Source organism: Corylus avellana, chromosome 7 (assembly GCF_965113065.1).
Source record: "Corylus avellana chromosome 7, dhCorAvel1.hap1.2, whole genome shotgun sequence".
Classification (NCBI taxonomy): Eukaryota; Viridiplantae; Streptophyta; class Magnoliopsida; order Fagales; family Betulaceae; genus Corylus; species Corylus avellana.
In genome coordinates, this window is record NC_142496.1 from 16,409,074 (window position 1) to 16,481,162 (window position 72,089).

Here is a 72,089-nt window from a genome sequence, read left to right on the forward strand (position 1 = left end):
AGAGGTGGTTGAAAATCCAGTGGAAGAGGGAAAGGAGGAGCGAACTGAAGTTCCACAGGAACCACATCAGGAAAAAGAAGAGAGCACTAAGATTTTTTCAACATTGGCTCTTATTCCTAAAACACCAAGAGGCCAAGAGAGAAGTCTGTTAGAGCTACCACATGAGCAAATTGAGGACATCAAGATAGAGAAGCTCCGTGAGTTTTCTTCTTACTTTATTCCAGTTCATGATTCCCCACCAGATGAGAAACTGTTTGAGAAAACTCAAAGTGGTCCACCCCGATCTATAGACATCGGGAATCACCTTGCAGCAAAAAAGATTCATTCCCTTTGGTGTAAGAGAAGGAAAGATTGGTGCTTCAAGTTTAAAGTATCAAAGTCTGGCTGAAGGCGTTAAACTTAGCGCTCATGGGAGGCACCCTATAGTTTATCTTTTTATTTTGTTTTGTTTAGTGTGTTTTCAGTTAATTTTTTTATTTTTAGTTTTGTTCTTTTTACCTGTTTTTGTATTCTCTTATTTTGCAGGAACAAGTGTGCTTCAATTCAAGTTTGGGGGTGTGCTATGAGCCATGCTTTCCAAAACTATGTCGTCCATCTCCCAGGTACACTCTTTCCTTTATTTAGACACATTGGGGACAATGTGTTATTTAAGTTTGGGGGTATGGGCACACATGTTGTTCACACACACTTTGCCCCAATTTCATGTTATTTGTTTTGTGTGTTTGTTTGTTTAATTGAAAAAATAAAAAATAAATAAATAAATAAATTATACATGTTCATGTTTACCCTAAAATTTCAAGTTAATCTAAAAGAATTATGGCTTGAATTCATTAGTGAGCTTAAAATTTTGAACACATCATCTGATAATAGGACTTTTCAGTTTGGTTACTTGTTTAGGACAGTTGAAAAATCACATGTTTGATCTGATCACACAAACACATTAGCACATAATTTGTGAGGTATGACATGAGGTCTAATGTGTGTGTTTCTGTATCTTGGATGAAATTGAATGACTTATTAGATGGGCACTTTGGCATATATATGATGAAAATAAATAAATAAATAAATATGATCATTGATAAGCTTTTGACTGAGTAACTAGACTTCTTGCCTCAAAGCATTGAGTGTTCACGTCAAAAGGTGAAAAATTTTGATTTGATCAATGTCATGGTTAGTTTGGTTTTATAGCCTCTTTGACTCGAGTTAGTAGGTCCTTAGGGGTGTCTCTACACCTAATGCCCTAAAATCATCTAGTTTGGGAGTCATTGACTTAACACTCGCTACATGAGTCAATTAGAAAGCTTAAGGGAACCAAACATTGCACAACCTGATGAAAAAAAAAAAAAAGAAGAAGAAGACAAAGAAAAATATGCCATTGTTGTTCATTCTAATAGGGATTTCAATGAATTTTGAGAGATGGAGACATTACATGTTGGAAAGATTTGGAAGCCTCATAATTTTGTGCTAAGTTCACTTCACACTATTTTCAAACTTGTGATGTTTTAGCATGTCCTTTGTAAGTAATTGAACTTTGAAATTCCAATTCATTGCGAAGATGGAGTTCATCTTTTTAAGCTTGCTAATGAATGAAAATCATGATCTTGAAGTGATACTTAATTTTTGGGGATAACATGAATTGTGCATGATGTTTGTGGGTAACATTTCCGGAAAACCCTCACGAGACTTCACTCGTCCTCTAGAGAATTCCTAGGGGTTTAAAAGGCTTGTTGCATATGCTAAATGCAATCGTACATCCCACGAAAGATGGATTTATCTTTTTATTTTCTGTTTTTCATTGTCTTTAGTTTTGTATTGCTAAAGGACTAGCAATATGTAAGTTTAGGGTGTGTTAAGTGCCAAAATATTCATATTTTTAGCCCTTAAGCTTATGCGTGTTAATTCCTTAATATTGTTAATTTGCGTTATTTAAGTTCCTTTTTCTATTTTCCATGCTTTTGTAGGCTTTTGGAAGAAAATGAAGTAAATCTGGAAGATTTGGGCTCAAAGAGAGAAAATGGGAAAAGTTGGAGCCCCTAACAGTGCGATCGAGTGCACTACCAAAGAAGACAAAGCATGAAGCGGCCACGAGCGATCGAGCGCACAACAGAAGAGGCTCGATCACAGACGTGCAATCGAGCGCACACGAGTTGCGATCGATCGCACCCGTGCGCAGTAGACACATCAGAGCCGCGACCAGAATGCTATTATTTCCATATTAGGGTTTTTCAACTCCCAATTGTAATAGGATTAAAACCCTACGAAATTTCTAGGTTTACTAGTTTGTCAAGGACTTCTAAAGCCTTATAAATAGACCTTTAAACCTCAAGAATAATTATCTTTGGAAGAGGCACAACTTTGGGGGAAGGAATTGGAGGCTACCTTTCGGTTCTTTCTTTCCCTTCTCATTTTAGTTTTATTTTAATTATGTGTAACTAACTCTTAAGGATGGCTAGATTGAAGCCATAATTATGTTTATTTAATATTTCAATATTGGCGCATTTGTGATAATCATTTTTTTGAATTTCTCATATGTGTATGATTGGCTATTTATATGCATGTGGTATGGACTAGTTAATTAAATCAATTTGGATGACCGAGTCCAGGGTTTAATAATAGTAACAAAAGAAATCCACACCGGATTCTTGGGTTAATCAACATGGAAAACCGGGAGTATACACCCATGCCCTAGGTTCCGTGTGTTTGTCGATTTTCATAGATTTTTGCTTTCTTAAAGAACAACTTAGTATACACCCATGCTAAATCCTTTGAGAAAGAAAAGAGTTAGAGTATACACCCATGCCTAACTGCCTAACTCGTTGCTTAGGGAAATCAATAGCTTAAGGAGTATACACCCATGCCCTTAGATTCACAAACATTAGGCATTCATAATATGATTGGATCATTGGCATATTGATATATTATCTAAATGTAATTAATGGTGGATATCAAAGCCTACCTTTTTATTATCATCAAATCAAAAATCAATTTTTGTTTTGTTTTACTTTTGGAATTTAATTTTAGACAAAATTTAGCAATTCTCGTGGGAATGACCCCGTACTTGCACATTATACTAATATGTTGACCCCGAGCACTTGCGGGTAAAACATCCAATTATTTGCCTATTAATTTAGGTAGGTAATTGTGAACAACACTTATCAATGAAACCAGGAGGCTGCTCCATGTAAACTTCTTCAGTTAAGTACCCCTGTAAGAAGGCATTTGAAACATCAAGCTGTTTAATTATCCTATCAAAATTAACAGCTAGAGCACGGATGACTTGAATAGTGGATGGTTTGATAACTGGATTCAATGTCTCAGTGTAGTCCACCCCACTCCTTTGATCAAACCCTTTGGCCACCAGCCTTGCTTTATATCTCGCTACACTCCCATCAGCTTTTCGTTTGATTTTGAAAACCCACTTATTTTTTACAACATTATGGTGAGAAGGTCTAGGGCATAGAGTCCAAGCGTTATTGGTCTGCAGGGCATCATATTCTTGTTGCATAGCCTCCATCCATCTAGAGTCAGTTGCAGCCTGGCGATAAGACACTGGTTCCAAATCAAGCAAATTGGTGTGATAAAGTTTGAAATCTGGAAAGGATTTGGGTTTTGAGGACCCAGTTTGGGACCTTGTGGTCATGGAGTGTGTTGGTTGGTGTATTGGTGAGGGTTCTGAGGTGAGGGGTAAGGGGTAAGGTAGCAGGGACAGCAAGAGTGGAAGGTTCATGAATGATGGGTGTAGGTGTGGGACTGGTAGGTAAATTGTTGGTAATAGGATTGATGTTTGCTGCAGTGGTAGGCGATGGGGAAGCTGAGGTTGTAGCTATTGGGGTTTGAGTTGTAGGTTGAGTTGATCTAGGTGGTGATAAGAGTGCAAAAGATGGATTTGTGTCAAGAGGAGTAGAAGCGGTAGTAGGGTCAAAATCAGTAGGAGAATAAAAATTGAGAGGTAAAGAAACTGGAAGTAACAGAAAGGCATCACCTTGTGCATTTACCTTGGATGGAAATTGTGTAGTGGCTTGATCTTTGGCAAAGAAGGAATCTTCATTGAAGATGACATGCTTAGACAAATAAGCCTTGTTCGTCATTGGATCTAGACACTTGTAGCCAGCATAATTGTAACCTAGAAAGATGCAAGGTTTGGACCTATATTCTAACTTATGCAAGCCATAGGGTCTAAAAAGAGGATAGCAAAGACAACCAAAGACTTTGAGCTTTTGATAATCTGGATCCCGATGGTAGAGTTTGAAATAGGGTGACTGATGGTCCAACACAGGAGTAGGTAATCTATTTATTATATAAATTGCAGTGAGGAATGCATCAACCCAGTACCTATTTGAAAGTTTGGAGTGTACTAAGAGAGTGAGTCATGTTTCAAGAATATGCCTAAGTTTCCTTTCAGCTAAGCCATTTTGTTGTAAGGTGTACGGACAAGACTTTCTGTGCTGAATTCCATTCTTGATGAAGAAAGATTGAAATTGGTTGGAGGTGAATTCTCCTCCACCATCAGATTGAAACTGTTTGATTTTAGAGGTGAATTGATTTTCAACAAGAAGCTTGAATTTGACAAAATTTTCAAAAACTTCAGACTTATGGTGAAGTGTATATATCCAGGTGAACCTAGACCAGCCATCCACAAATATAGCATGATACTTATATCCACTAACAGATTGCACAGGAGAAGTCCAAATGTCACTATGTATTAAATCTAAGGGTTGATGAAAGATGCGAGTAGAGGCATGAGAGGGCTGTTTTTTGCTTTTGCCAAGTTGATAGGAAACATAAGATGCAGTTTTATTGAAATTGAAATTAGAAACAGGAAAGGAATTGTCTTTAACAATTCAATTGACAATATCCAAAGATGGATGTCCTAATCTAGAATCCCACCCTAAAGAGGTGGTCTTTATTCCTATGAAAGTTGTAAAAGTCTTGTGTCTCTTGTGAAGATTCCCTCCTAGCCAAAGTGGATACAAGCCATTTTCACTCTTCCCCTCCAAGAGTGTTGCATGGGTCAGCAGGTCCTTGATGTAATAATGAGATGAAGTTAGAATGAAGTAGCAGCAATTATCGTGGCAGAATTTTTGTATAGAAAGTAAATTGGCAGATGCTTGTGGACAATGCAAGATATTATTTGATAAGTGCCAAATATTCCATATTTGGACCCCTTTATATATATTAGTTAATCCTTTAGTTGTGTCGTTATTTAATGTTTTGTGTTAGTTTTGTATTTTTAGTATTTTGTAGGTCATTGAAGAAAACCTACAGATTTAAAGGAAAAAATGCAAAGTTTGGAAGAAAGCATACTTTGAGAAGACCTAGATGATGTGGTTAAGTTTAACCAAATTCAATAAAAGGTTAAATCGGATTAAAGATCAAATTGGATTAAAGTTTAGATTTGATAAAATTTCGGATTGGATTCAAATTCAGATTCTGTACACGTCTCAGTATTTTAATCATAACTTTCTGCTCAAATATCGGATTGAAGTTATTCAAGTGGCATTGGAAAGCTAACTCAAAATACTACAGTTCATTGTGAAATAAGATTTTCCTAATTCGAACGGTTACTATGCCAAAATTTCCCCGCAATAAAAGGACACAAATCTGGACGAATCCTATTCCGATTTCAGACTTCTATTTTGACTGGGAGACAGACCTCCGAATTATCTACGTTTAATATGGCTTCTAGGACTTCCCTAAGCGTATAAATAGACTTCTTTGCATTCAAAAAAAGATATATAATTCCAGAGATTAGTTTTAGGATACAATTTGGAGACATAATGTAATCCACAGCTTTTCTTTTAGTTCAGTTTTTCTTTAGGTTTAGGTTTAGGTTTTAGTTTCATAATCATGTGGAGATAAATTCTCAACTAAGGTTGGGGATGAAGCCTCACCGATGAAGAACAACATCGCTTTATTGTAAGTTTTTATTATTTCGATTTTATTGGTTTATTATTTCAATTGATTTATTTCTTTTCAATATGTGGCATGATTCTTGGATATCTTGTTGTGATTCAAAGATACAACTGATGATTTAGGATAATTTCACATAATTGATTGCTTGGTTTTTAACTCATAAAAATTGGATATCCCTTGTAATTTGTTCTACGGATACATTTGCTATTTCAATTAAATTTGGATTCCTTTTGTGATTTGGTCAATGAATGGATACATGGGATGATTTTGATTAATTCTTTGAAGCATAGTAAAACATACATAAGATTTAAATTGTGAGAACTTCGGATTAATATTCATGAATATAAAATATGTTGTTGTGATTTGGTGAGTGTAGATTCAGCATCCTTAGCGCCTTTATCTATTGATTTACTTAGTTTATTTAGTTTATATTTAGTCTTTTAATTTTCAAAACCAAAATCAAAACCCTTTTGGAACTAAGTTAGGATTTAATTAGTTTAGATATAAATTGCTTTTTCAAGAATACAATTCTCTATGAGATCGACCTTGCACTTGTAATCCATTAACTACAATCGATTCATAGACTTGCGAGTTAAATAAATTTGCACAACATTATTCAATTTAAAAGAGGAATGAGAGGTTTGTAAAAGGGCAGAACTAGTGTTCTCAATTTGAAGTCCAGTGCCATTACCTACTGCAACCTCCGCAGTCTGCTTGAATTTGCAAATTTTCAAGTTAGTTGGTTATGTGTGCATTGGCTCCACTATTTGCCAGCCATTGCTCCTCATAGGTTGAGTTGGGATGAGCAACCATGGCTGCTAGTTGTGTAGGTGGATTTTTGCCCTGGAATGCATAGTCCACCCTGTGGAAGCAGTCAACTACCAAGTGACTTGTTCTACCACAGATTTGACAGGGTGCTCTGGAGCCATGAGAGAAAGAATTCCTTTGCTGCAAGGGGCCTTGAATTCATCTGCCTGTTCCCCTGGTTGTTATGAAATTCTGGTCCTCAGGTATACTGTTGCTACTGATGGTTACCTTGAGGAGGGCCTCTATTGAATTATTGAGGTCCACGGTTTTATTGCTAAAAGTATGGTCAGGAGGATGAAAAACCATTCCTTGGTCAAGGTGTGAAACCTCTTGGTGAAAATATGGATTGGAAAGGTGGCCTGCCTTTTGATAGTTGGGAATGTACAGGTCTCTAAGCAGTGAGGGCAAAGGTGGAGTTGTTTACTGCTTGCTGTTGCTGCTACTGCTGTTGTTTGAGAAGCATTTCATGGCTGAGGAGTTCATCTTGGAAGTCTTCAAAACTGATCTCATTTGCTCTAGTGTGAAGTGAGTGGGTTGTGATGAAATGAGTGAAGGAAGGATTCAATCCATTTAGGATTGAGGAGATGAGTTCTTCATCTGGTATGGGATTACCTGCTGCATTTAGCTGATCTGCCAGGACTTTGGCAGATTGCATATAGTCTGCACACATCTTTGGACCTTGGGAGAGACTCTGCAGTAGCTTTTTCAAGTGGGAGATTCTAGATTTGGACTTTGAGGCAAACTTGGTGGCCAAGGTAGTCCAAGCCTGGTGTGAGGTGTTCAGCCCATACACTGTGGCTAAAACCTTTTCTAAAAGAGATGCTGTAATGATACTAAGAAGGTATTGATCCTTCTTGTTCCAGGTAGGGAATTCTGGATTGGGAATTTCTTTCCTTGCTTCATCAGTGATTGTCTTTGGAGGGCATGGTTCTGACCCATCCACAAATCCCATTAGATCATGGATTTGAAGGATTGGGTTGATTTGTGTTAACCAGCTTGTATAGTTTCTAGACTCGAGTTTTATGAGTGAATTCTGTGTGGTGTTTGGTGGGGTAAATGAAGGAATACTTGAGCTTGCCATTGATAAAAGAGAAAACTTGTTTGAGAGGAATATGGCGTTGGCCTGTTATGGCTCTAATACCATGAAAAACTTTGAGAAGGTTTATTCAAAGTTAATAAACTTACAAGTACAATGTAGTAGTATATATACTACAGCTTGACCTAATGCAGAACATAATCAAAAAAATATTACATAGGATTCTATAAACTAAACAAATCTACTAGCATCTTTCCTTGTTGTCCAAGGTACTGCCTAATTGTCCAACTTGCCCTCTAGAATATATTAGATCACAGGCTGTATCCTTGGGGAAATCTTCTCTACGTGCTATCATAGGTGGAGACAGTGCTATCATAGGTGGATGCCAAAAATCTTTCCATATTGGTTCAGATTTACTACAGCTGCGGGATGGACTTGCGCTCCATCACATTAGGCCTGCGCTCAAGCGTAGTCGGACTTGATTCTCGACTTTCTTCTCTGTTAGTGCGCTCGATGTTGCGCTCGAGTGCACTCGACCTGCACTCAAGCTCTTGATAGCTTGACGTACTTTAACATAATCATCATCATTTCTCAAGTTTCTTTTCTTAAAATGGAAACTTTCCCAAATATAAACTTATAGTATTTAGAAAGCATTTAAAAGAAATATAAGCTTTCTAAATAATTCATTTAGAAATTTTTCATGCGTGCAACATATCTCCATGATGGTAAATAAAATAATTATTTACAGTTTAATACAAGAATATATATATATATATATATATATATATAGCATGACATTAAGTAATTTTAGAAGGGGTAGTGAATTTACTTACCTCTAGACTGAAGCTATGAGCAGTCTTTAAACTGCTAATTAACCAACTTGAAAAAAATATCTTCTTGTTCCATTCTATTTATTCACAACTAAATTAATAACAATTCACAAAAATCAATTAACTCTCCACTGCCCAACAGTCAACTAACAAGACTTTAAACATCAAACCCCCAAAATACCACTCACTGGTTCTTCCAAAAATTGACACCCAGCAATCAAGAACAACCCATTCGGCTAAGCCTCAAGAAATCTAACCAGTAATTACCAAAATCAAATACTCCAATCTACTCCTTTAGTGAAGTTAATCCATTAAAATCCAACCCAAAATATCTTGAAACTCAGCCCAAAAATAGAGAATCAACTCCCAAAACTAATTCAAAATCCTTAAGAGTGAAACCACTCAATATCATCCTGATTAAATCAAAAGGTTCTCATCTAAGACCCATTACTCAACTTAAAATCAAATACCCATAGCTAAAGGAAGAAAAATTTACCTTTGAAGAACCCATTTTTATTATTCTTCAAATCTCTCTCTTGGCCATCTTCTCAATCTCTGTTTCTCCCCCTCAGCATATCACCCTCTTTTTCTTTTTCATGCTTCTCTGTCCATCTCTCACTCTATTGCAACATCTCTATCCCCCTGTCTTCTCTTTCTTACATCCATAAGGCTCCCTCTCTCTATCTTCTCGTTTCTTGCTCTCCGTTAGGTAATAAAGCAATGAAAGTAGGTGAAGTGAAGAAAATGAAAAGAAAAGTCCAAGCTGCTTCGTAAAAGAAGGAAGGAAGAAAAATGAAAGGAGTAATGAGTGGTACTAAGTCGCATTGGTGAAAGCGGGGGAAGAGAGGGGTTGATGTGTTGATAGAAAAATGAGAAAGGAAGAAAATAGTGGGTAGGGGCTTCATAGAAAAAGAGAAGAGAGTGTGGAAATAGAGGAATAAATAAAGGAAAAGAAAAAAAATGGTGTGCATTATGCATAAAGAGGTCTGGTCCTATATAATAGGATATGAGCATTATTAACAACACCTTGGGCCCAATCCTTATTAAAATTATATCTAATCTCATCTAAAAATTCTCACACCCTTCTTCTTTTGCTAACACCAAATCAGCTATTCCTCAAAGCTAACTTTCATTCAAATGTATAATATATATCATTATACCATCATATCTCTTAAAGTCACCAACTAAATTATCAAGCTATAATCTATCCTAAACCTTAGGATGTAATGATTTCAAATAAAAATCCATTCCTACAATACTCTTATAATCCATAAATTCTTCAATAACAAATCTCATTACTTAATATAAATACTAAAATAATATTATCTTCAAATTAATATCTATAAATGAGGATTTTAAATCTGAGGTGCTACAAGAGAGCTCCAAAAATGGTGATTTTTGAGGCAGTCTAATGAAATGTTCATATGTTGAATTTAAATACACTCTTCTTCATGCTTTTTAATATGTCTAATAACTTATTTCGAATAATGGGGATGACTTTTGGAAACTCCTTCACGCAGTAAATCCATCGATTGAGGACTTTAAGAATCATACCTTGGATATTAATAACCCACAATCATATCAATCGTTAGTTTCAACAATGCAATCATCTAAATGGGGGTAAATAGGTATTACATTTCAATGACACAAATATTATAAATTTAATTTAGTGTCAAACACTTTTCTAGTACTTGTGGTTTAATGAATTTATTTTTTACCACCTTGGTTTTATTCGCACCGTAGATGGTACTTCGCTTAAGGATATATAAAAATAGAGATGGTCCCTCCATCCATAAAACTAACGGAATCCACTTCAAACCAATCAAAAATTACCATGTGGCAATATGCATCATTAAATTTTTTTTTTAAAAAAAAATAGAAAACTAAAAAACTAAAAATATTAAAATAAAACTAAAAAAATAAAAAATTGGAAGAGGTAGCTTGAGCCACCCTCCATGGCCAGCTAGGGGGTGGCTGAACCACTCTAAAGGGCCTTGAGGGTGGCTCGAGTCAACTCCCAAATGGCCAAAAGAGAGAGAGAGAGAGAAAAAAAAAAAAAAAAAAAACTAAAACTAAAACTAAAACAAAAATTTAGAGGTTGGCCTAACCACACCCTAGGGCAATGAGGGTGGTGTGGCCACATATTGGTCATATAGGGGTAGCCGAATCACCCCCTTGGCTCGGGGTGGTTCGGCCGCCCCCAAGGAGCCAATCCTCTAAACAAATTTTTAAGGGTTGGCCTTTTAGAGCATTCCCAGCAGACTCCCTATAAGGGAGTCTGTTCCCTAAATTTAGGGAATATGTCTAAAAAATTACAAAAAACGTCCCACAGCAGATTTCTTATATGGTTCCTTAAACCATCAGCTGCTACAGTTGAACCCAATGTTTTGGGTTCAACTGTAGTGATCCAAAGGATTATTAAATTAGAAAAAAAATTCTCTCTCCTCTCTCCTCTCGTCTCACGTCTCTCTGTGACCTCTCTTTCTCTCTCGCTCACACCACCAAACGGCAAACGAGCAGCAAAGCATTCAAATCAAAGAAACCCAAACCGATCAAACCAGAGATTTCAGACCGTTGTTTCAACTTTCAATTGATCAAACCAAAGAAACCCAAAAATCTCATAAAGTTGTGGTTAAAAAATAGCAAAAATTGGAAACCCAGAAATCAAATCAAACCAAAGAAACCCAAAAATCAAATCAAAGACACAAGGCATCAAGGCATGTGCATGCCGATTGGGTCGCAGTTGGATGGGATCGCGTTGTGTGAAGGGCTGGAGTCGCTGTTGATAAAGAACTCGGCGGACTTGGACGACATGAGGTTGATAGCCACCGCGAGGGGGTGTTGGAAATTGAAGAAATTTGAGGTGGTTGGGTGCAAGAGGATCACAGGGACGGGAGTGAGGACATTAGCTTCCTTGTTGGGAGGAGAAGAAAAGGAAGAAATCACATAAAGAAGAAATGGGCTGCTGCTGGAAGGGAAAGAAAGGAAAGAACGAAGACGGAGATGAGATGAGAGAGAAAAAGAAAGGTTAAATTAAAGGAATAAAATATAAAAAAAGGTAAAGTAAAAATAATAATATTTTAATAATATAGGGAAGCATTAAGAGAAGCTATTGGGGTGCAAATTGACATAGGGAAACAAAAAGTAGTTTGGATCCTTAAACTTAAGGAAGATGACCGGGTAGCTGCTGGAAATGCGCTTAGGGGTGACACGAACCACCCCTTCTATTTTTTTTTTTTTTAAATGAGGCATAGGGCCACATGTTAGTTTATACAAATTGCCTTATTCAGTATGTCAAAACTAGTCCTGATATTCCTTTCATATCACAAAGGTTTGGTTTGAAAAAAAAAAAAGAAAGGATTTTCTAAGAGTTGTAGGCGTTTTCGTCATGAAAATGTCATGGCGAATCATGACTTTATGTGTGCTTAAGTCTTTGTAAGCTTTTGTCATAAAGACGTTAGGTATCTATCATAATGACACACTTGGATTGATTTTTCCCTTTGATGTGTTCGTTGGGTTTCCACTTCATAACAAAAATACTTGTGTTACGATTGTGAATCTGTGATGTTTTTCCATTGAGTATTGCTTTTTTAACTTTATGCGTATTTATAGTTGATTGCTTGCTTTGGGGTTTGAACTTGGTCCCGTGTTCTAACAACATGGATCTCCGTAAATTTATGGATAGAAGCTGGACAAATGGACTATCTTCGTTTTTAGCCTTAAGAGGTACCACCTAAAATACGAATTGAAATCTACCTAGACGTTTGTAAGGTTATTAAACCAAAGGGGTACCCATTCAATCAATCTATTCCAATTTTCATTATGTGATATCAAACTTATGGAATAAATTAGTATTCCTCTTGTGTTACTATTACACCCATTACCATTAACAATCACCGATATACCACGACATTTACAATTGTAACACATAATTTTATAAGCTATACCGTTCTCATTAGTTGCACGTGTGACCCCTTTTGCCCCTCGTCGAGAAACCTTGTATCTATTGATTTAGTTGCAAGTATACCAGATTTGCGTGAGTATTGTGCTTTGCTCTCCTTCTTATTAAGAACCCAGGCCCAAATCCAAAAAAAAAAGGCCACAATATATATATATACATTCCCATATATTTACAACTAATATATTATGTTTTAGGGTAAAGTCTATTTAATCCCCCAAACTATCACTCTAATGACAATCTATCATCAAAACTATCAATTGCGACAATTTACATCCCAAACTACCAAAATAATGATAATGTACCCTCTAATGCTTGCAAAATGATGAAATTACCATTATAAAATTTTTAATAAGACAAAAATACCTTTAAAATTTTGAAAAAAAGGTTTAAATTTTAGTATTTTGTTTTTATTTTAGTAAGGGCAATTTCATCATTTTGTTAAAATTGAGGATACATTGTCATTGTTTTAGTAGTTTAGAGGGTAAATTGTCGTAATTGATAGTTTATGGGGTAAATTGTCATTGGTATGGCAGTTTGAAAGGGTTAAGTGGACTTTATCCTATATTTTATACACTTATACATTTATGAGGTATCCCTACCTTCTTAAACTAACATTCAATATTTCAATTTAAATATTTCTCGAATTAAAGATTCTATTAATACTCTCTCAAACTTGAAAAAAGAAAAAGAAAAAAGAAAAAGAAGATATTGTACTTTACTCATTTTGTTTTACAAAAAGACAAAAATATCCTTTAAATTGTTTCAATAAAATAAAAAACTACCCTATAAATTAACAAAAAAGGAAAAGGTCATGTAATGTAACCCACTGTAGTGTCCTGGGTCTCGCAAAGACCCACGCCACACCAATCTGTTACCACTTTACTTATTTATTTATTTTGTAACTTTTATTAATGATATTTTTATCATTAGGAGAGAAATTGTAAATTTTTGATAATTTGGGTGAAGGACGTTGATGCAATTTTTAGTATTAGTTTGATGAGTATGTCTACTTTTTTTAAAATATTATAATAATAATTAAATTAGGGCAAAATAGACTTTTGGCCAAAATTTTGCTGTCGGCGCGGCTGGCGCTATTAAAATTCACCCGCGCCTCTCCAAATTCCTCAAAATTTTGTTTCTGTTCAGTTCCCTCCCTTCATTTCTCTTCATTTCTCCTCCCTTCTCTCACGAATGCACTTCTCTGTTCGTCCAAATTTGGTTCTCGCAGAAATCGCTCACCTTCCTGCTGTCAGCCCCTCTCAAAAGGCTAGGAATCTTGTCATGGGAGCACTAATCACTGCTCCTTTGTTTTGGCTTCTGCTGCTGTATATGTAGCAGAAGAAACAGATTTTTTACATGCGATTGTACCGAATAAGACCTTCGCGTTGCCGATTGGTGTTCGGCTTGTGTCTTGTTATGGAGGGATCTGCGTTGCTTCTACGCCGTTGCGGCCAGTCATGCTTCGTCCGCTTATGGTAAATTCTTCGTCGTAGCTTCGTTTTTGTCTCGGTTTTGGATTTGCATTGAATTGGGGATTCTGAAGTAGGGTTTTGTCTGTGGTTGATTCTTTACTTGAAATTTAATATAAGTTCTTGTGTGATTTGAATTTTTGGGGGAATTGTTACTGTTTTCGGACACAGTTCTTATTCGTACAACTGTTAGGAACTGTATGGGACCTTGTGGTTGTTGACTGCCTGGATTTTCTGATCTGCTGACATCTACCATACAAATTTCTAAAGCGTTCCATGCAGATCTTTACAAGTACACTTAAAAAGAGAGGAAAGTTTTTTACAAATATATCCTTTGTATATCTCCCTAAAATTCAACCCATGTTAACGTACATGGGTTTGTCATGCCTCTGTCTCTGTTGAGTTGTAAGGAAGTCTATGAAAAGTAGATATGCATTTTAGGGTAAAAGAAATAGAACAAGAAGTGCAGAAAGAAAGAAAACCTTAAGAACTACGGGCCCATTTGGTTTGCGGAATAGACCTTGGTATGGAATGACTATTCCTATGGAATAGTCCATGTTTTGTTTAGTAAGTGTCTATTCCTATGAGTAATTATTCTCGTGGAATCGCTAATCTCTTATACACATGAATAGTTATTCCTCTAAAAAATGAGAGGTATAGCTATTCTTTAAGCTATTGACAATTTTTTCCAAAAAAAATAATATATATATATATATATATATATATATATATATATATATATATATATTAAAGTTTCTGTTCACCTTAAATTTGTTTTTTATTAAAAAAAAAAAGAAAAAACCTAGAATTGTAGGGGTGGCCGGCCACCAGCTATAGGACCTGGGGGTGGTCGCACCACCCCCGGTGGAAAATGTCATGGGTGGTGTTTTTGGTAATTTTGGTTCAACTTCAATTAAAATACATATGTTGTTACCAAACTATGGAATATGAATAACTATTTCATTCCACTTTCGTCTATTCCTAGTAATAATTATTCATTTTTTTAACGAAATACCCAATCCACAAACCAAACAAGGCCGTAGATTGGATGTGGCTTGTCAAGGTTTGTATTATGGGAACTGTTGTGTAGATTCTTGAACATAGATTAAATGATGAGTTCCGAGGTCATCCTAAGAAACCAGTATTCACAACTCTATGGTGAGTGCTTGGTACATTGGAAATAGATTTTAGTGTATATATGTCATCATGTGTCTTTCATGTTTTGAAGGAAAAACCAGCATTTAACTTGTAGATCTTATAAATAATAGGAGAAATGGAAATTTTCTTAGTGAAGATAACAATTGATTGCACATCGAGCTTTGGATTGACAATGCTTTCACGATGAATAATGGGGGGTCAAAGTGACTCATTGATGGTCCAGTAGGGGGCCACTTTGATGCCTAAGTCAATGATTAAAAGGGAAAGTACGCTGAGAAAATAAGAGATTTTGGCTTGGATAAAAAATGAGTGTACCTGTGAAAGGTTTATCTCAGTTCCTTTTATAGTGTATCCTGCACATAGTTGTTTTAGGGGAGGTTTGGGATTTACTAGAATTTGATTTTGTGGCCCCCACTCACTTAGCTCATTCTTCTATCATTCTCTAGTTGTAATAGAATGTCAATAATCCAAGTGGTAGGGGTTGGGATATTGTGGAAGCAACTCTTCTTGGTCCCCCCCTCCCTCGCGCGCTTGCTTATTCTTGATAGGTTTGGTCCGGCCGTCCTAACTAATTCTAGGTTTGGCCGGCCTTAATATCATTAAACATGGCCTGCTTGATACAACAAACGTTTGGCTAGCTAGTGATTCATGTTGCCACTGGGCCTGGCTTAAGGTCATACTAAAGGTGGGTTAGTTGATTGCATATTGAGCTCCAAATCAATAATGCCTTGAAGATAAAGAACAAAGAGGAGTCAAAGTGACCTGTTGGTGGTCCAGCAGGGGGTCACTATGAAGCCTAAGTCAATGATGGGCTTTGAAAGGGAAATTAAGCTGAAAAAACAAAAGTGTTTGGCTAGGATAAAAAATTAGCATAGCTCTCAATAGTTTAACTAATTTCCTTTTATAGTTTTCCCGTGCATAGTTGTTTTTGGAGAGGTTTGGGGTTTAACAAAATTTAATTATGTGTCCCCCACTCCCTTAGCCCATGCTTTCATCATTCTTTAGGTGTAATGGAATGTGGTAATCCAGATGGCAGTTCTAGGGTACTATGGAAGCAGCTCCTCTTGCTATAGGTATGGTTGGCCTTAATATCATCAATTTTGGCCTGGATTCTTGTTGGCACTAGGCTTGACTTAAGGACATATGAAAGTTGGGCCAGTCCAACAACTATGAGGATGCCAGTTGATCACACACCAAGCTCTTGATGTATAATGCTTGCAAGATGAAGAACAAAGAGGGGTCAAAGTCACCTGCTAGTGGTCCAGCGAAGGGTCACTCTGATTCCTAAGTTAGTGATGGGTTTTAAAAGGGAAAGTAAGGTGAGAAAACAAGATTGTTTGGGTATGATAAAAAATGAGCGCACCTCAACGATTTGGCCCATATCCTTTTATAGAGTGGTCATTACGCATAGTTGTTTTGAGGGGAGCTTGACAGAATTTGAGTTTGTGGACCCTCTCGCCTTAGCTCATGCTTCTGTCATTCTCTAGATGTAACAGAATGCCAAAAATTCAGGTGGTATGGGTTGGGATTAGGGCTGTTAAGTGAGCGAAGCGTCTCGCGAGCAAGCTCAGGCTCGGCTCGCATAAGCTCGGTTCGTGCTCGACTCGAATATTAAATGAAGCACTTCATGAACACAAATCCTGGCTTGAATATTAAACGAAGTAAGCTCGGCTTGACTCGGCTAAGCTCGTGAACAGCTCGTGTGTGAGTATATATATATATATAAACTAAGTAATACATAATTAATTATAAATCTCATAATTATTAAAACCTTAAAATTGCATTTATATTTAAGCGTTAGAGAATGAAAAATTGTAGACCCTTCGTGATCAAAGAGAGAGAGAGCAATCATTAAAAAGACCTCGATTCAATTAGAGCAAACCCAAACAAAATGAAGAAGAATCAAGCAGAAATTATTGAGGGAGATTGCGAAAGACATAAACTATTGAAGAATCAAACAGACCCAAACACTATCACTACCTGTCTGGTGAGCGAGAGTGAGAGAGTGGGAAATGAGAGTTCAGGTGGAAGATCCGTTGTGACTGGTGAGGGGGATTGAGAGAGACGTTAAAAAAATATTTTTTTGTAGGAGGCGTTGTTCCAATGCAGTCTGAATGCAACCTGTTAACTTGTCCCACATTGTTAAGAATACATCAATCTCCAAGTTTGCTTATCTATAAAAGGATGCATATCCTCTCTCTTTGAAACCAAATGCCTTACTGTATTGACTCAGGCTTCATACTCGATTAGCCAGGCTAAGCAAATACTCAGATGCAAACTAACTTCTTAAGTCGTTTAAGAGTACTTGACGTTAAAATTTTTTTAAAAAACAAAAACATTAAATATAAGAGCCAGCTCGCGAGCTGGTTCGGCTAGACTTATTATTAGCTTGAGCTCAATTTTTTTGGCTCGCCGTTGAGCTCGAGTTCAAGTAAAATTTAAACGAGTCAAGCCTGAATAAGGGAAGCTCGCTCAAGCTTGGCTCGTTTACACCCCTAGTTGGGATACTGTGGAAGCAGCTCCTCTTGGTGCCCCCTTCTGCCTGCTTTATTCTTGATAGGTTTTGTCTCGCCGTCCTAACAAATTTAGATTTGGCCAACCATAATATCATCAAAGCTTGGCCTGCTTGATGCAACTGACGTTTGGTCGGCTAGTGAATCTCGTCTCCTCTCGGTTTGGCTTAAGATCATATGAAAGGTGGGCCGGTCCAATAACTATAGAAGCCTAGTTAAGAAGAGGTTTACTATATGGTACACTAGTTGTCCTCCATTCTTACATTTGGTTGAGTACAATAATTTGACATGGGAATTTGTAGCCATCAGCTAAAATGTTTTTGAACTTTTTGTCGTCTTACTCTTTAAGGAGTCGAAATGGTGTATTTATGACGCGCGTGCATGTCTGGCCATTGAAGGGACTTAAAAGGTTGCCATTTTATCCAATAGAGTGATTCGACAACAATTGTTTTCTAGATTCTTCGTTGGAGAAACTCGTTTTACTCGTAGGTGAGTCACAACCTTTAAGTTTATGTCACGAATTCCTGAATTCCTTTTCCATTTCCTTTGTCATTTTCAAGGGCATAATTTTGTTCCTGCCCTCCTCACCATCGCAGCTTTTATACTGTTTTACCATACTTTGTTGTTCCATTCTCCAATGGCTAATAGACGTCAAGAAGGGTATGAAGAAACAGTGCCCCTCATGATATGTAAGGAAACTGGACCCTCTAGGTTTAGTGAAGAATTAGGTCCTTCTAGGGTTTGTAAGGAAGTAGAGCCCTCTGTGATGGATTCTAATTAGGGGACTTAATCATCTTTGTTGAATCTTCATGACGATTCTAGCGATTCAAAAGAAGTTGACACTATCGCCTATGATGTGCCGATGGACGATGATGGGTGCAAGTCATAAAAGAGAAATTAGTAGATGATTTACAGCAGAAGTATCAATTTAATTCGGTACTTCTTGATGTGCAACCTAGGGATGAGAGGGCGTCTTCTATTACCCTTTTAAGTGCTTTATAAATGCACCACTTCGAATCCTCGATGACCAAGATACCAAAAAGTTTGAATCCAAACAAAACTAACGACCATAAATTCCCATATCAGATTATTGTATTCAATCTGATGTAGGAATGTGGGACAACTAGTGTAATATATAGTAAACCTCTTTTAAATTAGGCCTTCCATAGTTATTGGGTTGGCCCACTTTTGGTAATGACCTCAAGACAGGGCCAATGGCAACAAGAATCACTAGCCGACCAGTCGTCAATTGTATCAAGCAGGCCAAGCTTGATGATATTAAGGCTAGCCAAACGTAAATTTGTTTGGATGACCGAAGCAAACCTATCAGGAATAAGTAGACGCAAGGGGGGCACCAAGAGAGGTTGCTTCCATAGTATGTCAACTCCTTCCACTCGGATTACTAGCATACCGTTATAACTATCGAATGACGGAAGCATGAGTTAATGGAGTGGGGACCACTACTCTTTCCTTTTACTTGGTGTGGGAGACAAGAAATCCAAGTCTAACTTGGAATAGGAGACCTACTTGTAGTAAGAATATTGGAGACCTACGGTTCTCTTAATGCACCGACTTTTGGCCTTAAATAAAGCCTCATATTCAGCCTTTGGATGACACACTAAACAGAGCCTCACATCAAGGTGGGCTGCTGGAAGTCGGTGCACATTGTGCCATAGCTTCTTGTGATTTTTCAGCAACGTGGAAAATCAAAGAGAGCATTCTTCTTGGTTTTAGTCGTGTCGTACAGGGTATGGGCAGCAAAGAAAACAAGAGAGAAATAGCCGCACAATGAGAGAAAAATATAAGAGACCACCCGCCATCGTATACCAGCAAAAGAAAAGGCGTTAGTATTCCTGTCTTTTGTTTTCTCCTTTGAGAATAATCTCTATTGTGTAATAGTAAGATTTGGGTGTATTGGGGTTTTGGGTATGCGTGATTTTTTCTCTACTATATTTTTGTACTCCATCTTTCATAGTGAATTTCTTCGTGATCGCTCCGCCAGTGGACGTACCTCACATTGAGGGAACCAATTAAATCTTTGTGTTATCTTGTGTGTGATTGTTCTCGTCTTATTTAATCGTAATGGTTAGTGTTGTTTTTTGCACAACAAGTGGCATCAGAGCTCAGGTTCAAGAAATCAAATTGATGGCAAATATGGTGAGTACCAAGTTTGAAGTGGAGAAGTTTAATAGGAAGAATAATTTTTCTCTTTGGCATAGAAGGATGAAGGATTTGCTGATTCAGCAAGGAGTTTACAAGGAGTTATTGGGAAAGGCGAAGAAACCCGAGAAGATGGAGAATAATGTTTGGGAAGAGATGGATGCGAAGGCTGCCTGCCAGTGCGATCTATCTTAATTTATCAGATGAATTCATTCATAATGTGATTAATGAAGAAAATGCAGAATCAGTTTGGCAGATATTGGAGAGTTTGTATATGGCGAAGAATTTGACAAATAAGCTATACATGAAGAAGCAGTTATATGGTTTATAGGTGGAGAAAAAAATAGATCTGCTGGAGCACCTCAACAAATTCAACATGTTAAATACACAGTTGTTGAATTATGGAGTGAATATTAAAGAAGATAAAGCGATACTTTTGTTGGCATGCTTCCCCTTTCCTATGATCACATGGTTATGACATTATTATATGGGAAAGAAACTGGCATTTGAAGAGGTGACGAGATCTTTCTTGTCACATGAGACGCGGAGGAAACCTGTCAATGATCAGGCTGATGGGCTTGTGGTACGGTTTGAGCCAAAGCGTGGAAGAGATAAGTTTAAGGGGAAGAATGGCAGAGGTAAGTAGCCTCGATCTATGTCACGATCGGCACAGGGTGGAGAATCTCGGTCAGATGCAAAAGATATAGAATGCTATTATTGTCATATGAAAGGGCACTATTGAAAATTTTGCAGGCTGATGAAACAAGATCTTGAAGATAAGAAAAGACAAGGTTCCGCAGATTCAGTCAGTGTGGCCAATGGTGAGTCTGATGACAGCGAGGTTAGTGTAGATGTTCATTCAGTTTCCTCAGGTAAAAATTCTCTCATACTCTTGGGTTTTGGATTTTGCTTGTTCATATCATATGTGTCCGAATAGGATGTGGTTCGACACATTTAAATCCTGTAATGCGGGTACAATGCTAATGGGCAATGATGCTAGGTGTAAGGCCATTGGACTAGGTACCATAAAAGTTAGGATGTTTGATGGGATTGTCAGGATACTCTCTAATGTCAGATATGTTTCCGACCTTAAGAAAAATTTGATCTCATTAGGTACATTAGATTCTTTGGGCTATGGTTATTCAGTCAAAGATGGAGTTATGAAAATAACTAAAGGTGCTATGGTGATAATGAAGGGCAAGAAAATTGGCAATTTGTACAAATTACACGGGGACACAGTTACAGGTGGAGCTGCAGTGTCCACCTCAGCAAAACCAAATAATGATAACACAGCTTTGTGGCATATGCGGCTTGGTCATTTAGGCGAATGTAGTATATTTGAGCTTCACAAGAGGAATTTGTTGAAAGATGTGAAGTCATGTAAATTGGGTTTCTGCAAGTACTATCTGTATGAGAAGCAACGAAGAGTCAACTTTAAGGTGGCGTCTCATACAAGCAAAGGTGTTATCAACCATGTTCACTCAGATGTTTGGGGACCAGTGGCGGTGCCATCAAATGGAGGTGCACATTATTTTGTCAGTTTTATTGATGATTTTTCAAGAAATGTCTGTGTACTTTATGAAGCACAATTCAGAGGTTTTGACCATCTTCAAGCAGTGGAAGACGCAAGTGGAAAATCAGAATGGAAGAAGAGTATTTGAGATCCGATAATGGGTTAAGAGTACAAAAACACTGCGTTCTTGGAATTCTGCAAAACAGAAGGCATTACTCGTGACTTCACAGTAAGAGAGACTCCACAGTAGAATGGAGTTGTCGAAAGGATGAACAGAACACTGTTGGAAATTGCAAGATGTATGAGGTTGAGTACAGAATTGTCAAAGAGTTTATGGGCTGAGGCAGTTAATTATGCATGCTTCGTCACCAACCGATCTCCAGCCGCTGGGATAGACTTCAAGATTCCAGAGGAAGTATGGTCAGGTAAACCGGTTGATTATTCTATGTTGAGAATATTTAGTTGTCCGACATATGTTCATGTCTAAAGTAGAGAACGATCGAAATTAGATTCAAAGTTAAGAAAATGTATTTGTCTTGGTTTGGAATCTGGTGTTAAAGGCTATAGGCTCTGGGATCCAGTCTCAAAAAAGAAGATTGTTAGTAGAGACGTGGTGTTTGATGAGACCTATATGTTAAGGAAGGGTGAGAATGAAGCATCGACTGAGAGCCAGAAAGGGAAACAGGTTGTGGAGGTGGAGCTTGATGAACAACATTCACTTACGGACATATATGATGACGAAGAATCGTCAAGGGACTCAGAGCACCTAGAAGAGCCTTATTCTTTAGCAAGAGGCAGAGAGAAACGTGATCGAAAAGCACCAGAGAGGTATGAATTTGAGGACATGGTTTTCTTTGCTCTAACAGCTGGTAGTGGAGACTTATCGTCTGTTCAGAATGGCATGCCGACAGAGGTGGAGTTACTACAGAAAGGTAAACCTTGGGAATTGACATAATTGCTCAAGAGAAAGAAGGCTAAAGGGTGCAGATGGGTCTATAGAAAGAAAGAGCCAACAAAGAGAGCTGTGTGACCTAGAAGACTGGCAGAGAAGCATGGTAGCTTGTCTAAACCAAGTCCTATGCTCAAGTACAAGAAGTGCTTGGGCTTGAGTGACACTCATGGATTGTGATAGCCCTTAGGGGCTTGGGCAAAGGCATCAGAAGGAGATTTGTATTGTTGCGACTTGATGGGTTTCAAGTCAAGGTAGAGATTGTTGACGTGGGTGACTTATAACCAATCAATGTGTGGGACCACTACTCTTTCCTTATACTTCTTGGTGTGGGAGACAAGAAATCCAAGTCTAACTTGGAATAGAAGACCTACTTGTAGTAGGAATATTGGAGACCTACGGTTCTCTTAATGCACCAACTTTTGGCCTTATATAAAGCCTCATATTCAGCCTTTGGATGACACACTAAACAGAGTCGCACATCAAGGTGGGCTGCTGGAAGTCGGTGCAAATTGTGCCGCAGCTTTTTGTGATTTTTCAGCAACATGGGAAATCAAAGAGAGCATTCTTCTTGGTTTTAGTTGTGCCGTACGGGGTATGGGCAGCAAAGAAAACAAGAGAGAAATAGCCGCATAGTGAGAGAAAAATATAAGAGACCACCCGCCATCGTATCCCAGTAAAAGAAGAAGAGTTAGTATTCTTGTCTTTTATTTTCTCTTTTGAGAATAATCTCTATTGTGTGATAGTAAAATTTGAGTGTATTAGGGTTTTGGGTCTGAGTGATTTTCTCTCTACTATATTTTTGTACTCCATTTTTCATAGTGAATTTCTCCGTGATCGTCTTCGCCAGTAGATGTACCTCACATTGAAGGAACTGCTTAAATCTTAGTGTTATCTTGTGTGTAATTGTTCTCGCCTTATTTAACTGTAATTGTGATCGTGTTGTTTTTTGCACAACAATTTTTTTTATTGGAGCATTCAGCAATTTTGCCTTGAGTTTTTGAGAGAGAATTGGTAAATTCTTCTGGATGCATATACAGCAATAGAACGTCTTTAAATGGTTAACTTTCTTTCTAGAATGGACCACAAGATTATATGGCAGAAGATTATCTTAGGCAATATCTCTCAAATCAAGTCAAATTTTTGCATCAGTTTCTGTTGGACTTGTAACTTTCTTATAGTTGTTTCTGTAATTTCTCACTTGCCTTTATTTTCTTTGTATTTACATGTTTAGCTTCTCTACTATGTCTTTTGCACATAGTAAATCTTTCCATTTTGACATTCCCGGACCTTAATAGTAGCGTATTTTATAATGCCAACCGTGGATTTCTTGAAATTTTCAGGAAAAAATACAGTGAGCACACTTGGTCGCATTGTCTGACTTTTTGTTGTTCTCATTACACAGAAAATAAAGGGAATTGATTCCTTTGTGAGTAGCAATGCATCTACAGGATTTCGAGTAGGATCTTTTGCTGAAAACTATTTGATTGAGGAGCTCAACACCCCTCAAGAGCAGAACTGTTGCTGCAGCTGCTGTGGTTGATGAACGGCCATATATAGATAGAGCTCTTTCTATCAGACCACTGCATGTCTCGATTAGAGGCCAAGAGTTCACCAAAAGCGGATTTGTGAGTATTTCAACATGGAGTTAGTTAAATAATTTTATTTTTCATTTCTACACCTGTTAATCTAATTAGTTTGCGATCTTTCAAAAATACTTAGGCTTCGAGTAGAGATTTGAGGAAAACTTTAGCTGTGTTATTGGACTTGTCACTGGTGTTCTTGTTGAACTAAAGATTTTGCTATGTTAAAGTAATCATGTATGTCTAGGCTATTTACGCTATGAAGTTGCCTTGTGATAGAAGTCTTCTGTTCTAAGAGATGTGCTGCTTTTTTTAAAGGAAATTTAGATATAAACTCCTTAGGTCAACGCGCTTTCATTAAAAACTCCTTAGGTATTTTTTTTCGGAAATTTAGTCTCTGGGTCAATTGAAACTACAAGAAACTCCCTACCATTAAAATTTTTTAACATCCATTAGGGCCACTCAAAACTCCCCGTTTTACCTGATTAAAATATTGATTTTTTATTAAATTAATTTTAAGAGTTAAATCTAAAAAAAAAATTGAAGGGTGGTGCCACCCCCCCAACCCCTATGGGGTGGTTTGCCCACCTCTGGGGTGGCTTGCGGCCACCCCTAGGTGGTTTGGGGTGGCCTGCGTGGGGTGGCCCGCAGGCCACCCCTCCACCCATGGGAGCCACCCCATTGGGGGTTTGGGGTGGCCAAGGGTGGCCGTTGGCGGCCCTTCAATTTTTTTTTTTTTTTTTTTTTAGATTTAATTTTTAAAATTAATATTTTAATAAGGTAAAACGGGGAGTTTTGAGTGCCCCTAACGGGTGTTAAAATTTTTTTGTAGTTTCGATTGACCTAGGGACTAAATTTCTCCAAAAAATATTTAGGGAGTTTTTAATGAAAGCGCGTTGATTTAAGAAGTTTATATCTAAATTCTCTATTTTTAAACAGAGTTGTCTATTTAATTCATAAGTTTTTATTTTATTTTTTACATTAAGAGTGGGTCATAGATTAGAAAGGGATGAATAAAATAAAATTATTTTTAAAAAAAAAATCATAAAAAATTAGTGGGTTTTTTTTTTTTTAAAAAAAAAAAAAGAAAAGAAAAAGTCCTGATAAATAATAGAAAGTATTTTTTTTTAAATAATTTTTTACTAAATAATAATCTTTTTACCTAAAATAGTTCTAATTTTTTTTAAAAAAATTATAAATTTGCGGCATTTTTCACAAACACGGGCAAAATAGGAAGAAAAAAATGTTAATATATTCACGGCTTTGTTTTTCTTTGTTCACAAGCAGTATTAACAAATGGAAAAGTACACATACTTTATTCAAACTACTACTCTATTGTCTGTATTTCTCTTACACTACTATTTGTGTCGATGTCTTTTCTAAACTACTGGTGCTCTATTGGATCACATGTATTTTCAAGTGTTGACTCATCATTCTCATAATGAAGAAATGCTTTATATATATATATATATATATAGAGAGAGAGAGAGAGAGAGAGAGAGAGAGCATGAAACAACAACAGCAGCCATTTTTATGTTGTCCACCCTCAAAGACAGACTTGTTTTTTCTAGGAAGAAGCAAGTACATGAGTACAAACTAACATACAATCACTATTCATTAGTGATTGAGAGTTATTATCACACCAAATTAAGGCGATTATTAAAAGACGAAGGCAAAAGCCACAACATTAAACAGTAGAAAATACAGACGGATTGGAGATAAGCATTAATTAAGCATATGCATCAGGGTTTTGTAGGAGGTAGCCTTCCACAACTTTGTACATACCCAGCACCTTTTCCTTGCCAGCCTTAATTTCCTCTTCCTTGATCACTACGTCACCCTTTGTATGGTACTTGGTTGTCATCTTATTTTTACTCCCAACTTCTGCTGTTGCCTCAAATTGAACTTCAAGAACAATAAGTTCAAGCTTGTCAGCCAAGGCATCACCTTCGATCATCGTGTACTTGTAGGAATAAGTATTTTCATTCAGCTCATCAATTCGGTTCTTGATGGTACTAGATTGGCTACCTTTGTCGAAAGTGATTTGCCTGATGCGTCCAGCCCCTCCATCGCCTTGAATGATTTCAATGCTCTTAACAGCCTGTGGGAGGAGTTTTGGGATGAGGATGTGGGCATCAATAACCAAGGCTTTGAACAATCTGGCTGGTGGGATAGGAGAGGTGTACTCGTCTGTATAAGTGATTACGCCCATGATATCTTTAATTGAGGATTGAAACTAGCTAGGCACTAATTTTGAAGGAGATGGGCTTGGAATCTAGAATTTCTTGAACTTGGGCTTTGAAAATAGAAGAGAATTAAGTGGTTTTTATAGGTTCTTGTTCCTTAATTAACTTGTTTTGATTTGGTTCTCAGGGCTGTCCTGTTGTGTATTTGATTAATAACAATTTGAAGAGGGCGTCATCGTCGAGGTTAATTTTCATAATGATGAGAGAGTTGGATATGTTAATGCACAAATGCGTAGTACAAAAGTATGGATCTCAATGACGTGTTTAAACTGTCTTTTTATTTCGGAAGAGGTTTTCATCTCCACCATCACTCTAAGATCAATTAATAAATGTGCAAAGAGCAGCTAGAGCATGAGAATGAAAACTTAGGCATCACAGCTAGAGGTAAAAGCATGTTTTTCTTAATTATACAAAGTCATCTACATATAATAATAATTTGAAGCATAGTAACATGCATGCAACTCGGATTCCATTATATTGGCATTGCCAGTATCAGATTCCATAAATGTTATGATTGTTTCCCCCTCTATCTTTCACACTCATGAGTTATGGGAAGGTTTATTTATTTTAGTTCTTATCACCCATCATTTAACCGACAAAAGTATTATACTTTTATTCCATTTTCACCTTAAATTCCAATGACATCCTCATACTTTGTACGCTGAATCATTTGAAAAAATGAATAAAATTGTTCCATTTCAAGATCTAGTGTTTTTGTTTTAAAGCAAATATGGAAAACTGGTTTCAAGGAAACAGAATTAAAGAAGAGGGGTGGGTTTCCTAATAACAAGCGAGTAAATGTGCCAAAAATCTTGTTAATGTGTAGGAAGACATGGAGGTGATTAGAGCCCACGTGTGGAATGAGAGGCTTGAAAATAAAGAAGAAATCTACAAAATTTATGTTGCTACAAAAGCTAAACGCACTGAATTTTTATCGTTACTTTTCCGTTTCTTGTAGCTTACGAATTTATGTTGCTCCTATTTCTGTATCATGTGGTTTAGGGCTTTAGCTCTAATTACTGAGGACTCAAACCAGTTCAGTCACTAAAATTCACCGATTCAGGACACGAAAATGATAGTTCCCTGCAACTGAATTGAAAAACCCCATTTAAAACTTCTGCAAAGATTTTCAAGATGCCAAGACTATCTAAACAGGTAAAAAAAGTAGCATGGTAAACATGTGCCTTGCATGCAGGGCGGACCTACCTTAGAAGTTGGGTGTTCTTTGCCAACCCCAAAAATTCGTTGTTGATGACTTTTTCACCCCTTGATAACTAGATGTTAGTTTTATCCTCTACTATTTTTTGTATTTATTTATTTACGTTAGTTTGGACCCCACGCAAAAAATCATGTTTTTGTCCCAGCTTGCATGCTACCAAAACTAAAATCTAATCCCTTTATCTAGGCACACAGATATCACAATCTACAATATCAACTATCTTGCTTGATCCATGCTACTTCTTTATTGACTTGACTGGTTATAAAACTAAGGCACTAACAATCCGGACATGACAACTACATTGTGCACTTCACAAGTGAACCTTGCAAAAAACCTGAATAATTTCATAACTTAGAACAATGCCATAACTTGTTGCCATTCACATAAATAGAAAAACATTTCGATCAGGTTACGTACGAAAGAACTGAATCACTAGTACCATGACTGTGTGATATAATAATGGGAAGAAAAAGGATGCTAAGTGCTAATCATGCAGATGATCAATATTGACAGCTATAAATTTCACAATTTTTAGAAATAGATTACCTTGAGATTTCCTTCCCGAAGCTGGTTGTTGATTTGATTGTGTCCTAAAGACAACCACATGTGGAAGAGAGAAGTTGCCAACTTAGAATGGGTGATCGCAGGCAGGGAGAAGTGGGAAAGCGAGCAAGAATGGAGAGAGGATGTGGCTGCAGAGAGGAGATGAATTACAGCTTAACCAGAGCTGGGTATCCTAAAAGAAACAAAGCAAATAGAACCACACACAGCATGCATCATGTAAGGTTTCTTGCAGTGACAGGAAACAGAGGAGGAGGAGGAGGGGCAGGTGGTGATCATGAGGCAAAAGACAGTGACAAGAACAGAGAAGAGGTGCTGTTTTGGGAGTGGGAATTCTGCTTGGTCTGCTAGGTGAAATGTTCGAGGTTCTCTGGGTGTTAATCGTGATCCTTCAGTGGGGGCTAAAGGAAGGGACAGAAACGGGGTCCCTGATGCTCATGGTTTGCCAACGCTTTGAAATGCACCATGGGCTTTGATCATTGAAGAAGAGAAGTGGCTCATCCTTCTGGTTCTGAGGGCGAATCTCAGAGGACTGAAGCAATTTCTTTTATTGTCAGAGGGCAAGAACGGGTGAGGACCCCTAGTGCTTCCATTGGTACAGAAGTGTTAGAGACACCTTTCGGCGAGGGGTACAATGACATTTTTCTAGGTGTTGCAAGGCGTGAGGTCTCCCAATTTTTTGCTAGCAACCCATCCGGTGGGTGCCTTTCCCCAGCCCATTAGGAGGGAGGTACCTCTCGTGTTTGTTGGATTATCTGCACAAGGTAGGCAATCTAGTTATGCGGATCTTTGGTCCGGCTTCTCCCTTCATCTTTGGGTTCAGTAGTAGTTGATTGTGTTGCTCATCGCTTGTGTGAGACTATAGCTCACGCTGCACTTGAAGCAGTGGCGGTTCCTCCTCTCAATGTGACTATTTCTTTGGCTAATCTGTCACCATTTGTAGCTTACATCAAAATGTATGTGGTGACGGCCACCATCCCGCCAGGGTTTGTAAAGGTACATCCTGTTCAAGTATAACGGTACTCTTTTATGCAGCTAGTTAAAACAGTGTTTGGATACGCCCACCTACAAAGAATTCTCCATATCAAATAACAAGGGTGTAATCTGTCTAAATGGTACTTGTTGAAGCACATTCCTATCCGATTACTAGTAGTTTAGGTTTACCTAAACTCTAGAGATAATTATCTAATGTGTTCTGGTTACTAGTAGTTTAGGTCTATCCAAACTTTAGAGATAATTATTCAATAGATAAATATCATAGAAGTTAGGACTCTATCTAAACTCTTGAATAGTTATCCAATGTATTATAGGATAGGAATTAGGAGTTCTATGTAATCTCTTGCTCTTGTGAATCTGTATATATATATAGCATGCAAACCGTGAATTCAATTACGGTGATTTACAAATTCAATCACAAAATTGTGTGCTCTAATATGGTATCATAGCCCCTCATAGACTAACGTCTCTTGCTCTCATGTCTTCTGCTTCATCATCTTCTTCTGGATCATCATCTTCTTCCGAATCACCACGCTCAACCAATCTCACCACAAATCAGTCAGCCAACAACAACCAAGCTGTGGCCTTCACAGTTCCAAATATGAATCATTCACTTCATATTCGACTGGCCAAAGACAACTTCATGTCATGGCGTACTCAGATCTTGGCTTATCTTAAAGGTCATGATGCCTATTGCTTTGTGGATGGATCCTCTCTTCCTCCACCAAAGATGATTTCCAATACGAGCAAAGAAGAAGGTGCTCCAGACACTGTTCCCAATCCTGAGTTCCTCACATGGACTCAGAGGGATCAAATGATCCTTAGTATACTCATCTCCACCCTCTCGGACGCCTATGTAGTACATGCCGTGGGGTGTGCAACGGCCTATGATTTATGGACAACTTTAGTCTCCATGTTTGCTTCCCAATCACGTGCTAGGGTGATGCAAATCCACTTTCAATTAGCCACTGCCAAGAAAGGTAACTCCACCATCACATAATATTTTTAGAAAATCAAGTACATGAGTGACACATTGGCTGCTGCTGGACAGCCACTCAACAATTTTGAAAGCCTCTCCTTCCTACTTGCTGGCCTGGGCCTCGATTATCATACCTTTGTGACCTCAGTCACCACACGGGTTGATCCCATTTCTCTTGAAGAAGTCTATGGCCATCTATTGGCACATGAAGCTCGGCTGGAACAAGAACTCTCATTCATTGATGCCTCACAACCAGCAGCTCACTTTACTGCTCGTGGCTATTTCAATCGTTGCCGTGGGCTTCGTGGGCGTGGATCCTATTCTAGAGGTCGTGGTGGCTCTCGAGGTCGTGGAACCTTCTCTCCAAACCATGCTCGGGGATCTTTCTACTCCAACAACAGCAATGCTGCCCCATGCCACATCTGTCAGATATGTGGTAAACAAGGGCACACAGCTCCTAGGTGTTATTCCAGGTTTGATTAGAATTTCCAGCAAGCTTCTTCATCATCTCCTCAAGCTTATTACTCTTCTCCATTACTGTTCTCGGATGAGGAATGGTACCCAGACACTGGTGTAACCCATCACCTCATCAATGATATAGGAAATCTGAATATTGCATCCGAGGAATACTTTGGCTTTGATCAAATCCGTATCGGCAATGGATCAGGTTTGTCTATAAATCATATAGGGTCTGCTACTTTTTCTGTCCCAAGTCGTCAATTCCTTCTCAAACAACTTTTGTTAGTTCCCGATATATGCTAAAATTTACTCTTTGTCAGGCATTTTGCTAAAGACAATTGTGTTTTATTTGAATTCCATTCTGACCACTTTGTTATAAAGGACTCCCACACAAGGATTCCTCTACATCACGGCCCACTTAACAATGGCCTCTACCAGCTCCACACGTCTCCTGCATCTTCTCCAATAAAACGCGTCATGGTTGGTGAGAAGACCTCGGTTGATCACTGGCATAAGCGCCTAGGACATCCAGCTTTTCGTGTCATCCGGAGCATTCTATCTAAATTTAGTCTTCCAATTCAGTCCAATAAAGCTCGAGTTTTCTGCTCAGCATGCCCGGTTGCCAAGGGCCATCAGTTACCTTTTAGTTCCTCTAGTTTGGATGTTTGTAATCCTCTAGATTTAATTTACTCAGATGTTTGGGGACATCCCCAGTTGTTTCACTTTCTGGCAATAAATATTATGTTTCTTTTATTGATTCTTTCTCTCGTTATACTTGGCTCTTTTCCATTCAAAATAAATCTGATGTCAAAACCGTATTTATACAATTTCAAAAAATGGTTGAACGTTTACTTAACACTAAAATTATGCATGTTCAAACCGACTGGGAGGTGAATATCGTTCACTCACCACCTATTTTCAATCTCTTGGAATCAATCATCGTCTCTCATGTCCTCATACCTACCAACAACAAGGATGCGTTAAGAGAAAACATCGTCATCTCATTGACACCACTCTCGCACTCCTTGCTACTAGTGGAGTACCCAAGTCCTTTTGGGATGAAGCATGTCAAACCTCTTGTTACCTCATAAATAGATTACCTACCCTAGTTCTTAATCATGCTTCTCCTTTTGAAAAACTTTTTTTCCAAACAACTAGATTATACCTTCTTAAAAGTGTTTGGATGTGCATGTTTTCCCCACCTCCGATCCTACAACTCCAATAAATTTGACTTTCGTTCCAAACCTTGTGTGTTCTTAGGCTATAGCACTCACCACAAGGGTTACCGCTGCTATCACCGTGAATCTGGCCGCATATATATTTCTAGGGATGTTATCTTTCATGAGTCTACATTCCCTTTCTTGGAACAACCTTCAGATCCCTCTCAAGTCTCCACTTTGTCTATCGGATCTACTCAAATTCCAGTTGTTGTCTCGTCCAGCCCAATCCCATTATGTTAGCCTCCACCTCCTCCTGTGTCACCTATAACACCTTCCCTAGTACAGCCTTCTTCTCCTTGTAGCACATCTACTTTTCAGCAGATTCTATTGAAGTTGTGGACTCTCCTCCTCCACTTGCTGTTCCACGGACACATCACATGGTTACACGTGCTCAAAACAACATCACACAGCCACGACAGTTCACAGACGGTCGCATTCAGTACCCCATACCTCATGCTTTACATTCCCAACTGGACTCTAATTTAGATGAGCCCACATGCTACACCAAGGCTGTTCTAGTTCCAGAATGGAGAAAGGCAATGCAAGAGGAGTTCAATGCGCTTCTACGCAACCGGACATGGACTCTTGTTCCACCTCACAAGGCCAAAAACGTTGTAGGCTGCAAATGGGTATTCAAACTTAAAAGAAAGGTTGATGGCACGGTTGAAAGACATAAAGCTCGTCTTGTGGCAAACGGCTTTCACTAACAAGCCGGGATTGATTTTGGAGAAACATATAGTCCGGTCGTGAAGCGAACTACTATCCGAACAGTCCTATCCATAGCACATTCAGCTGGCTGGCCTATGAAACAAATAGATATACATAATGCATTCCTACATGGACACCTAGCCGAAGAGGTTTATATGTGCCAGCCACCAGGTTTCTCTCATTCCTCTAATCATATATGTCGGCTAGACAAAGCAATTTATGGGTTGAAGCAAGCTCCTAGGGCCTGGTTTTCACGGCTGGGCAACAAACTCCTTGACATCGGGTTCACGGCATCAAAGGCAGATTCCTCTCTCTTCACATTCAAGTCGGCTGCCACTACCATCTACATCCTCATTTAAGTCGATGATATCATCATCACTGCTTCAAATCAGGCTGCTATTGACGAGTTATTGCAACTACTTCTGGTAGACTTTGCTGTAAAAGATCTTGGGGATCTAAGTTTCTTTCTTAGGATTGAAGTCTTGCATCTAGATAGTGGACTGCTCCTCTCACAACGCAGATATATACTTGACTTGTTGAAACGCACAAAAATGGATGAAACCAAACTGGTGTCATCGCTGATGTCTTCTTCTAGCTCCCTCTCGGCGCTTAGTGGTGAAGCTATGGATGATCCTTCACTTTACTGAAGCACCGTAGGTTCTCTCCAATACCTATCATTAACACGACCAGATTTGGCTTTCGCAGTCAACAGGGTATGTCAGTTTATGCATCGTCCAACTATAGTACATTGGCAGGCAGTCAAACGAATACTACGGTACCTCAAGCACACAGTGTCCCATGGTGTCTTGCTCAAACACACCTCTTCCTCTCACCTAGAGGCATTCTCAGATGCTGATTGGGCAGGTTGCCCGGATGATCGCAAGTCTACAGGTGCCTATTGTGTTTTTCTTGGAGCTAATCTTATCTCATGGGGTTCACGGAAACAACCAACTGTATCTCATTCTAGCACTGAAGCCGAATACAAAGTTGTAGCAAATGCCACTGCAGAGGTTCTATGGGTACAAGCCCTTATTCGAGATTTAGGAATCACTCTCTCTTCTCCACCAAAACTATGGTGTGACAATATTGGAGCCACATACTTATCAGTTAATCCGGTTTTCCATGCTAGAACCAAGCACGTGGAAATAAACTTCCACTTTGTTCGTGATCGAGTGGCAGATAAATCTATCCAAATTTTGTTTATATCCAGCAAGGACCAAATTGCAGATGTGATGACTAAACCGATTGTAGCTAAGAGATTTCAAACCCTCAGTGCCAAGCTCAACGTGTGTTCTCCCCCGTTAAGCTTGCAGGGGGCTGTTGAAGCACATTCCTATCCGATTACTAGTAGTTTAGGTTTACCTAAACTCTAGAGATAATTATCTAATGTGTTATGGTTACTAGTAGTTTAGGTCTATCCAAACTCTAGAGATAATTATCCAATGGATAAATATCATAGGAGTTAGGACTCTATCTAAACTCTTGAATAGTTATCCAATGTATTATAGGATAGGAATTAGGAGTTCTATGTAATCTCTTGCTCTTGTAAATCTGTATATATATATATATATAGCATGCAAACCGTGAATTCAATTATGGTGATTTACAAATTCAATCACAGAATTGTGTGCTCTAATAGTACTCATCGGACACATGCACATCATGAACAAGCCGCTCCTAATCAAAATCCCGCCGGCGTGAAGGAACTGTGCCATCATCCAAACGTCCCAGAACAGACCCAAGAAAAAAAGAGTTAAGAGTTCTGAGCAAACCTAATCTCCTGTGCCCTCCAATCTTCTGCAGACGGGGTTGAAAGACCTATATACCCCAAGGATTCCTCCATATCCTCATTGCTAGCAATCGATCTTCTTGGGCCCAAAAGTTATTCATCGTAATAGCACTTCTTGCCCAATCCAAAGCTCTTTACACTCGACGCAAGGCAGGATGGGACAAAATAGGATTCTTCAAAGCCAAAGGCGGCAAAATTCCCCATCGAGCCCTCAAAGGGAAAGCTTGGTCTTCGCCACGAAAGAACTCATAGCCTCAGGTTACAAAAAATAACTGTTCTTGCCAGCGCTTGATCCGCAAGACTCTGTGAAGAATCTCCACCACTTGACCTATCTTCCTGGAATGGATCTTCCACACATCATCAACGTCTTGATTTGCAGGTCTGTATATAAATATAAAAATTTGGCTGCTCTGAGTTGAGGCCTCCCTTCATCCTTGAATAACTCGGGCCAATTGGCCAAATGACAAACATACCCATCAGGATCCTCCATCCATTAGGAGTCACTTGGGAAAGGGCTAGATAAAGAATGTCCAGGATCTCCCAAACTACGCGCAGGACAGGCAACCAAAACCCTGGATGAAGAATAGGGATGGTCAAACAAAATTTGTTCCCCCTTTCAACGCCGTCTGCTCCTTCGCCGGAAGAAGGCAATCTCAGTCGAGCACCATCGGGAAGGAAATGAGCCGCCTTAAGACGATCAAGCACTGAAGCCCTCACAATTGACCGCAAGGCTGCCCCACTAATCTCCATTACTAAGAAGAAATACAACTTAAAGAAGATTGAAAAAATTTCCCCAAGCTTACTCTTTGTTGCAAAGACAAAAAGAATAAGAGAATGCTGATGATAAACGGGAGTTAATCCAAATTTTACCAAAAACTTAAACATAGAGGACACCATGTGTCGCCAAAGGAATGAATCAAACAGGTCTTAAGTAACCCAACAACCCCGTCTCAAAAACAACACCTTTGAAAAACCTAATCGTCGCATCAAAGCGCCTCTAGCAATTTTCTAGGCAACCTTGTGGTGATGTGTGTCATTCCCCATTTAAAGCAAAACGTGCACCGTGCAAACAATAATGATAAACGTCACGTCCAAAGAAAGGCACACTGCAATATCAACAACGGCTCCCTTGGTCCTCCTCATGAAGCGGGAAATAACACCAGTCCTTGTTACTAGAATGGGCTTCACATATTTATTTAATACTCGTTGGGCCACTACTGTGACCAAGGGGATTGCGGACTACTAGAATGGGCTTCACAAATTTACTTAATTCCCGTTAGGTTACTACCGTGACCCAAGAGAATGGTAGACTACTGAAATAGGCTTTAGGAAAGCCCACTATGATTACCCAGGCCTAGCATTTAAGCTCAGACCTTCCTATGAAAAAGTAAGGCCTAAATCCCGAAAGCCCGCAACATGAAGAGCTATGAAGGTACGAAGGTTCCAGCCCAGCAACCTATGAAAGTATACACTCAATCAACACGTGGAAATACATGTGATCCATGCTCCAATAGATAAAGTGTCCCAACTCAATTCTCTAACTCAACAAACTTGATCCCACCAAACAAACTCCAAATAAAATACTGCCAGGGGTCGTTCAAAAGACAGTTACAAAGATCCACAAGATCGACATCAAAACAGATCAATATTCTAGGAAAGTCAAGTATGAGTCCCTTTGTGACTCTCATTCCCTGCTGTATCTATAAAAGGAGCAGCCCACTACAACACAAAACATAGTAAAATCTCTCGGCTATTCTCATTTACTCAACACAAGGTACACATACTTACCATGAACCGTGCCATGTAGTTTTTCACTGATTCTTTTTTCTTCCTGTTTCATGGTTAGCAAATAGGTTGCCGACCTACGTCGTCGACTGTTCCCAATAAAGTGCGACAGGAAGCCCTTACCCAAATCAGCAAAGGTCCTTATTGAACGAAGAGGTAGGCTACTAAACCAACGCCTTGTTGCTCATTTCAGAGTGAGTAGGATAGCGCGACATAGGACCGTGTCTGATGTGGTCTGCAAAGCCATGTGGGCTCAGTACATTTCCAAATGATCCGCTGGGTCTTTGTTTCCATCGTACAAGTTGAATTGTGGCAACTGGAATCTAGAGGGGAGTCTAGCTTCCACTACTTTCTCTGTAAAGGGTAGGTCTATTCCACGAAAGCCATCGTTGGAGAATGATTGCGAGCCATTCAGCCATTGCGCCATGTCCTCCAATTTGGCCTAGAATTCATCCATTATTGCGTTGGTCAATCTGCTTTCTTCGTTGGGGTTTAGCGTCTCACCTGGCCCGCATGGCTACTCTTGTTTGGGATGAATATGGTTTTCTACATCTGATGGATTTTTTTGCTTGTTTTGATTCTCGAAGCTTCGCTGCAGTAGGAGCACCATTGTTTCTAATATGTGTCCAAGTTGAGATTCTAAGGTCCCAAGGCAGACACTAGTCGGCAAATGCGGCCTAAACTCAGGTAAGATCACAAGAGGTTCTTTTGTATCGCGATTGTTGGTGTTATGTTGGTTAGAATCTTCTGGCTGGTGTGGAGTGATGGTTCGAGCGTTTGTGGTGTTGTGAATATTTTTGAGTTGGCCTTGGGATCTCGTTCTTCCTGCCATTTGTGATTTTGTCTTGTTTTGAACTTTTGGATCGTTTGTTTCATCCTCGATTCTCACAAATGGCCCTAATTGTTGAAATAGTTGTCACTCTTGGCAGCAATCCGGATCCAAAGCCTTGTTAAGATAAAAGAGAGATCAGTGATGGAAGGCCGCAAAGTGGGGGGGTGTGGCGGCCGTTCCACCTCCGATGCCTAAGTCAGAAATTGTATGGTTATGAAAGTAAATAATAGAGTAAGGTCAATATCAAAATGAGAGTAGATCTTTTATCCATATCGAATTAAATTTTGATTTTTGATTCGAGAAATAATTCGTTTACTTTCTTTATCATTCTTTTCCATTCTTTATTTTCTATAACCTACGTCCCTCCTTGTACAATTATCTAATGAAATATCATATGACTGCCTTTGCACTTACTTACATTGGTTATAAAAAAACCCCAATAAAATAACCAATAGAAGCTAAAGTCGAGAGATTTCACTGTGTTTTGTGTTGTAGTGGGCTACTCCTTTTGTAGACTCAGCTGAGAATGAGAGTCATAGAGGGACTTATATTTTATTTGACTTTCCAAGAATATTGGTATGCTTTGATGTTGATCTTGTGGATCTTCTTTGTAACTATCTTTTGAATGGCTGTATGACCCATGACCGTATTTTATTTGGAGTTTGTTTGGTGGGATCGAGTTTGTTGAGTTGGAGAATTGAGTTGGGACTCTTTATCTGTTAGAGCATGGATCACATATATTTTCACGTGTTGATTGAGTGCATGCTTTCATGGGTTGCTGGGCTGGAATCCGTGTACGTTAGTAGCTCTTCATGTTGCGGCCTTTGGGGTTTAGGCCTTATTTTTTCATGAGAAGGTCTGGGCTTAAATGCTAGGCCTGGATAATCATAGAGAGCTTTCTTAAAGCCCATTCCACCATTCAAACAAAAGACCTACTATTACTTCTCTTATATATCTTTTTTTTTTTTTTTTTTTTTTTTTTTTTGGGAATTCATTATTGGATCTGTACGACCCAAGAGGGGATTTGAAAAAATATATATATATGGATGGAGATGGATGGTAGATGAAAGAGAAATAGAAGAAAAAAATATGCTCACGGGTTAAATATTTTTTCTTTTCGCGACATTGAAACGATCTTCTAACAATGTACTCAAGATTGAAAATAGAGTAAAGCCGTAGAGGTCCATAGCCATGGAGTGACCATAGGTCCATAGTCGTGGAGTTTTTCTCCACATCAATGGAGGTCTCTATGGTAGTGCAACAATGGAGATCCAGGGTTGTGTATAGACCCTCTTAGCCATGGACCTCCATGACTGGAGCGTCTCGCCATAACCATGGAGCCCTTCATGCTCGAGAGATTATTTTGTTTGGAGCATAAATATAATTTTATAAAACTTTAAATAGAATTTATAAGGAATTGGATGAAATGATGTATTTGATAATGTCCAAAGAGAATGCAGGAACAAGATTAAATTGAAGTCACAAAGAGTGATTTGAAAATAGCTTAAAATGTAGGGACGATTGGAGTAAATGAAATAGAATTAAAAAATATGTAACAATGGATTTAATACCCTAATATGCTTTTTCCAATCATTGTTTAATTAAGTAGAAGTAGAAAAAGTATGCATAAATGCATCCACTACATAGAAATTCAAAGATCTCTTGAATATTTGAGGGAGAATTTCATAGCTCAGCCATACGAATGATCCCACATTTCTTCTGACACGTCGGATCCATCTATAAAAGTTGAAAATCTTTTAATCGAAAATGATATCTTTGGCGTATACTCCATAAAACGACAATCTTGACAGCAGAAATTGGACTATTACCGATGATGACTCGACAGGCTATATTTGTTGTCTTTAGTGGTCTTTGTTTTGGTTATTTGTATTTTCTAGTTGGGTGAATTTTGGTTGAGTGGAGGAAATGGTGGTGCTGGGGGCACCATATTCCACCAACTTTGACTCACCAGCACCACCAATACATTCCATATGCATTCACATTTTAGTTTGAAGATTCCATTTCAACGACGAGCAAGTTTCCTATAAATTAGTTAACTTGTCACTAATTTGTAGGAAGAAGTAAGCAAGAAGGTGGAAATATGGTGAAAAACCTGGCAATATTGTGGAATCAAGGGGTTTGCTGCAACTATATATGTTTGGCATCTTTGATCAGATGAAAATTAGGCGATTTACTCGAATTTAAGGTTGCTCCGATGGTCCAACCTCATTTGAAGTAGGAATTTCTAAGAGTTGAGACACCTTGGACTTCGGAGATAGTTGTTGAACTTGAGAAGTTTTGCCCACACCACTTTGTCCTATCTTTCTTTTCTTTTTATTTTTTTTAATTAACTATTGGATTTGTAGGACTCACATAGTTTGTAGAACCCACATGTGAGTCTTACAGATCTAACAGTTGATTAGAAAAATAGATTTTTGGAATTGTACCAAAAATTTACAGAAGATCATTTCTCATTTCTCTTGCTTTTTTTCTTTCTCTAAGTTTGTTAATAGTTTGTTCTCTTTTCTTACATATTGTCGTCTACGATTTGAGAATTGCTAAAGATCCCAATACTTTTTCTTAAATTTCATTTTCCAAATGATCTGGATCCCATGTTAATTTAAGAAAAAGAAAAAAAAAAAAAAAAAAAAAAATCTAAACCTAGTTGTTTCTTGAATGGACCAGATCATTTAGAAAAGGAAATTAGTGTTGGGTCTTTAACATTTCTCCTAGGATTTTACTCTTCCTTTGTAATAAATGTAATATCATCCCTTGGGCTGAAAGCTAGCTCTTGGGCTGTAATATACATTGTCAAGCTTTGTAATAAGTGTTGCTGGTCTAGCATGGCCAATTATATTGTTTCTTTGTTTGAGGGGTTCTTGAAGCTTGATTGTGATGTCATTGTATGCTGATTCACTCAAGTTGCTGATGGAGAATTTAATCATAATACCAAACCCACAAATAAATTTAGAAAACATGGTATCAACCTGCACTTTTAAAATCAAGTGATGGGAGATTCTGTGTGTAACCGTATCGGCACGTGGCACCCCTCGATTGGGAGGTGCCTTGATAGTACAAAATGCTCATACGTGTGTGCGTGTATAGTGTGCAAGCACAAAATATTCAATTTTTCTAATTTTTATAATTTCTTGACTTGTTATATTTTAAGGATATTTAAGTGAATTTAGTTTCTAAACTAAAAATATTTCGTTATTTCACTTTAAAAAAGAATATGTGGGTGTCAAATATGGATTTTTCTGTTTGGTTTAACAATCTGGGAGGTTTTTGCCGATGATTTGTAGTTGGAAAGAATTGAGTGTGATAGATGGTAGCTTGTGGGGGCAAATGTAAAGGAGTACTGCTAGTCGAGGGAGGTTAAAGGTAATTAACCTATACATAATATATTTTAATATAAATTTCAACAGATTTTCTTAATATATATATATATATATATATAACTAAATTAATGAAATAAAGCAGTAAAACCTTCCATGCAGGTAGTATAACCGTCCATGTAGGAGGTATATGCAGTTAAAATAAACATGATGCAAGATTTTCCAGAGTAAGCGCGAAATTGGAGCGTATAAAAGAGTAATGGAATAAATAGATAATGAAAGGATATCAAAAGATTTGATTAATGATTAACAAGAGAACTTACAGATTGAAATGTAAATTGGAAGTGGTGAAGTTACAAGTTGAAAACGGAAAGGAATACAAGTTGAAAGCAGCAGGCAAATGGCAGATGGATTTCAGGTGTTTGGGCTGAAAGCTTTTGTCTTACAATAAAATGGGCTCGTCCTTTTATAGACAGAGTCCAGTAGGGAAAGTAAAATTACATTAGAAAATAAAACAGTAAAAATAGGTCCTGTAGGCTGTAGCCCACTGTAGTGTCGGCAGGCACTGTAGCAGATACTGTAGTGTCGGCAGGTACTGTGCCAGGATGATGTCTTCAATAGATTTTAATGATGTCTGGTGCCACGGAGGGCAAATGAGCTGTCAATAGTGCCACGAAGGGCAAATAAGCTGTCACTGGTGCCACGAAGGGCAAATAAGTTGTCAATGGTGCCACGAAGGGCAAATGAGCTGTTCAAATAGTGCCACGGAGGGCAAGTGATCTGTCAATGGTGCCACGGAGGGCAAATAAGTTATAAATCTCAAGTCCAGGGTAATAATTTTCACTGTCTCCAGGAAAACCAGAATTCTCAAACCATTGTCGAATGGGATTGAAGGTTGCTTCAGAAGATGCATCGGATATTTTGTCATTGTCATTGGGTTTTTTATCTTCATCGGAACTGGAGCTATCATCTAAAGAAATGAGTAATGCTTTTAAAATTTCCTTCTTCTCTTTTTTGTTCGAAGATTTTTTCTTAGAAAAACTGGAAGAAGAAGTAGTAGGGGTAACAACCTCTTTGGGAGGAGAAAGGAAAGCACTGAGGGTTATCAATTGGGCAGATTTGCCAATGGTTAATGGTTTAGAAGGAAGAGGAGCTTGGATTTTTGGTAACTGGGATAATGCCTTGACATTGTCAATCAATTGATCAATTCGTGGGTAGTTATCCCACCATTTACAATACCAATGCCGTTCCAATTTGTCATCAAGAATAACATATTGCCACTTAATGATCCAGGGTACTTTGAATTTTTTAGCAAAATGGAGAGTGTGGGGAAATTCGGCCCCATATTCATCAGTGTGGTAAAGATTTTTGAATGATTTAAATGCTTCAACAATTTTTAATGGAAGAATATCAGGAATAAGACCGAATTTTTTCCACCAATTGGAGAACCAGAGAGGGAGAATGCCTCCAAATTCTTTATCAAAGCTCAAGAACTAGGAGTGGTCAAATTTGGAATTTTGAAAAAGGAAGAATTTATTGAAGGCATTGACGTAATCATAATAACAAAAAGGAATTGCAAAATTATCTAATTTCATGAGCTGCGAGGGATGCTCTCCCCATTCTTTTTCAGAAATAATTTTGTCAAAATAGACACTGTGGTAAATGAGTTTTTGGGGATCAGTTTTGCAGAAAATTGGTTTGAAATGGACAAAATTTGTTTGGAGCAAGATATTAGTATAGTAAGAAAGAGTCTTCTGAGGGTGTTCAGGGACCCAATGAAAATTTGGGGGAAAGTAAGAAGTAGCAATTTGAGCAGGAAATTTTAGGTGGGATTTGTTTAATTCAATGTGGAACAAATGTTCAGAGTGAGGAAGAATAACATAGGATGAGGATTTGTCATATTTAATAAAAGGAGCCGCAGTCCTTTGGGAAGCAACAACAAAAGGGTCATAGTCTGAAACAAGAGCACTGAAATAAGTAGCCGGGGAGCCGGGATTAAAAGCAGAGAAACGATTGGTTAATGCAATGGCTGAGTTAGTAGTTGGAGGGGCAATAGGAGTTTCTGGCATAAAGGCCAAAGGCTTGGATTCAATCTTCTCCTTGTCCTTTTTGCTGGCCATTTTGGCACTGCAAAAATTCACGAGTGAGAAAATCTGGGATTGAATTATTGGAACTTTTAATGTATTCAATATCAAAATCAAAAACACTTAAAAGAGCTTGCCATCGGGCAAAAATTTGTTTTGATGCAATATTTTCAACATCTTTTTGCAGAATGTACTTGGTAGATTTACAATCAATGCGTAATAAAAACTTTTGACTTAATAAAGCAAATTGGAATTTAGTGATGCATAACACAACAGAGAGAATTTCTTTTTTAATAGTACTATAATTTATTTGAGCTTTATTCTAGGATCCAGAATGGAATCGAACAATTTGTTCGGGAGATCCTGGGGAAACAATTTGTTTCAGAATACCTCCAAAGCCGATTTCAGAGACATCAGTTTCAACAATTTTGAAAGCATTGTCTGACGAAATTCCTAGACAGGGTAAAGCTTTGACATGGGTTTTAATTTCTCTGACAAGGGAAGTATGTATGTCAATCCAGGGAGGAGGATTGTTTAATAAACGATCGAACAAAGGTTTGCAGTGTTTTCTAAGATCTTTGTAGAAATCTGCAATATAATTTAAAGAACCTAGGAACCTTTGGAGCTGATTTTTATCAATGATAACATCAGGGAATTTATCAGCAAATTGAATGGCTCTATCAATGGGTCTTATTTGTCCTTCAGAAATATCAAAACCAAGGAATCTAATTTTAGTTTGGAAAAGCTTGATTTTTTTAGCAGAAACAACAAGTCCATTGTGTTTGACTGTTTCTAGAAACGAATTCAAATGTTTCCAGTGTTCATCAATAGATTTAGAATAAATCAAAACATCATCAATGTAGGCAATAATAAAGTGACTGAAGGGATTGAAGATGTCATTCATGATATTTTGGAATTCACTAGGAGCATTTTTGAGACCAAAAGGCATAACATTCCATTCATAATGTCCAAATGGGGTGGTAAAAGCAGTCTTATACCTATCTTTGTCATCAATTTGGATTTGCCAAAATCCTGACTTCATATCGAACTTAGAAAAAACTATAGCCTCACTGATGCGACTAACCAAATCCTTTCTATTAGGAATGGGGTATCTAATCCATTCTAAAACATCATTGAGTGGTTTGTAGTTGATTACAAGCCTAGGGGTTCCTCTCTCAACTTCAGCATTTTTCATAACATAAAAGGCAGTACAGGACCAAGGAGATTTACTCTTCCTAATAATTCCTTTAGCAAGTAGGTCAGCAATCTCTTTTTGGCAAAAATCTAAAGTTTCAGCATTCATTTGGATGGGCCTAGCTTTAGTGGGGATTTTCTTTTCAGAAATTTTTTTAATGTAAGGTAAAGAAACAATGTGTTTTTTCCTATGCCAAAAAGCATTAGGAAGATCAGAACAAACAAGATCAATGATACGAGTATTAAAAGAGACAATTTTAGATTGCAATAATTTATCAAAAAGTTGTTCAGCAATTTTTTTGTATTTAACTTCTTGTTTTAGAAAATTTAAATGTTTAGTTTTGGCAGTGATAATATTAAAATGGCAAATGTCAATTTCAAATTTGTTAGCAAAATAAAATTTTACTCCAACATCCATTTTAATAGTTGAAACACCAGTTTCATCAACAGAAAAAAGGATAAAGCATGCAAATAAAAGGAAGACCAAGAATAACCTTTTCAGTCATATTTTTAACAAGAACAGCAGGAGTATCAAAACAGACATCTCCCTGACAAACATGTATACTGTTTAATTCATATTTGATTTGCAAACGGCTTCCACTGGCAGAGTTCAATCTTTCAGTGGATTTTTCAAAATATTTGCTGGGAACTATACCTTCTTGAATACAATTCAAATCAGCGCCAGAATCAATCAAAGCAATAGTATCAAACGCATTTCAGGAGCAATGACAATATGAACTTTAGAATACCACTTGGGTGGAACAATTTTGTTAATAAGACTGATAATCTTGATGTCATTATTAACTTCATTGGAAACCACTTTATAGCTGGATTCCGCTTCATCAGAATGCTCAGATTGCTTATCATTTTCATTATCAGAATTGTGATCTTGAAAACAATTTTGGATTTTTAGTATTAATAATTGTTGTTTTAAATCATTATTATCAGTTTTAACAGTAAAAAGGTCATTTTTCAAATCGGCAATTTCTTTCTTGATGCTACTTATCTCATGCTGCAAATCTGAGATAGTAATTTCTTTGAATTTTTGTTTAGAAAATCGTTCCAAAGTTTCATCAAGAGAGATTTTTGTATTGCTGGGTTTATTAACATTTTTAACCATGGTATTCTTGAGTTTTTTAAGGTAGTCTTCTTTTAATTCAGGATTTTCAATTTTTTAAATTAAAGTGATTAGCAAATTTTCTTGTTCTTCAGTTTTTGAAATAACATTGCAAGCTTTCACATTTTTGCAGCAGGAATCATTACAACCAATTTTGAAATCATTATCAGAGAATTCACTGGCAGAATGGTAATCAGAGTCACTTGAAGTTGTTAAAATTTCACAATCAGAAGAGTCAGAAGAACTTACTGATTATAGGAGTCTAAAAAGATTCTCTTTTTCATTGTCATCAATTTTCAAAGCATTAATTTCTTTTTTTTTTTTTTTAATTTTTTGGGTGGTTCAGGACACTTGTCAGCAAAATGTCCCGTTTTCCCACAATTAAAACATTTTCCTTTAGAAAAATATTTGTTAAATTTTGAGTTATTTTTTTTTTGGATTTGTTAGGTGATGAAAATTTTTTAAATGGTTTATTAAATTTTCTTTTCTTGTAACTATTGTAATATGGAACAGGTCTTTTCTTAAAAATTTTATTGAGTTTCTTTCTGTTTCTCCGAGAGAGAGCCATAGGAGGTAACCCAAATTGTTTGCAGAAATTTCCCATTTCATATTTGGCTTTGTTTTTGTTTTTTAGTTGTCTTATCATTTTTTGATGAATGCACATTTTTATTCCAAGTTTTTTAACTGTAGAAAATAAATCACCATAAGTTAATTTTTCATATTCAATTAATACAGTGTTGGAATTAATGAGTTCATCTTTAACTTTATGAGCAAATAATGAAGGTAATCCATCAATAAATTTTTCTTTCCAATAAGGCTTTTGGCTATCAGATCTAACCATAACACGAGAAAGAAAAACATCATGGTACCATCTATAATCAGACATAGTACGACAACGAAGATTATTCAAGAAATCAGAAATGCGAGAAGTAATGTTAGAAGGTGTTCGAATAAAATGTTTAATGGTAGTGTAAATCAATGTGTTAACACTGTCAGGTTCACCAGTGCCACGTTGCTCATCAAAAATTGGTAAGCCATCTTCATCTTTTTTGACAGCTTTTCTAATTATTTCTTGAGACTCTTCAGTAAGATGTTTATCCCACCAATTTCGAAGAATTCCAGAGAAACTAGTAAAAAGCAAATCAACAATTTCTAATTGGCTTAAATTGTGATTAGTAACATAGGCATTAGCAACCATTGACATGTGATTCATTTTATTCAATATTTCTTGTTCAGACAAACTATCAATGTTCCATTCATAAAGTTTATCAGCAGAAACAGAAAACTGGGATTGAAAAAATCTTTCTTCAAACTATAAATCAGGAGCAGTGGGTCTTGAATACCAGTTTTTTGTAAGATTAACAGGTTTTGATTTATCAAAAATTCTTTGGAGTCTTTGGTCAGGATTAAAATTTTCAATCATTGGAATGTTGGAATCAGAAGAATACTGAGAAAGTTCAGAGTCATCGGAATCAGATTTTTAGTGTTTTTTTGGACAACACAGGCTTGTCCAGATATAGAAGCTTGACTAGCTTTTAGATCTTTCAACATTTTGTCAATTCTGTCAACATTTTTTTGATTAGTGGTTTTCAATCCAAGATTTTTTCTTTCTTCAGGAAGAGAAATGATGGGTTTTTCAATTTTACAACTGGAAGTAATAGGAAAATCAATTTTGTCTTCAATCCGATCCAATTGTTGGCCAATAATATGAAGAGATTGGTTTACGAAATTGTTTTGTTCAATTATTTTTTTGGTTTCACTATGAATAGTGGCAGAGTCAGGAGCTTTAAAAGGGGAAGCTGTAACAGTTGTGTCAGTGCCATAAGTCTTGATCAATAAATTTTCAAGAGGAGGATGAGAAGCTTTAATAGAGGTTCTATCTTCTTTAACAAAAGATTTTTTAACAACATTTAAAACATTATTGCTGGGGTAATGATTTTGAAGAAAATAAAAAAATAGAATATGTTTTTGTTCTTCAATCATTTTTTCAGTCCAATGGATTTTTATAGTGGATCTTTCTTTTTTAGAAAAAGTAGATCTATAGGAATGTCGTAGTGCTTGGTTTTCTTTTGAAGAAAAATCTTTTTGTAAAGCAGGCCAATCAATTTGGGAAAAGAAGTCTTTAAGAGGAGCATGAAGGACATTTAACTGATGAGGAGGAGGGAGATGAGCATTAAAATCTGAAGCGGATGGAGATAGTGATCCTCCATCATCATCAGCTTAAGTAGTGGGAGGAGTTTGCTTAGCAGTGTAAAAAGCAGAAGAAACTTGAGAATCATTAGAAACACCTTTTAATTTTAAATCAGGTTGAGCAAGAAATTTATCAATATCTTGGTCTTTTCATCGGAGACCTTCTGAAGTGGTTGAGCCAGCAAAAGAATTTCTTTTTCCATTGGTTAAAAGTGGCCTTTCAATTCTGTTAGTAAGATTCAAATAAAAAAAAAACTAATTTTTACAGATCCATCTAAATACTGCTGGATATAATCAAGATTACTGGTATCATTTACTACTCGGGCAGGCTTAGATACGTTTTCCAAGAGCCAGTCGTTGGGAAGATTAATTTCATCCCATCGAATCATTCTAGGAGTTCGTATATTAGCGTCTTGAGTAGAGCTTTGGATCAAAACAGTAGAGCTACCAGAATTCTTAATAATAGCCTGAGGATTAAGATTGGTTTTTAACAACTTATAATAAATACGGTAGATGATAGCAAGAGGTCTACTACCTTCTTCCATATTATAACCAGAAGTTAATACATTTAGAGTTAGTGCTTTAAGAATATGAATATCATTCAAAGCAAGAGTTAAATTAGGGAAAATATCAAAATGAATAGGACCATTAAACAAAGAAGATTGAATCATACCAAGAATACTAGTCTGAAAATCAACAAATCCAGCATCATGAAGGCATAATAAAACAGAAGCATTGATGCCTAATCTAGTCAAAGGTTTAACAGCAACTTGAACAGATCCGACATGCAGAAATTTATATCTTTTAGCAAGAGAATCATTAACAAATTTTTTTATTAAACAATTGAAAATTTTCATTGTTGCCAGAAATAACAAATGTTTGTTCAACAGTTTTAATAGAGTATTCAGCTCTAAAAATAGATTTAGTCCAAGAGGTAGTGTAAACTTCATTAGGAGAAAGTTTAGGAATATTCCATTTATCAAAACTAAAATAATTATCATCTTCAATAGAGAAATGTTCAGAATTAACAACATCTGGTGGTAACGAAGACCTATAGCTAACGGAAGAACTGGATCTCCACATTTTCAAAAGCTAAAATCTAAAACTTTCTTCTAATCATAGGCTCTTCTCCAAGAACTCACAACACATACCCTTGGCTAAAACTAACCCTTCACCATGCCCTAAGACGCCAAACCCAGGCTTAAGACGGGACTTAAAGGTCAACCGAGGTTAACTAACAGGGTGGTTGGTTTATAACTGAGAAAAGAGAAAAGATCAAAGAAAATAAAGATGGTAGCAAATGGAAACACGGATCAGCAACTCTTATGGCTCTGATACCAAGAAATAAAGCAACTATATATATATATATATATATATATATATATAAGCTTTCTTTTTTTAATCATTTCTAAAAAAAAAAATATTTTCTTAGATATATAACGAGAAGACAAGCTGCTGGACGTAATTTTTGCATCATATTAACTAAATTCTCACAATATAAAAGTTTTAAATAAACAACCAGAAATGCTTTTAACGACGATCATACAATGTCGTTCTCTAATATTCGATTATTAGCGACGACCTTGCGGTGCAAGTGTAGGTAAAAGCATTAAGAATCTGTTTGGAATTGCAGTTTCAATAAATACGATTTTTAAAATTGTGTTTTTAAAAATTGCAAAGATATTTGGTAAAACATGTTAAAAAAGCTTTTTTTTTTTTTTTTTTTTTTTTTTTTATCAAATATTTGTTATGCGAAATCGTGATTTTGGTTTAAATTTGCACTTTTTTCAAATAACCATTGTAGATTTTTTTTTTCTATTTTAAATTAAGTGTTTTTTAAATTGCAATGCCAAACTCCTTACGTTTTGTAATATCTTTTAAAAATGTAAATTATTCTTACGAAATCGCAATTCCAAACGCACCTCAAGTCTTTTTTTTGCATGATTTAATTTCCAAACAAATCGGTTCTTATAATGCAGATGTAGTCTTCATATCAGAAGTTTAGTCCTCTTTACTAATCTCCCAAACCTCAAACCTTTTTTCCATTTCTTTAATTTTTTCTTTTAAGTAAATTTTCTTCCATTTTAGGTTTGCGCGCACACACATATATATAGTGCATTCCAACTCACACAAGCTTGTCGGTGTTATGATGGTTATTGGAGCACTAGAGATATGTTGGAGTTGTCTTCATCTCCTAACCAATTAAATCCAGAGGGTTGTTTGCCACCAACCGTTTATTTTTTCTATTGTTGTTGATCATGGAAAAGGTCACTATTGTTTTTAAATGGCAAAAAAAATTTGTTAGTCAATGAAGGACATCTTTTGTCGCTTCTTGCATTTTTGATTGCATGCGTTGAATTTAATTTATATGTATCATTTTTCTATTTCACAAAAATTGACATTCATGTCCTTTTTACGTAGGGTTCACAATTTTTAATACGACTCGTCGATTTGGTATGAATCTAACACAAAATTAAAGGGTTAGGGTTAATGAGTATGATTCATTTAATTAAATAGGCCAGGTTATGATTGACCTATTATATTATGCCCCAACATGACCTGAACCCGACATGCCACAAATCAACACAAACTCAATACAAAATTATAGAATTATAGTTGAGAGGTTTGAACGGTTTAATTAAATGGACCGGGTTAGAGTTAATATATATAGTCTTATATTCATGCCTTGACATGACCCAAATCCACACTCAATCACGAGTTGCCACTTGTATTTGTATGACTCAACGAGGAAAAGGAAAAAAGTAAAATCAAATCACAATTTTAATTTTAATTTTCTTTTTCCCTTTTCCTTTTCTTTGATTTTCTTTTCATCTCAGTCAAAAACGAAACGATATACAATGGGTTAATTTAAACTTCACTTAAAATTTCACATTTTTTTTTTTATTTAGATATACAATGGGCTAATTTTAAACTTCGATTCAGTTTATTTCGACGTAAAATATATTTTTATTTTTATTTTTTTGTATCTTTTGGTGATTGGTGCTACCAAAAGAGCTTTTTTAGCTTCAAAAAATGGTTTTCGTATTCAAATTTCATAAAACCATTTTAACATTTTTCATGTTTGAGTTTATCATTCTTAAACTGCTGGACAATCGCTGGACCTTCACAAAGCCCACTGTCGGACCACCACTGAAGTTCGTTGGACCTTCGTCGGAAGTCACCAATAATTTCCCCGCCAAAAAATATTTTATGTTTATTAAACGGACCGTTCATTTAAAATTTCAAATGGAAAATTAAGTCTAGGTCCACAAGCTTCAAGTAATTCAGTTCAAGAAGAAACCAATTTCAAGCTTCAAGTAATATTTTGTTTAATTAGAAAAAAAAAGTAATATTTTGTTTTAATATTTTTAAAACAAAATATTAATTTGGGTGTTATTACCTACTATTTTTTTTTTTTTTTTTTTTTTCAAGTCCTCTTTTTTAAGATATTTGGAGGGGGCCATTGCCTACATGGTCCACTCTTGTCTTCGCTGTTGACTCGAACAATGCTACTCCTTATCTGTTGGACATGAACAAAACATAAACAAGTGTTTTGATCTACAACATTCATTAATACGCAAAATACAAAATAAATAAATAAATAACGAGATTCTCCAATTACAACCGTGGATATGTTCTTTCCAAAGGTGTGGGAAAAAAAAGATAAAAAGAAGAAAAAGAAAAATGGACCATCTTACAATAAAACGTACCGACAATGCTCACACCATCCAAAAGTTGAGGCCAACACTTCTAGATGGGACAGTTTGGCAGGATTGAGATCTTTAGCAATTTATTATTTAAATGGTTAGATTGTAGGTGATTCGACTTACTTTTTATATTATGGTTTTATTTAATTGATAAATTTACAATATAAATGGTCTATATTTATAAGGAGATGAAAAAAAAATACTAAAAAGTATGAGAGATCAAATCAAATCATATTTAAATGTATCCAAATCTGATTTGATTTGATTACAATGAATGCTGAAAATTACATCCTAAAGCTTATTTTATTACGATGTGGTCTAAAATTTCCTTTTATATTTTTCTATTCGTCGTAACCCATCATTGACCATCGAACCTCCTGTCCAACTCCAAACCCTTAATACTGGAATCTCAAAAACTATTTTGATTGTATGATATTTTGTCAAGAAAAGGAAAATTATTTAGTGTGAAGTGTTATATTATTTTTTTATTTTCAAACTGAGGTGTATGCTTCTTATTGGAGCATGCAAAACATAAAATTTACACCACGGCCTGTTAAAGATAGTTATTCTTTATTCTAACATATATAAGACTTACTTGTCTAAATAAATTTTGAACTGTTTAACTACTTATTGGACATATAAATCTCATATATATATGCAGAGGAGGGGGGTTGAGAGGGGTCAAATGTCCCCCTCATCTCCCAAAAATTCTTCCTATTCTTGATAAAATTTTTTGAATGCCCTATGTTGCCCACCATCAATTATTTATCAAGGAGCAAATCTTTTCTAAGAAGAGCTGATTTCACAACTCGTTGGCGTGAGTTCTTTATGTTTCAGTCGTCTGGATAATTAGGTCAGAGCCCAGACCAATGTTGAAGAAGACAAGGTTGAAGACCAACCTTTTACTTTTGTGCCAAAACACATCGATTAAGCTTGTCTTTTCTTTTCTTGTTTTTTAACCAAAACGAGCTGTTTTACTTATCAAGAAACACTCGTTTAACTGTTGAAGACTTTAGCCTTTACTCTTTAGCAAATAGCAATGAAAAAAGTATGTTTTAAGGCTTTAAGCTTAACGCGACACCTGTGAGCCATTTTGACAAAAGTACAAAAATCTGAAAGCGTAAAATAAACAAAGACTTTGCTTCACAATTGTTTTTTCCTTTCTTTTCTTTTTAAAAGATATAAAAGACACACACAAGAAGGCCTCATCTTTCCACCACTTTAGACTTAAAGGAATCATGACTTGTATTAATTCTCCGCTGCTAAATAAAACAACTTGCAATAATTCTTAGGAAAATTTATCTCCAATAAACTGATCAATTAAATTATTGGATCTATTTTAGGTACCATGAGTGCTACAAATCAGAATTAGAAGCTGTTCAACGATTCAACAATTTGCGATCTGCGATTTTTTCCTAGTATGTAATCAAACTTTTATATTGATTAAGCTTTAATATTTAGATTGCATGCTCTTTTAAATTAATTGTTTATGAATATATATAATTTTTGTTACATATTTTAGTTATATGAAATATATAATTGTAATTAGTTGAGATTATGGAAAACAACAATGATTCTATTGAGCTCCAATCAAATTCTAAATGAGCACTTATCGAGGTAGATTTAACAAATATGCCAATAGACCCTTACTTAAGAAAAAAAAAAAAAACCATGATTACTATCATAGTTATTGAGACCAAATCCGAAGAGCATGAAAGAGCACTTTTAGCAATGAATGTTTTAAACGAGTTCATGTCAAGTCAAGGGAGATTTAGCAAATCTGTGATTGATTATGTTAGTTGCGACAACTACTATTGAAAGAACATTTTCATTTTTCAACAATGAATATAATAAAAAATTGTTTACGTTACTAAATGAGAGATTAATGGATGAATGATTATTTGGTTAAATATATTGAGAATAATATAGTTAAAACTATCAATAATAAAGAAATCATGCAGGGATTTCAAAATACGAAAACTCGTTGAGGACAATTGAATAAATGAACATCAAGTGTGACAAAATAAAATGATAAAATGTAAGTTAAATTTATATGTATGTTTTAAACAATAATTAAATTTTGTTTAATTTGTTTATTTATTTCGTTAGTTATATTATTTAATATTTTTAATTTAATTAAAAAAAAAAATCACCCCTCTAAACTAAAATTCTGGATATATATGTTCACTCACATGTAATGATCTAAGCACGTGATTTTAAAAGTTATATTACATTTTGAAAGATTCCTCCTTATATTATTACTTCACATGCTCAAATTATTTACAATTTGGATAACAAATTACTATAATCCTTATCCACGCACCAAAAAAATGGAGCTTTCATTATCCATTCTTTCTTACTTGTTCGCAAATGGGATGGATCATGATCTGGGTGGAACCCATGTATTATGAAAACAGATAAAAAGATGTTGAGGGTTCAGTTTAGTTAAATCAATACAACATGTCATGAGTTATATCTGACAAACCACTTTTCTGAGAGGAAATTTAACAGATTGTAAAGTTTTATTGAATTTGGTAAAAAATTAAAAATTAAAAATTACATCCAATAATTCCTTCTTTATAATGTGTGTGAATTGACTGAAGACAAATACATATCAGCTTTAAGCACAGTAGTATAAAGTAAAATTAAAGCAGCTAAATCTTCTTTAATATGAAGCAATATAATAGGTGGATACTAACTTTAATGGAAGATATACCCATTTAATCGTTAAAAGGAATAATTAAAAGTTCTTGGGGGCCATCACCCTACCTCTCCTTCCCTCCACTCATGGTGAAATGCTGTACTAAAACAGAATGTTTGTTTGATTTTTTTCCTTTTTTTTTTTTTCTAGAAAAAAAAAAAAAAAAAAAAAAAAAAAAAGGCAGATTTTTTCATAAAAATAAAGCAAGCCATCCATCACCTTACTTTGGATGACGAAAGCAAGCAAAAGCTGGTCTCAATTGATTGCTTATCTTTAAATAAAAAAGAAAATGGGGAAAAAAAAAAAGTTTTACCAAATCCAATTGATTTTTTTTTTTTTTTTTGGAGGAAATTTAAAATTATGGCGGTGGAAAATGGAGCCGGGAATAATGTTATTCCAAAGAAAAGGGGAAGTTGGGGCCTCTGCAGTATGTAAAGTATGTAATTACAAAAATAATAAATAATAAATAAAAGAAAAAAAAAAATCTCTACAGGCTACCACAATGAGGTATTAACTTTTGATTGTGGTGGCCTGCGGAGATTCTTGATCTCCTACTTTAGATATTGCAGAGGTACCAACTTAATTATATATTCACTATATATACTTCTCTTATTTAATATATTATTATACGATAATTGTATAATTGGGATAATGTAATAGTGAAAATTAGTTTTTTTTTTTTTTTTACAAGCCCTTATAATTTAAATGTTGATTTTTACTATCACGTCATCTCATTTATATGTCAATCTTAAAACATGGAGCCTATTAAATAGCATTGCTAAGAATCAGATATGGCTAATATTGCTCCAGAAGAAAAAGAACTATGTGATATAGGACGACATTTACCCATATTTTTGGTGAAAACAAAAATAGGAACAATGTTAAAAATAATATTAGAGCTAGGTGGTTTGATCATAATTTTACATATTCTCAGACAATGGAAGTACAAAATAACAGATTTGTCACGATTTTAGCTAGCTGATTCTCAATTATATTTGATATTCTATTTTAGATTATGATTTTATTTTATTAGGACTTTATTTCATTTTCTTACTAGGATTAGATTTACTTTAATTATTTTATTTCTTAGGATTATGTTTACTTTATATATATATATATATATATATATAAAAGTTTGTTGATGTAAAACACACACTCAATTGAATTATTATCAAATTAGAAAATTTTTTCTCAAATACTCTGAGGAGTTTTATTTTTCTTAAACTTGCGAACTTGTTTTATCTTTTAGTCCCCATAATATTTTATCTTTTGGCCAGAAGACACAGACACTTCTGATTGTGGTTAGCGTGTGTACAAGTTAAAGGAGATTGGAAATATTTATTTTTTTTATCGTAAGTTTAAATTAAAAATAAAAGGGAGAGTTGGGTGGATGGTTCTTAATAAGCATGAGGAAATTGAGGTCCAGGGTAGAAAAACAGGGAATTCTGGAAGTGGGAAGAGGATAGTGGAGCGTGATTAAGAAAGGATTAACAATTTGAACGTGCAAACATTCAATTACCATTTTTTTTTTGTCTTTTTTTTTGCTTTTTAAATGGCTTAGGAGTTTATTTTCTACGAAATTCCTGTAAAGTCTACCACTATTCTGTAGAGTGTGACTGCGCATGCCTTACCTTATGATCGATATATTATAAATGTTATTTACATCTAGTATTGGTAAAATATTAATTACATAATTAAATTTATTTCTTTTTATTAACTTAATTAAACTTTTAAGATAAGTGATGATTTAATAAATATAAACACATCCTATTAAAAAGAGGTATATTCGTACATGATCACTACTTCTTATATAAATCTTAGATGCTTAATTAGTTGTTCTTACTCGATCCTTAATTATCTGCATCACGCTGATGTTTTTGATTTGGGGATCATTATCTCTAACAATAACTAAATTAATTGAGTAAAATATATTCATATATTTCCTTTATTTTGGTTAATGCAAATGATTATATCACAGAGTGATTATAGGGTAGAAAATTTTCATTTTCATATAAATATGTTGGTGCTTAGAAAAGGAAATATTATATCTATATATCAATAGGTTGTTAAACAGTAAACCAACTTGGATCAAACACATTTTGGTCAAATATAAGTTACTTTAGTTTAAACTTCTTTTCCATATTTTTATGTTACAGTATACCCTTTTAAATAGGTATAACCATAAGATTCTAACACATATGCTCCCTTTTTACTTCACGTGTTAAAATTTATATTTGGCAAGGACTGACGCTTGAAAATTGAAATATAAAAACTTAGCTTGATCATAGTAGGATGCACTAGAAAGTGGAAAATTGTCTCAAAAACATTAAGTGGTATAAAGTTTTGAATTTTTTGTATTGAAAAGATACTGTTTAACAAAAAAAAAAAAAAAATACCGTTTTAATATTGATATTTTTGAGAAATGAAACGTGAACAGTATCGAGAGGAGGGGAAAGAGTTGCCAAACGGGATACGTTTGTCAAGCATTAATGAAGCTTGAAAAATAAAAAATGAATACTTATATTGCATGATCAGACTTGGATCCACTAGAAAGTGGAAAATAGAGGTCTCCCAGCATCGAAGCAGCTTCTCCCATCATTTTATGTGGAGGTCGTGTAAGTGAAAACGATTGTTTTTGGGTATAAATTATAAAGCTTTAGAATCCATTTGGTTGCAGCCCATGTTATCTAAAACAAAATTAATGGCATTTTTGTGCCTAACCCAAAATATTTAGAGGACCAATTAGACAGAAAGGAAGGTTGTATAAGCAAGAAGAAGTGAAAGTCTGACACGACAAAGTTGCCTCTACATGACTGATGTGCGAGGCTGCGAGCACTCTTGCAACAACCACCAAACACGCGAGAAATTGACTCGGTTTCTTCACAAATATTCAACTCACTGACGTATCAACGAAAACGAGTAAACTCGGAATTAATAACGTTTCTTTAATTACCTGGCCACGTGCTTTGTGGCATACCGAATTTTACTTTGGGGAAGGTTTAAGTGAAGGCACAGGTTTTTAAGAATCTGCATAAGGTATCATTTTTTTTTTCTTCTTCTAGAACCATAGCAGTCCTAACATAATTATGCCGTGGGAATTTCATGTGTGATTGTGACAGTAGGTGATTAAAGAGAGTTCAAATGCTTGCTCTTATTCTGTAAAATGTTAATTATTTTAGAAATTAAAACTTCTTTTAATATATTGAGATCTTTAATATGTGGTCTTTTGAAAAATTTAAATTTTACTTTCTCTCCTAAGACTTCTATAGTAATTCCTTTGTGATCTGCAATAAAGGGATACAAAAGACATAAAAAATGATTTCCTAATATGACTTTTGAATTAGGCATGTTTTTTATTAAGACAAATGAAGTTTTGAAACAAACATCATCTTGACAGACATGTGCTTTAGGCAACTTGTAATATATCTGCATTTCACTGCCTTTGGCTGATGATAAATGCTCTGTAGTTTTTAAATAATATTTAGTAGGTATCATTCCTTCTTGAATACAATTTAAATCTGCACCTGAATCTATTAAAGCTATAACTTCAAATTTGAATTCACCATTAATAATTATTGTTACTCTAGAGTTCCATCTTTGGAAAAGGATTCTATCAATTATGTTTAAGTATTTCTCATCCGTAGTTTCTTTGAAGATTAAACTTTTGGTTGAAGATTTTGTAGATTTTTCGTCTTCTGGTTCTTGTTCACTTTCGGATTGACTCGTTCAAAAAATCTTTTATTAATCTTTAAAATCATTACTTCATGTTCCAATTCTTTGTTTTTGGTTTTTAAATCTTTTATTTTTATTTTTATTTGATTGACTTCATGCTGTAAGTCTTGGAGGGTTACTTCCCTTTGTTTTGATTTAAATCTGTTGAGGATTTTATCAATACTAATTTGTGATTCTGTAATTTTTGTTGGTCCATTTTTTGCTTCATTTTTTATTAGATTACTCTTAAATTTTTTAAGGTATTTGGTTTTAATTTCTGGGTCTTCTATTCCTTCTATTAAGTCGATTAACATTTCTTCATGTTTAGTTAATACGTTTATCTTAAGTTTTGTTTTACAACATGAATCTTTACAACCTAGTTCTATTTCTGAACTACTAGAATTTTGACTTGACTCATAATCTGTTGAGGTGTTAAAAATTCCGTCTTCATTTTCACTAGAATCTGAATTTTTGAGTTCTAAGATTTTATACAAATCTTCTTTTTCTTTATTGGAAATTTTTAATTGGTTTATTGTATCTTTTACTTTGCATTCATTTTTGTAATGACCTGTCTTTCCACATTTGAAGCATTTTACTTTCTTTTTGTCATATTTTTCGGTTTTGGGTTTTTTTGTAATATTTTTTTGCTGTTTTATTTTTCTTATAATATTCATTTGGTTCAAATTTTTTGTTTTTTCTATAACATTTTTTATAGGGTTTTCTAGTCTTTACGTATTTATCTTTATGTTTTCTTCTAGAGGGTGGTATAGGAGGTAAGCCATATTGTTCACAAAAATTTCCCATTTCATATTTTACTTCTCTTTTTTCTTTGTTCAGGTTTTTATTTATCTTCATATTTATACACATTTTTAATCCTATTTTGCTTATTGTACTTATGATGTCTCCGTAGGTGAGATTATCTTATTCTATAATTCCAGTTTTATTACTTAATTCTTCACGAATTTTATAGGCAAATAGGTTGGGTAAACCATTGATAAATTTCTCTTTCCAGAAGACATTTCTACATTCATCTCTTAACACTACTCTTGACATAAAAACATCTTTATACCATCTAAAATCACTTAAGGTTAGACACCTAAGGTTACTTAGTTGGTCATGAATTCTGGATGTAACATTGCTAGGGATTCCTGTAAAATGTTTCATTATGGTGTAAATTAAAACATTAATTCCATCGGGGATTCCTCTATTATGTTTTTCATCATAAATTGGGATTCCTTCTTTATCTTTTTGAACCGCATATTTTATTTCACTACGATTTGCTTCAGTTAGGTATTTTTCCCACCAAGCTTTTAATGTTCCCGTAAATCTTGATGTTAAAATGTCTACAATTTCTGCATTAGTTTTTTCTGAATTTGCAAGGTAATTATTAGTAACCATTGACATGTGCTGTAGTTTGTTTAAAATTTCTTGTTCAGACAAACCATCAATATTCCATTCAAAAATCTTGTCAGTAGAGACTGAGAATTGGTTAAAAACATTTCGTTCTTCATATTGAATGTCTAGTGGTGTAGGTCTAGAGTACCAATTAGGGGTGTTAGGTGTTGGTCTAATCATTCTATTAACTTATAATTCGTTGAATTGTTTTTCAATTTGTTGTATTTCTTGATCTGTACTTTGTTCAGATTCTGAACTTTGTGTTTCACTTGTTGTTTCATATGTGATTATTTGTTTTTCTTTTTTAATGACTTAGACAATTTTAGCGGGCGAGGCTTCATGTTTTACATTTTCAAGTAGTTTTAGCATATTATTGACCTTTTCAAGACAGGTTTCGTCTTTATCTTTTAAGTATAATGTTTTGGGTTGTGAAATTTTTAAAAGAGGTTGTTCGTAATGGGGTTTTTTCTTTTCAGTTTGAGTTTTAGTTGGGGGTTTAATTCTGTTTTCTATTCGGTCTAATTGTTCTCCTATGGTTATGAGGCTTTGGTTTGTATAATTGTTTTGTTCCATGATCTTTTTTATTTCGTCATCTTTAGAAGTTTTAAAAGGGGAGGCTAAAATTTTTTATCCTTTAAAGTTTACAAAGATTGGTTCTTGTGGAGGGTGACTTGCTTCTGTTATAGTTTTATCTTCTTTTTCCCACTGTGTTAACATGTTTAATTTTTTATTTTCATAAATTTTGATAAATTCAAAGAATTTTATATGTAACTTATGTTCATTCATAAATTTTTCCCATTCTGCAAAGATTTTTATCTTTTGTTCTTTTGTATATTTTGACTTATATTTTTCTCTTTTTTATGTATTCTTGGTAGAATTATGGTTTTTTATTAAGGGTTGGAGGTCTAAAGTAAATGGTTTACTTATAGTCATTAATTTTGGGTGTAAAGGAGGTTCTTCTATATCTGTTTGTGTTGGAGAATTTGGTCATTTTTCTTCAAAATTTTCTTGATTAGCTGTATAACATGGGGAGATTATTACAAATTCTACTTTTATACCTTTCAACTTTAAATTTTTATCTCTTCTTAAAGGTTCAATATCAACGAACGAAGAGGCAGAATTTCTACGGCTTGTATCTTGTGGATTTCCATGGCTTGTTGATGTATCTTGGAAAGCTGTTTCTTTTATCATGAAGGGTAGTTTGTTGAGTCTTGGTCTATCAAAACTTAACCTAACAGTACCATCTAAGTATTGTTGTAAACAATTTAGATCAAATGCTATATTTTTTGTTTTTGTTGGAATGTTTTCATTTTCTAAAAGCCATTCGGATGGAAGTTCTACTTCAGACCAGACTATTGATTTTGGTACTCTAACGTTTGCATCACAAGAATGTGTCTGTATTAGTAGAGTTTTATCTTTGGGACTTTTAACAAGAGCATGAACATTAAGATTTGTTTTCATTGATTTATAATAAAATCTGTAAATTAATGCTAAAGGTTGGCTTCCTTCTAACATATCATAACCTGTTATTTTAATGTTCAAAGTTAGAGCTTTTAAGATATGTGGATCACTTAAACTTAAAGTGAAGTCAGGGAAACAGTCAAAATGAATTGGTCATTTATGAAGACTAGATTCAACGACTCCTAACATGCTAGTATTGTAATCTTTATGTCTTGGATATCTTAAACACAAAAGTACAGAAGCATTAATTCCTAGACGGACTAGGGGTTTTACCGCAACTTGGATTAATCCTATGTGAAGGAAATTCATTTTCTTTTTTCTAAGTTTTTTAATTACTTCTTTAGAAAGTAATTGACATGTATCATGATGTTTATTTAAAGCATAAACTTGTTCAACTGTTTTTACGCTGTAGTCATTGCTAAAAGACAAGAGTGAAAAACTTGATTTATAAATTTCTTTGGTTGGGACCTTGGGTATGTTCCAATCATGTGAATCTATATTTCCTTCAGGGATGTTGTATTCTTCTTCATTAACTATATCAGGTAAAGAAGGTAGACTAGATCTAGAGCTCATAGAAGATGTGGATCTAAACAACCTAGACATAATTCAAAATATTTGTTAAGGACAAGACAACAAAATTGAAGACTTTCTACTTCCAAATGCTTCTCTTTAACGGGTCTTTAAGTGTTCTGGAATAGTTATTTGTTTGTCCTACTGTAACGCCCCGATATTTGAACTAGCAAATATCGAAGTCGTGACGCTGCAACTTTAGAAAATACAATCTTACAGCGGAGTATGTATATTTTTTTCTTTTTCTATGACCTAGGAATAATTTACACAACACAGTTGAGCTGACTGAAATACCTCGAGGTGATATATTATTAAATAAAATAGAAACATGGTTTTCATTACAACATACGTACGCACTAGGTGTACCAAGTATATGCCACAGACGGCACCTAAATTAACATAGTAATATCTATTAAGTTTACACACATCACCATACATAATAAAAGCGATTAACATAAATGAGACTTGCTCCATAGAGTAAGCATAAATCCTGCAGCAGATGGTCTATCAACCATCAAAACCAGTAAAGGACCATCGTCCTCACTTTCTATCCATGTATGAAGATCTATGTAAAGATGACGTTATCATATTTACATAGGCAAACAAATGAGTAATCTATTTTCCTAGATATAAAGACTAAAAAGACTAGTTTGAACAAATAAGATTAAAGACTAAAATATATAATAATGAATGAGTTGTGAATGCAGCGTAATGACAGATTAGTTTGTGTTTTATGATAATCTTACTTCAGACCTCTTCTCATGAGCTCTCAGCCCGCTTACGTCCGTTATGTCCCTCACACTTTAGAGGTTTACCTGTTTGGTGCTGGCAACTACACCGTCCCAGCTTAGTTATATATTAGGCCTGTTGGACGGTTATATACCCCCATCCACTGAGATACCGACAGTTCCTCGCGGCAATCCACCCAGCTTGTTCTTAAAGTGGCTATCTTATCAGCCCATTTTATTAGACACATTATGCAACAGTTGTATTGCAAAATTATATTCATAAGACAAAATAAGAATTCCTACAACAATAAAACAAAGCTAGTACTCAGTAAGTATATCCATACTTACTCTCCTTTGTGTAGTATTCTGCTCCACTTCTGCATATAATACATACATACAAACAATACTTAATTAGTTCATTCTCCAATAATATCATTGTTTAAAGAACCTCATCTTTTTATATTTATTTATTATCCGTCACTTCATCTTTACTTACTCATTTTATTATATTAATCTAAGATAATTACTTATAACAAGCTTTATGCCTGAATTCATTTTTAGTGACGAGGCTAATGGCCAGTATCACTAAATACAAACAAGTATTATAAATAATATATATAAAACATGACTCATATTTTGGAGATGAGACCAATGGTCCGTACCTACCAAAGTATGAATCAAAATTTAAATGACAATAAAAGAAATGACTGAATGTAAATACTGAATTCATATTCTGGGGATGACCGCCAAAAATATGAATTAAAATTTAAATGACATAAAAGAAATAACTGAATGTAAATAATGCATATTTCGGGGATGAGATCAAATGGTCCTTACCGCCAGAAATATGAACAAAAATTTAAATGACATAAAAGAAATAACTAAATGTAAATAATGCATATTTCGGGGATAAGATCAAATGGTCCTTACCGCCATAAATATGAACAGAAATTTAAATGATATAAAAGAAATAACTGAATGTAAACAATGCATATTTCGGGGATGAGATCAAATGGTCCTTACCGCCAGAAATATGAACAGAAATTTAAATGACATAAAAGAAATGACTGAATGTAAATATTGTAAAGTAAATAATATATAGATAATATTGTAAGTCCTTCATTGATTTTGTCCACTAACTCTTTATTATTAATTCACTTGTATCCATTACTTTATTTTACATTATACGCTTATTGGGTCTTTAAACAATTAAATGAGGACAAGTAATAAAAGCAATAAATCATGATATTTATACAAGAAAAACTTACCCAATAATCCTTTAGAAGTAAAACTCCACCAAATCTTCTCTAGGTAGCTAGTTTTAAAAAAACACTTGAACACTACAAGAAAGATCTAGGCTATATGGTATTTGACTAGAACTAAGAAATAAAATGAAAGGAGGAGCAAACAATTTTACTTGTTCTAAGATTGTAAAAACTTAAGTGAAAGTGAATTTAGCTAAGGCTCTATTTATAAGAGAATGAATGGTTATGATTTATTTTTACACATTTGATCTAAGGGTTGAGATGTATTTAACCAAAAGAATGAACCTAGTCCATATTTCATGCTCTATACCAATTAGAATTTTCGTCCAAAATGAGGGCAGAGTATCCCGATCCATTTTTCAAAGTCCAAACGTACTCCGATTGACATGAAATTTTGAGAGTAGATAGAGGACTCCGAGACAAACATTTTATATTTTTGGTTCGACTTCATCTGAGTTTGTTTGAGTCTATTTTTGGCCTATACAAAGTTTCAAATTCAACTTAGGCTTTAACTATTTGCATTCCCACTTGGCCACTTGCCTTATTAAATCATTATAATCATGATATTTATTATAATCATCATTACTAGAAGACTTTAAGCTTTCAACAAAGGTGGCTAGCCTTGGTATCTTTCTTTAGCAGTTTTAATCTCATTTAGACAGTATGAAAATTAAGACACTGCTTTTTAGGCTAAAAATTGCAAAGCTTCAAATTAATTTATGACTTTGCTAAACACCAATATAAATAATTTATTCACTAGATTGGGTTTGATTATGCCCATAAACATATTAGTGAAGCTAAATTTTTAGAATTGAAGTAATATACATAAGAGGTCAAAAATCAATGTAATATACCTTTAACACTAAATAGTTATTTAATATCATTAATCCACATATCATTGTTTTAATTTATCGATTATATTTTTAATCTATTTAATATTATTTAAATAAGAGTTTTAAAATCTAGGTCGTTACACCTACAATGTGTCCTCCCGACTTACAAGCCTACCCGGCCTAACTGCGTTGACGGCACATTGACGGCACAAAGCGTACATCCCATATAACTTAAAGATTTTGCTAAAGATAACATCTGAAAATATATTTGTTTTACAATTCTGTTTTCTGGAGTTAACAAATATATGAATGGACATTAAGATGAACGGATCTAATGGCTCTGATACCAAGAGGGGACTCACAGGAAATATATGAAACATTTTCATATATGAGCCATTGATCTATATATGAAACAATTCCTAATATCATTCTTGTATTTTAAGTGGATAAAAACCAGTAAAAACAAAAATAAAACACCTTCCATCAAGTCACAACCAAGTCACCATATAGTCCTGAGCCTAGGAAATGTAAACCCCTATGACACATGTTCACCCATTAACATGTTAAACAAGTTTCAGGTTCTTGGTTCCCCAAGACCTTCTTTTTCATCCACTTTAGCAACCCCGAGTCATCCGGACCCTTACCAGTTGGTAGAATGTCCTACAGCAACCATTATCCCTACCCAACAGAACTCTTCAAAACTCATACAGCAGCAAAAATTCTATACCAACCAGCCAATTACCCATACCAATAGATCTAGGTTTGTCCAAAAAACCTATATAGAAAACCTGTTTTTTGTAGAACATGACTAGCGTCATCTCAAGAATCCTTTGGATCTTGTAAAGAATTATTTCCCTCCTAAATGGAATTTCACCCATCTAAATCCATCAATTTCTACAGAAACATTTTACTCCAAACAGCATCAATTACCAAAGACTCTATCCCAGACAAATTTGATCCAGAACAGAAAAGAATAATCCTTGATAAAATGTATATCACAAAGATCATTTCACCAAAAGAATGGGGTCACCCATCTAATCTCAAAGTCTTGCAGGGCCACCAAGTTCAATACAGCTACTATGATTACATTGAAGCATGGTCAAAAGTATTTTTTTTATCAAAACAATAATAACAGTCATTCTTGGTATCTTTGTTTTGATAACAACTTCAGCAGTCAGCTCCATATTTGGTTCAACAGATGGTGGCAAAGTCATGGGATTATTCCTGAGATTTTACCCCCAGAACTTGCAGATGCATTACAGTAGTTCGCTTCAGTCTACAGAGTTAATGAAGCAGAAAGTTAATTTCCTTCCTTGCTCCATATGGCAAAGAAATATAAAATTTCATGGCTCTTCAAATGGGATTATGTCATTGATCAAGGAATTTGCAGAAGAAACAGATATGTTCGCTGGTGGGACAAATTCAACATTCAGAAAATACTTTTATCAATACAAAGAGAATTCCCTTCCTTCACCACTCAAAGCCAATTCCTAGCAAGCAAATCACATCTACAGATAGAAATTGCAATAGTCATGGCTCAGGTCCAATGTAAAGAAGACCTCAAGGACCTTTGCAGAAGCCTTCTCCTTAAAGCTGAAGGCAGTGAAGAACAAGGAGAACAAAGCCCAGCTTCGTCCTCCTCTTCAACCAACTAAGTATAGCCCATTTACTAGGAAGCCCAAGACCCCTATGATCTTGGTGAAGATTGAGACTTAGAGAAGCCCAAATACAGCAATCACTGTTCCAAAATACAGCAAACACTGTTCCAAAATACAGCAATGTTCATGTTACTGTTCTAGCTCAGATATATATATATATATATATATATATATATATATATATATATATATGGGGTTAGCGGTTTTATTTAACCACCTTCAAAAATGATTAGCAGTTAGTGCAATTAGCAGATGGGTTAGTAACTATCCGCCATTTCACCCTAGTGGCAATTGCAAAACCGAGTGTCAATTTGTTCTTCACCAAAACAAGAAACATGCAAGGACATTAGGTTGTTGTGTAAGGTTGTTTACGGTTATATTTTTTGTATCTATACAAAGAAGAGAGAGAAGATGACTGATTTTGTATCTTAAAAGACCACAATAATTATTTATAAATAAAATTTTTAATATTAGATGAAAACGGGCTTGTATTGCTAAAATTGGAAAGTTTTTTAATATAAATCTTGAATAGATCTCACCCATGAAAAGGGGCTTATAAGGGGACGGTACCTAATAGCTTATATACATGTATATAGTTAAACTTATGCTTAAGTTGGATGAGACACTTAAGATCGTAATATACCACAACGCTTTCTAACCGACACCCAAGGCGATTCGCTCTATCTCATAGCTAGGCTTCCCCCTCCATAACTCAAACCCTTGACGTAGTATTTGACTCTGGTACCAAATGATCTAAATTTTAAATAAAACTCACCCTTAAAATCACCACGTGAAATACTTCAGTTTCGTATACAGCAAGCAATTCAAAGTCCACTCCTTGAAAAATTGATTCAAATTTCTGCGGTGAGTATTTGTTCTTGTTCATTCATAATTACAATTAGGGTACTTTAATTTCATCAACCCCACCCTTTTTTATTTTCCATGTCCACGGTAGCCGTTATAAATTAAAGCTGACTTTTTCAATTCCCAAAAACCATTGAAAGATATTCATACATGCAATAAAAGGTTTTCTACTTTATAAATTTTTGTTATTCTTTTCCAAATGCCTGTGTCTTATTATTTACGTAATTATTCCCCTGGGAGCATATCACATGGACAACAAGAGCTTAAAGGGCTTGAAAGAACAGGAAAGCAACAAATTAAAGCCAAACAAGAATGACCACTTATGCTGTTTGCACAAGAGAAATGTTGTTTATATTAATATTTTGCTTTCCTCCCTACTTTTCTCCTTCTTTTTCTTTTCTTTTCTTAGGGAAATACATAAAGAAAGTACATACACACTTAAGAAGCAGTTATAATATGATATAAAGGTTTTGCGTGTTTATAAACTCTCCATTCAAGTAACTCCAGAGAGAGAGAGAGAGAGAGAGAGAGAGATGACGAGAGAGATGGACTGGAAGCCAAGTTATCTGGATCTAATATTGGTACCATTAGGGTTTCTCATAAGCATTTCTTATCATGTCTGGCTGTGGCATAAGGTTCAGACAGACCCCTTAAGTACCACCATCGGAAGAAATGCACACGGCAGACGCTTCTGGGTCGACGCCATGATGAAGGTATCTCTATCTATCTTCCTTCTTTCCATGTCTTTTCTTTTTCCTTTTAACGCTTCATCAGTTCTCTCCGCTTCCGCTCTCTTTTATATTATCGTATCTTTCTACCTCTCTCTCTATATATATATGAAAAGTTTACAGAAAATGCATCAACTTTGATCAGCTTCAAACTATTAATATCACCATCATCCACTACTTACCATGCTCTCAGTGCTACTCAAATTCCTGTTGGTTCAGGCAAAAATCGATCTGATGATATGATCATCTACACCTTTGAGTCAGAAAAAAGATCTGGATATGAACGAAGGTGCATGTATAGATGGTGGCTTCGCGCGCACCTGAATGACAGCACAGAATTTTTAATATTAGTGGAATATTCGCATCGTACGCTACTCTGTGAGTAGAGGCTGCCAAAAAAGATTCGCTGGCCGGTATGGGAGAAGCATCTATTCATTTGTGACCCAACCCAAGTCTTTTCACTTTAATCTAATTCGCAAACCTACCCACATCGCCAAGATTTATCACAATATATGGAATTAGGCAGAGCAGAATTAGATTTCAGCCAATTCTCACTCACAAATTAAATCCATATCCTAATTTCACCACCCCCCCCCCCCCCCCCCCCCCCCCTCTTTTTTTCCTGTTACCAACATACAGAATTTCCGCAACATAGTTTCATGAAGTTCATGGACAGATAGCAAAGAAAAAAGGGCTTGAAAGATTATTTTGTTAAAAACAAATTTAAAGGATAAATTTTTTTTTTTTTAACAATTTTTTATTTTGTGGAGGAGGGATGAAGGGGGCCATATATATCCGTCCCTGATGCTGTGCCAATGAGTAAAGCAATTATTATGGTATAAAACCTTTTTGTTCTTTCTTTAAAAAGAAAAATTTTATGTTCATGATATAAGCCAATCGCTCTCTCTCTCTCTCTCTCTATCATGTTCTTCTTCTTTTTTTTTTGGGCTATCTGCTATCTTTTTCTCTTTTTCTTTCTCTTTCATCATCAAACAGTCTAGTTATCGTCTTTAAAAAGTAACATAACTCAATCGATCGAGGACCACGTCAAGCTCGAATTCATCTTACCTTGTGCGGACATGTAAAAAAAACAGTAGGGCGGCTATCTCACATTCCTGAATTATTTAAGTATCTAAAGAGAACATCTTTACCAATTGCCATTCCCCTCCACATATCATGAAAAAATTACTGTGCTTCTACATGTTTTTACTAGCCAAATAAATTACATTTAGTGCAGGAAAAATAAAAGTGAAATGTTGTTGTGGGGTAACATGCATGGTGAATCATCATTTCATTAAAAGTGGCTCAATAATACCACTTATCTATGTGGTATGTGATGTTGATAGTAAATGTTTCCTTATTTGCACTACTAAAATTAATCATGTTTTGTCACAACTAGGAAAAAGTCTTTTTTTTTTTTTCCGTTTTATCCATTAATTATCTAATTATAGGAATTTTAATTTTAATTTTGGCAGGACATTGAGAGAAAGAATATCCTGGCAGTCCAAACCCTCCGGAACTTGATCATGGGATCAACCCTAATGGCGACAACCTCGATCCTTGTCAGCGCAGGCCTAGGAGCAGTCATAAGCAGCACATACAGCGTGAAGAAGCCCCTAAACGACGCCGTTTATGGGGCTCATGGGGAATTCATGGTGGCCTTAAAATACGTGTCACTCCTTACACTTCTCCTCTTCTCTTTCTTTTGCCACACTCTTTCCATTAGGTTTTTGAACCAGGTTTGTCTCCTCATCTCCATCCCACAGGACCCCTCCGTGGGGATAGTCACAGCAGAATATTTGACAGATCTTTTAGAGAAGGGCTGCCTTTTGAACACTGTGGGCAACCGGCTCTTCTACTTAGCCATCCCCCTTCTGCTTTGGATATTTGGGCCGGTGCTGGTTTTCCTCTGCTTTGCTGCAATGGTGCCGGTGCTTTACAACCTCGACTTTATGTGTCAGAAAATTGGCAAGGGAAGGGGGGAGGAGAATGGAAATAGGGATTTTGTTTGAGGGTATAAAGACAAATTGTAATAAAAATTAATTAAGTTGTAAACTATTAATATTACATCAAATATAGATTATGTGTGTATGCCTTTAGGGCAATATAAAGAAATCTGATTTGTCTAAGTTGCTTTTAGATATATAAATTAATATATACTAATTTAATAGACCAACTTTTGGTGCATCACACACTAGGAAGTTCAATGGGTGGTTCAGGTTGCTTTTGTCATCTGCACATTAAGGCCACATACATAATTTACTCATTAATTAATTAATTAATCAACTTTTTGCCCATGACGATATAAGAAATTCAATTGTGGTGATGTGAAAAAAAAAAAAAAAAAAAAAAAAGAAAAAAAGAACAAAACAAAATATTCCCTTTATCCAAAATCTATTATCTCGATGTATAGTAATTGGTTCTTAGTTGTATTATAAATCTATATAGTTAATCTATGTAATTAACAAATATGATTCGCTACCTTCCCTTCAAATTAATCCTTCTAATGAATTGAGCCAATAGCCTTCCTATTGCATTTATTTTTTTTGGATGGACTAGCATAGCCATTCTATTTTGTTTTAAGCTATGAATTCTTGGCCAACCCGTATCACTTTCAACTTTCCTGCCGTCCACTCATGCACGCCATGAAAGTTCAATTTTTCGGTTGTTTATGATAAGCGGCTGATAATTTACGCCTATAATGAATTGTTTTGTAGCGTGCGCCCATTTTGTGGATGCTAATATATATATGAATGAAGTTTGCATATTGAATCCATGATCACCCTTTGTTATGAGTTAGGCAGGTGCGGAACTATGTACAACAGTGGGGGGACATTAAGTTTTTGAAATTTTCATTAAAGTAGATATATTTTATATATTTGCTCCTTAACTAAATTTAGAAATTTGTCCCCCCAAATTAATTTTTTACTCCCTTGTGTTTATCAGCAGCAAGACTTTGTTTTTAGCTTTCATTGTTGTTAATTAACTTAAATATTTGATGGGTTTGGATTCATTAATTTATTTGGCATTCTTTCACTTATTAGTGGTACTAAGTAACTATAATAAAATTTTAACAAAAATAACCTGTGATTTACTATGAAATTATATCTTACCATATGAATCTATGTATTCAGTAGGTGCTACTATGGTCACGCCTAGGTAGGATAGCCACAATTAGTCACTCCGACCTACCCTTTTAATTATAAAAAAAAAAAAAAAAAAAAAATTGTCCCCCCACACTCAAAATCCTGGTTCCGCCCCTGGAGTTAGGGTAGAGAGACAACATTGTACTCTTGTTCAATAGCCATAGATGCACACAAGCACAAGAGGTACTTGTTTTATCAAACTATTAATTTACACATGCCGTGAAAAGGGGGATAACATTTTAGTTTAATTATTCTAACACTTTCTCCTAGTTTTTTCGGTTTCGGTTTCTTTTTAACTTTCTTAAACTTTTTTTCCTTCCTCATAGAACCCTAGCTACATCAAAATAAAGATTGATATTAATAATGCCGACTCAACAAACCAAGCTTTACAATCGTATTTTATTTAACATATTAATTAACTGGTCCCCTACCAAACATAAAGTCTCCACTTGATAATATTATTTAAGCCCCCCACCAAAACAATGGAAACGAAATAAACTTACCGTTGAGCCACCAGTGGTCCAACGTTGATCGATCGGAAACCAATGGGAAAACTGGGAGCATATTTTAAATAAATAAGGGTAAAGTTCACTTAACCCCTTCAAACTATCACCCCAATGACAATCTACCTCCCAAACTAGGCTTGAGAGAAGGATTAATGGTAATTTACCAAATATAATTAGATAGGATATCACCACTGGCATGATTTTTGAAATTGCGTAAATGTCTTTCAGGATTCTTTAGGATTCACCAATATTGTCTTTTGTGATTCCTCTAGATTCATTGCTAGTGGAAAAATTGACAGCTTCGTAGAAATATATATATATATATCATCACACGAAGAGAGGGTGGAAAGAATATACCACCGGAGATAAGAACAGAAGTACTACACTACTTCATTTTGAGGAAACATATTACTCAAAATTATTAACTATATATGTGGTTTATAATCTCTAATTTGATACATATTGTTCAAGCACATTTGCAGACCGTTGGGCCAGTGACAGAATTCCTCTTACAAAATAAGGGAGAAGTCATCAAAAGCTCCCAGCCCAGGAGGACTGGGAGCCTTCCAACGTTCAAGTTAGTAAAAATTCTATGAGATGGAGTAACGCTAGATAAAATATTAGTAGTGTGTATCTATGGTAAGGAGGCTTTCTTTCGTTTCAATCGACTGAGAATCACGTCCCATGAAGCGGAGGTCACTAATTCGAATCATGCTCTATGTTTCTCTCTCCTTGTAAGAACATGTTAAAAAAAAAAAAAAAAAAGTGCTTCTTTCCTTATATAATTAAGCCTCTGTTACTGCCTCCCCGGGCTAGATGTTTAGCATTTTCTTATAATATCTTAGAAAAGTATAGAGGATAAAATTCCATTAAAAAAATGCCACGTCTCACTAAACACGAACCACTAATCAGTCTAATCTCACAGCTCACCCCTTCCCTCTACTTTTTACGACCTATATATCAAATTAAAATTTATCAAAGGAAATAACATAGCATTCTATATCCCTAACCATGAAGTACAGCTGTGGCCCTTTGGGGCGGTGGGGAAACAAGGAATTTGATTCACATCAAGCAAAATTACAAGATAAAAGGACGAAGTACGCAAAATTCCCTTAAATTATCATCTAATAATTAATTAATAATGTCCTCCTAAATTTTTAATTGAGAAAAAAGTCAATGTGCTCCAAGGCCATAAAAAAAAAAACAAAAATATCCATATAAATTCAAAAAAAAAAAAAGACAAAATTAAAAATTAAAAAAACAATTATTATTATTATTATTTTTTCAAAAAAACAATTTTTTAAAACTTTTTTCATTTGGACAATTTTGATAGTTTGGAGAGACATTTTCACAATTAAAAAATTAAGAAAAACGTTATCAATTAAGTGGTAATTTGAAGAAGTTACGTGAAATTTTCCTAACATAAAGTTAAGTAAATAAAGTGTTAATTAGGTTGCATTGGAGGCACTAGCCAAAGCCATGGCCCTAAGTTGTCATGAAGTTCTCACTACTCATACCTATAAGTGTACCTAGATGTGGGACTATAAGTCGCCACGACGTTGCATGTATTCCATTAGCACACTTATATCATCAATCAGAGGTGTTTTATTATTATTATTATTCTTATTATTTATTTGTCAATTAGAGGTCGCTTTTATATTTAGTAAATTAATATATGAATGTGATACAATTCGATAAAGTGACAATAAAAATTAACATTTAAATTAATATTTATAAAAATATTTTAAATAAATAAAAATTATTTTTCACTATAACTTCATCTTAGTTGTATAACATACATAACTGCATTTATAGCGCAACAATACAGTGAAAATCAAAACCCTAGCCCCCCTTCCAGTGCGACCCAAAAGGGAGGAAGGATGGTTTCTTCCATCTTTCCTCCCTTCCCCTTTTTCCTTGTTTTTGTTTTAGATTTTGTTTAGACTCTAGTAGCAGCACCCAACCTCCTCCACCGCTTTGGCCGCCTACTCCACCTCGCCATTCGTTGTCTTCCCCGCTCTTTTGGTTTTGTCGGTTTCTGCAAGGGTTCTTAGATCGGCCTTTTCCGAAGCAGATTTACATTTTTACCGTCGGTCCAAGTCCTATACGTGTCATTACACATTCTTCCCTAGCGACAACGAGTCCTGTAGACAACAGACGTTTTCCCTCTGGTCGGCACGTGACGGTTGTGGTTCGAACGCGTTGGAGCG

The 72,089-nt window shown here is 35.5% G+C and overlaps 1 protein-coding gene, 1 long non-coding RNA gene and 1 pseudogene across 3 annotated transcripts; 2 read left to right on the forward strand and 1 right to left on the reverse strand.

The window, feature by feature from the left end:
* The first annotated feature begins 13,696 nt into the window (after positions 1-13,696).
* On the forward strand, positions 13,697-38,979 carry LOC132185690 (uncharacterized). 2 transcript variants are annotated; one of them, XR_009440626.2, is made up of 3 exons: positions 13,697-14,022; positions 23,715-23,937; positions 38,762-38,979. It is a non-coding gene; the product is annotated as an uncharacterized LOC132185690 (long non-coding RNA). The 2 variants fall into 2 exon arrangements; XR_009440625.2 differs by lacking the exon at positions 38,762-38,979 and having other exon boundaries at positions 23,715-23,969.
* On the reverse strand, positions 25,464-26,344 carry LOC132185689 (major allergen Pru ar 1 pseudogene; annotated as a pseudogene).
* A 26,911-nt stretch (positions 38,980-65,890) lies between the features above and the next one.
* On the forward strand, positions 65,891-68,356 carry LOC132185201 (uncharacterized). Its single transcript, XM_059599006.2, has 2 exons — positions 65,891-66,212; positions 67,703-68,356. Exons 1-2 carry the CDS (start codon positions 66,033-66,035, stop codon positions 68,237-68,239), a joined length of 717 nt encoding a protein of 238 aa, XP_059454989.2. The 5' UTR covers positions 65,891-66,032; the 3' UTR covers positions 68,240-68,356.
* The last annotated feature ends 3,733 nt before the right edge of the window (positions 68,357-72,089 follow it).

What these genes read in the sequence shown, in the direction of transcription:
- LOC132185201 (XM_059599006.2), top strand. Translation starts at nt 66,033, where the DNA reads ATGACGAGAGAGATGGACTGGAAGCCAAGTTATCTGGATCTAATATTG. An exon ending in GGGTCGACGCCATGATGAAG is followed by an intron (nt 66,213 to 67,702) that starts GTATCTCTATCT and finishes TAATTTTGGCAG; the next exon opens with GACATTGAGAGAAAGAATAT.